Raw genomic sequence first — 71657 nt, forward strand, 5'->3', positions numbered from 1 at the left:
GCAATGCAATGCGTAATCCCCACGCCCCACACACATGTGTGCAACACCCCCCTCCCCAATGCTCCATTTTGGGCCTAGTAGGCCTCCCTGCAGCCTCCTTGGAGCAAAAACGGGCCACAGGGGAGCTGCCATGCCTCGTTCCCCCATGCCATGTTTTGGGCCTAGGCGGCCTCCCTGCAGCCTCCTGGGAGGTAAAATGGGCCACCCTGTGCATGCAACCCTGCACATACGCCCTGCGGCTGCCCCCTGCACATGTGTGGCAGAGACCCAAACAATAGCTGACTGGTAGAAGGCGCGTGTGCATGTGCGATGGAACTGAGCTGGGACGATGGGTCATGTGGCCGCAGATGGAGGCTGCTTGGAAAGATGGTTTTAATGGTGGACAGGACCACATGGCTTGAGCCCTGAACAGAAAAATGGGATGTTGAAAGTCACTGGTTTTATGCCCTCTCTGGCCTTTTATCTTGAGCTTGTATTCTGATTGGTTGTCAGACTCCTATGGGGCCATGCAGGGGCAACTCTCTAGGCTGTGCTTTGAGTCCAGGTTTGGTTGTCTTGCTGACTGATGTAATTTTTTCCCATGTGCCATGTGGTGAGTTTCTGTAGAAGGCTAATCCTACCTTTGTTATGTAGAATAGGCTTTAATGGCTCATTGACAAAGGTGGGGGGGGTCAGAAAGCTGCAGGGGTTTACTTTGTCTTTAAAAACATGTTTCTCCCTTTTCACATCCATGGAAATATAATATTCTGCCTTCTTAATATTTCCCAGGATATTTCAGTTTTCTAGCAGACGGGTGGCTTTTAACTTCCCACACCTGATTTCTCCCATCAAGGATGACCCGAGATCAGAATTGGCGCTTCTGTTCCCAGCTGCAAATTCTTTCGAGACTTCTTATGCAGATAAAAATAAATTTCAAGGCTGAGTTTTGCACAGCATCCGGCCACCTCTGATAGATAACGTTTTTTGTTATGGCTTTAACTGATGAAACAGCCAATAGATAGCCTTGCCTAGGCAAGAATCAAAGCCTGCCGTTTCCAGCATAAATCCTTTTGCTTTCCTTGAATAAATACATTTTCTGTCTGAGATAAGCGGTAAAACAAGGCGGGAGGGGGGGGAGGAATAGTAAGTGAGATTATTTTTTATTTTATTTTACTCTGAGAACATCAAACTAACATAAGCAGACTCCTTTAGCTGCACCTGCGGCGGCCATGAAAAATGAAGATGCAATGAGAAAAAGATAAAGAGCAAAGAGTGTACATCTCCCCACCCCCCAAAAAAAAATACAGAAAGAGAGCAAAAAAGCAAAAACTACACCCTGGAAGGGGAAAATGACAAGGCAGAACAGATCCAGAAACACGTAACATGCGTTCACACCAGAGGTGGGTTCCTACCAGTTCGCACCAGTTCGGTAGAACCGGTTCATCAAATCTACCGAACTGGTTAGAAGAGGTTCCACCAGTAGACCCGGAAAGCAGGTCACACCTAGAGAAGAGGTTCCAAAAAATTTTGAAACCCACCACACACACACACACACAGAGAGAGAGAGACAGACAGAGAGAGAGAGAGAGAGAGAGAGAGAGAGAGAGAGAGAGAGAGAGACTCATACAGAGAGAGAACGAGAAAGAAAGGAAGGAAGAAAAAGTGAGAGATGAAAGAAAAAAAGGAAAACGGGACAGAGAGACAAAAGGAAGGAAAGAGAGAGAGAGAGAGAGACAGACTCACACAGAGAAAGAGAAAGAGAAAGAAAGGAAGAAAGAAAAAGTGAGAGAGAGATGAAAGAAAAAAAGGAAAAAGGGACAGAGAGACAAAAGGAAGGAAAGAGAGAGAGGGGGGGGGAGAAAGAAAGAAAGAAAGAGAAAAAACACATGGCCGGCAAGCCACTCCCACCAGGTCACATGGCCATCAAGCCACTCCCACAAAGGAGGCCACACCCACAGAGTAGGTTCGAAAATTTTTTGAAACCCACCACTGGTTCACACACTCAGCCATACAACTGTTGTAGAACTGATAAGCCATTTTGCTCCGTGTTTCTATTTATTTAATAAATTTTGATTTTTTCTTGGTTGGAAGATATGTCCATCCGGGTTCAATTCCAAGTCGGAGGGGGGAAGACGCTGGATTCACGGAAGTTGCTTGGAAAGAAGATTGATTGACAGTGGACAGGATCACATGGCTTGAGGTCCTGGTGGGGAGGGGGAGAAGAGATGCTGAGGGTGCCCTGGGTTTTACACCCTCTCTGGGCTTTTGAATTTGAGCTTGGATTCTGATTGGTTGTCCGACTCCCATGGGGCCATGCAGGCAGGGGCAACTCTGTAGGCTGTCCTGAGTCCCAGGCTTGGTTGAGCCTTGCTGGGTGATGTAAAAACAGGGCATGCAGAGAGTTTGAGAGCCCTGTAAAGTGCTCCTGCGGCCTGGGGGTGAGGGAAGCAAAAACGAGCAAAGAAAGGCCCGCTTTTTATAAAAATGGGCCCATGTTTTGCAAAAAAGCAGGCCCATGTTTTGCAAAAAGACAGGTCCATGTTTTGCAAAAAAACAGGCCCATGTTTTGCAAAAAACAGGGCGTGCATAGGGTTTGGGAGGCTTGTAGAGTGCTCCTGGGGGCTGGGGGGGGGGCAAAAACAAGCAAACCCTCTGCACATCCATTCTTGTGAAGGCAGCAGGGTTTCGGGAGCCCAAAAATGCTGTATTCCAATGTTTCTCAACCTTGGCAACTTGAAGATGTCCGGACTTCAACTCCCAGAATTCCCCAGCCAGCGAATTCTGGGAGTTGAAGTCCAGACAGCTTCAAGTTGCCAAGGTTGGGAAACACTGCTGTATTCAGTGTATAAGGCGCATCCAGATTTTCACCCTCTTTTTTGGGGGAAAAGGTGCTACCAATATTCCAAAAAATATGGTATATAATGGCAAGGAAACTGTGATGGTTGCAAGGGTGAGGACCAAACTTGGATCAATTTCTTCAGTCCTATCATAACATCAAACAGTCGCTAAACAAATATATACAGGTAATTCCTCGACCTATGACCGCAATGGAGCTTGTCCATTATAGTTGTATGTCAACCTCACCATCCTCTTTTAACGAGCCCATAATCTCTTGTGCGGTGGAATCTGGGTAACTGAATGGAGCTGAGTGTTTACTGGCCCGATGCCCTTCCTGTCGCCAATGCGGAGTTTTTCCCCCAGCAGATATATTCTCATAATCTCTTGTGCGGTGGAATCTGGGCAACTGAATGGAGCTGAGTGTTTACTGGCCCGATGCCCTTCCTGTCGCCAATGTGGAGTTTTTTTCCTCAGCAGATATATTCTCAGTGGGCCCAGAGAGAGAAATATCTGCCTCTACCAAGGATGGAACTCACAGCCTCCTGATTGTGAGGCGAGAGCGCCACCCCTAGGCCACCACGCCACTCTACAGTTGTATGTCATCATAGTTGTAAAATGGGCCAGTCACATGAACAACCCGATTTTATGACTTTGCCTGTGGCCATCGTCAAGTAAATGCTGTAGTCGTTAAGGAAACATGGTCATTAAGCGAATTAATGTCTGGCTATGGGTGGTTTTGCAAAACCGTTGCAAAATGCCGTCATGTGACCACGGAAACGACAGTAAAAGCAGCCACGTTGCCCGGTGCCCAAAGTTTGGTCATGTGACCACAAAGCCATCCTGACCATCACTCACCCCCAGAGGTGGCTGATAGGGTAGAAGGACTCATCCCATTCCGATTCGTCTCTTGGCTCTTGTAGGCATGGTTTTAGCGCAGTTTTTTTAAAAAGAATAATATTTTAATGCTGGTTTGTTTTAATTTTTAAATTATTTTTCACCAGCTTCTATAATTTGTAAGCTGCCCAGAGTCCATGTTTGTATATGCAATTTACAGCTCCTTTGTTGTGCTGCCCGGCTTAGAACCCAGGAGACTGTGAGCTCTAGATCTCCCTTAGGCATCAAAGCCAGTTGGGTGACAATAGCAATAGCAGTTAAACTTATATACCGCTTCATAGGGCTTTCAGCCCTCTCTAAGCGGTTTACAGAGTCAGCATATTGCCCCCCAAAACAATCCGGGTCCTCATTTTACCCACCTCGGAAGGATGGAAGGCTGAGTCAACCTTGAGCCGGTGAGATTAGAACCGCTGAATTGCAGATAACAGTCAGCTGAAGTGGCCTGCAGTACTGCACCCTAACACTGCGCCACCTCGGCTCTTAGCCGGGGCAGTCAAGCTACCTTGTGGACAGATTCAACCCTAGTTTCAATTAGGAAACTGTGAGGATCCTGGACCAAGCCAAGTCCAAGACAACTAGGGAATTCCTGGAAACCTAGCACTCAGACAAATCAGGCATCAACAGGCACAATGAGATGAACCACGTTTACACATCAACTGAAAAGAGACATTACAAAAGGAAACAAAAAGACCAGAATACATCTTCGCCAAAACCCAGATAAGCAGGGATTAACACCAGACAAACAATAATGAAAAGAAGGACAAGGGATGGCACGATAGCAGCAGCGTTCCAATATCTCAGGGATTGCTGCAAAGAAGAGGGGGGGGGGGTCAAGCTATTCTCCAAAGCACCTGAGGGTAGAACAAGAAGCAATGGATGGACACCAGAGAAGGAGAGAAGCGACCTGGAAATAAAACATTTCCTGACAGTAAGAATAATTAGCCAGTGGAACAACTTGCCTCGAGAAGTTGTGAATTCTCCAACACTGGAAGTTTTTAAGAAGAGACTGGACAACCATTTGTCTGAAATAGTATAGGGTCTCCGGTTTGGGCAGGGCCGAGGTGGCACAGTGGTTAGGGTGCAGTACTGAAGGCCACTTCAGCCGACTGTTATCTGCAGTTCAGCGGTTCTAATCTCACCGGCTCAAGGTTGACTCAGCCTTCCATCCTTCCGTGGTGGGTAAAATGAGGACCCAGACTGTGGGGGCAATATATGCTGACTCTGTAAACCGCTTAGAGAGGGCTGAAAGCCCTATGAAGCGGTATATAAGTCTAACTGCTATTGCTATTGTTTGGACTAGAAGACCTCCAAGGTCCCTTCCAACTCTGTTATTATATTCTAATCAAGCAGAAAACAATACGTTAATCCAGGAGAAAACCACACCGCCATCAACATTGGTAGAGCAAGCTACTATATCTCAAGAGGGAGTAAAACCCCACCTTCACCAGCACTGATGATCTTACTAAGGTGGGCAAAGAAACCAAGGACTCCGCCGTTTAACCTTGAGCTACAGATATTATCTTCTACTGAAGGATTACTCCTACTTGTATTTCTGTAGATCCTCCGGGGAGCATTAGCATTCAACTCGGGCAGCGTTCACAGCGCACGCCTAAGATGGGGTGCGTGCCCACCGCTCATCAGCGGCACAAATAGCTTAACTTAATTCTTTCTCTAGCATCCCATAAGGCAGGATATACTATCAAGGCTTCGTAATAACCTCAGCTCTTTCCCCTGCTAGTTAGCTGCAGAGGTTGTATTCAGCCGGTTTGCACCGGTTCGCACGAACCGGTGCAAACCGGCTGAGTACGACCTCCGCAGCTAACTAGCAGGGGAAAGAGCTGGGGTCATTATGAAGCCTTGATAGCATATCCTGTACACGGTAACGGAAATCGCGTGTGGGCCCGCCCCCTTGCCCTGGCTCTATGCCATCCTATTTAGGCACGTTTTTGAGGCCGGATGCATGCGAGGAAGGCGCGTGCACGAGCACAGTGCATGCATGGAAGGCCGGGCGCATGCGCGGAAGGGCACACGTCAGGGGTGGTTTCCGGATTCTTTTACTGCCGATTTGCTCAGGGATGTGCGCTTGATGTGTGCTATGCACGCATGGGCAGCAGTGAAAAAAAATGCTTCTGTGCATGTGCAGAAGCAAAAAACAAGATGGAGGCACCTATGCCGCTGCCGATAGAACCAGTTTGGAAGCATGGGCGGATGAGTTATTACCTACTCAGCCGAACCGGTCCGAACCGGTAGGAACCCATCTCTGGCATACATTCCCACGAAGCAAGCAGGTACACACAGGGCGAACCAGGGGGGTAACAAAATGTGAAACCCACTGCTGGTTAGCTGGCGCCAGAAAGGAAGGGTTGGGTATCAAAAAGAGCCGAGGTGGCGCAGTGGTTAAATGTAGCACTGCAGGCTACTTCAGCTGACTGCAGTTCTGCAGTTCGGCTGTTCAAATCTCACCGGCTCAGGGTTGACTCAGCCTTCCGTCCTTCCGAGGTGGGTAAAATGAGAACCCGGATTGTTGTTGGGGGCGATATGCTGACTCTGTAAACCGCTTAGAGAGGGCTGAAAGCCCTATGAAGCGGTATATAAGTCTAACTGCTATTGCTATTGTAGCCTAGGGCTTGGGAGCGAAGGTGTCTCTAGGAGTACAGGGTTTTGCCCCAGTAAACAGAATAACAGAGTTGAAAGGGGCCTTGGAGGTCTTCCAATCCAACCCCCTGCTCATGCAGGAGACTTATACCATTCCAGACAAGTGGCTGTCCAGTCTCTATGGCAGCCCCTCAAATATTTGAAGGCTGCTATCATGTCTCCCCTGGCCCTTCTCTTCACTAGATTAGCCATGCCCCGTTTCTGAAACAGTTCTTCCTATGTTTTAGCCTCCAGTTCCCCTAATCATCCTGGTTGCTCTTCTCTGCAGTTTTTCTAGAGTCTCAACATCTTTTTTATAGTGTGGTGACCAAAACTGGATGCAGTACTCTAGGCGTGGTCTTACTAAGGCTTTACTACCTCACTTGATCTTGATTGTTTCCCTGTTAAATGCAGTTTAGGATTGCATTGGCTTTTTTTGGCTGCCGCTGCACACTGCTGGCTCATATTTAGCTGGTTGTCCAGTAAGACTCCAAGATTCCTCTCACAGTTATTGCTATTAAGCCTGGTTTCATCCAGTCTATATGTGCACTGTTTTTTTTTAACCTAAGTGTAGGATTTTACTTTTCTCTATATTGACTTTTATTTTGTTAGATAGGGCCCAGTGTTCAAGTCTGCCAAGATCCGTCTGGATCTTGAGCCTATCTTCTAGGGCAGTGTTTCTCAACCTTGGCAACTTGAAGATGTCCGGACTTCAACTCGCAGAATTCCCCAGCCAGCTGCTGGGGAATTCTGGGAGTTGAAGTCCGGACATCTTCAAGTTGCCAAGGTTGGGAAACACTGTTCTAGGGTGTTAGCTATTCTTGCCAGTTTAGTATCATCTGCAAATTTGCTTGTCAAACTTTTATTTGTCTCCATCTCTTTTTCTTTTCTTCTCTTTCTTTGGAGTTCTAAGCCAATGGGAGAATCCCCCAGATTTGGGTGTTTCCATCCCAAAGCAGAACTGGGTGGCTGTTAAGTTTAAACTCCATGCAAAATTGAGCTAAATTGAAGTTAGTTTGCTGAGTGAATTAACTCCCCCTCGCAACTCCATCGATCCGGTTAAGTGTAACGTGGGGAGTAAGGCAAGGCATGCCATTTATTTTGGACAGCCTGTAAATCAAAGTAGTGCTGAAGCTTGCAAATTGCCTGGGGTAATTTGATCATACTACACACGGTTGAATTCCCTGGGGCCAGTCTTTTTCAAAACTTGGCAACTTAAGATGTGCAGACGTCAGCTGGCTGGGGAATTCTGGGAGTTGAAGTCCGCCCACTTTAAAGTTGCCAAGTTTGGGGGGAAAAAACCATTGCTTTGGACTCTGGAGCATATGTGAATATTCTTAGATTGGGGATTAACCCAAGGCTGAATGAGAAATAAGAGACAGAAAAACAGGAAGAAATAGAAATTCAAAGAGAGGTTAGGGATGGAGTTGCATAAGGACTGTCTAACAGTGCCCCCTTGAGGCGGCATAAACAAATTGTTCCATGACATTACTAAATGAAGCCTATGTCCCTATCAAATTTCAATTTTCTTTCTTCAGTCGCTAAATTGTCTGTAGAGATTCTCAGTCATCCAGGTCATGGTTGTCCCAAAGGTTCTTTTTTCAAGAGGACTTTCTTTTTAAAGACATTTTGCTTCTCATCCAAGAAGTTTCTTCAGCTCTGACTGGATGATGGGGAATGTAAGGATTTATATTCCTTGCAGTCAGCTGATCATTTGCATCCTTTTAGAGAGTTGTTGAGGCCACTTGGCCACAGATAAACCTCCAAGTGGCTTCAGTGACTTTCTAAAAGGATGCAAATGACCAGCTGTCTGCAAGGAGTATAAATCCTTCCATTCCCACCATCCAGTCAGAGCTGACAAAGCTTCTTGGATGAGAAGTGAAATGTCTTTGAAGAAAAAACAAACAGATATCTGCATATCTTAAGGACTACTCAAACGGGAGATATAAACGAGACTGGAAAAAATGGATTGATTATATACAAAATAAATACGGGACTAAGAAATTCCAGATAGCTTATGCTTAAGATCAGGAATGATTTAAATTGTTTAAGTTAGTTTAGCAAGGAGGAGCTAAGTTCAATGTAAAGATGTTATCAATTGTTTTCTTTTTTCCAATATATTTTAGACTGTTTTTGTTAAAAATCTATACCGTGTATGGGTTCTGGGAAGTTGGGGGGGGGGAAGGCGGGGGGGGTGGGGGGAGGTTGGGGGGGAAGGATATATATCAGGTTTGACAAGACGCGTTAGATTTTAATGTAATTTGATTCTACATGTATACTGTTTTTTCTTATATTTTCATTACTATTATTATTATTTTTCTTTAAAACTAGGATATGTTAAACATATTGACATGAAGCGGAAATACACCAATGAGAGGAGGAGTGGGAAACAGAAGGGAGAAGGAAGATGGGAAGAAAGGGATAGGAGAGGGTAAGGGGGAAGATGAGGAGGATGAGGATAAGGAGGAGTGGAATGTAGAGAGTGGAGAAGGAGAAAGGAAGGGGAAGTAGAGTAGGAAAGGATGATGGAGGGAAGATAGAAAGTTGGAGAGAGGTAGAAGAAAGAGGTGTATGGAGAGTAGAAGAGCTATAATGGGTTTTTATTTTTCTGGGCATTGTTGACAAGAGGAACTGATGTAATTATTATTTACTACTATATGATACTGGCTATGAATAGTATACATGTGAGTGTATGTTATGAAAATGGAAATAAAAAATATTAAAAAAAAACAAAAACAGAAAAGTCCAGTTGTCTCTTGAAAAAGCTCCTTTGGGACAGTTGCTGTGTCCCATTCTTTGCAACCCCATGGGCCAAAGCACACCAGGCCCTGTGTCCTCTGTTTTCCCCGAGTCTTCCCAAATTCATGTTTATGTTACTGTCAATGACACTAACTTTCTCATTGTCTGCCATCAATTGCTCCTTTTGCCTTCAGTCCTTCCCAACATCTGGATCTTCTCCAAGGAATCCTCTCTTCTCATTTGGTGTTCGAAGTATGTGAGCTTCAGCTTCAGAACCTGTCCTTCCAAAGGACAATCAGGGTTGATTTCCTTTAGGATTGATTGATTGGATCTCCTTGGATTACCTCAAGAGTTTTCTCCAGCACCACAATCCAAAAGCATCTGGGCTCAGCCTTCCTTATGGTCCAACTCTCATAGCCATACATTACTACTGGAAAAACCATAGCTTTGACTATATGGACTTTTGTCTGCAGGGTGATGTCTCTGCTTTTTAATATGCTATCTAGGTTTGCCATAGCTTAGTTTTGTTTAGTTTAATGTTTGTTCCTAATGGCTGGTTGTACCAGTTAACAGCGCTCCTCCTCCTTCCATCCAATCTGGAAATAAGAAGGAATTTCCCGACAGTGAGAATCATTAATCAATGGAACACTTTGCCTCCTGGAGTTGTGGATGTTCAATTGCTGGAGGTTTTTAAGAAAAGATTGGACAACCATATGTCCAAGATGGTATAAGACGTGATTCATTTCGCTGAGCTTTTTCTGAAGCCGACCTGTTCAATTGATGTATACTATAACTTCATATTATATCCCTCAGGCAAAACTGGAAAGATAGGAGTTGGATACTGGTTTAAATTTAATTTTTTTTAAAAGAAGGACTAGGGGAGACATGATAGCAGTCTTCCAATATCTCAGGGGTTGCCACAAAGAAGAGGGAGTCCAACTATTCTCCAAAGCACCTGAGGGCAAAACAAGAAGTAATGGATAAAAACTAATAAAGAAGAGAAGCAATTTAGAATTAAGGACAAATTTCCTGATAATGAGAACAATTAATCAGTGGAACGACTTGCCTCCAGAAGTTGTGAATGCTCCAACCCTGGAAACTTTTAAGAAGAGATTAGATAACCATTTGTCTGCAATGGTGTAGGTTTCCTGCCTAAGCAGGGGGTTGGACTAGAATATATCAATATCTATATCTATATATATATCAGTTAGACTTATATACCGCTTCATAGGGCTTTCAGCCCTCTCTAAGCGGTTTACAGAGTCAGCATATTGCCCCCACAGTCTGGGTCCTCATTTCACCCACCTCGGAAGGATGGAAGGCTGAGTCAACCTTGAGCCGGTGAGATTAGAACCGCTGAACTGCAGATAACAGTCAGCTGAAGTGGCCTGCAGTACTGCACCCTAACCACTGCGCCACCTCGGCTCTTAGAAGACCTCCAAGGTCCCTTCCAACTCTGTTGTTCTATTCTGTTCTGCTCTATTCTATTTTCTATACTGTTTTAATTCTTTACGCTTGTGCTATCCAGTCCTGATTCCCTTTTCCTTTACGCTGTCCACACCCAGCACCCCACCTACAGTTCCGGCGGCGGAGGGGCTGGACTAGATGACCTGCAGGGTCCCTTCCAATTCTGCTATTCCCAAGTATTCGTCTCTAGTTCGGCACGTGTGTGAAACCCGCCTCTCGCTCACACCCGGCAATCATCCGCGCCTCCCGACCAATGAGCGCCTCTTTCGTCCGGCTCGCGCCGGAGCCCACCAATCCGCGCGCCCGTTCCTTCGTACGTCACAGCTCTTCCTCCTACTCCTCTCAGACGGCCGCGCGGCCCTGTCCGTCACCCCGCTCTTCCAGCGGAGGCGCGTCGTGGCGTCGTTTTGAGGCGGTGGCGGGCCCTTGACGCATGCGCAGGCCGTCCTGCGGTCTCTTCTTTTTTTTCCCCTTTCCTCCCCCATCCCCCTACCTCCTCCTGCTCTTTCCTCTCGGCTTCCCGGCATCCTTTGCGAAGTGGCAACGTAAGCCGGTCGTGGCAAAGGCGGCGCCTGCGCAGTGAGAGGCGTTAAAAAAAAAAAAGCCGGCTGAGAGGTTTCCCCGGCCGGTTGACGGACCGACGGCAAAACGGTGGTTCGCTCGCCGACTCTGGAGTAGCCGCTTCGCCCTTCGCCTAATCGGGTACGTCAGCCCGCTGAGCCCGGCTCCGGAGACAAGGCGGGGGAGGGCGAGTGGATTTCCCCCTCCCCCTCAGCCCCCTCCCCTTACAGCCCCCCCCTGTTTCCTATGGGGGCTCCGCTTTGAATCCTGTCTCCCCTCAGGCGTCTCTGGGGAGGGAGGTGGGCAAGGATCTGGCCCCCATCCCAATGGGGTTCCCCAGGGATCTGCCCAATGGCTTGGGGGGGGGGGGTTGCCCGAGTCGTCCCCCTCCCCCCAGTTGGGTGGGAGGGCTGGTCGCCTACAAGACAGACAGGAAATTGGGCTTCACCACCACCCCCACACACACTTTGAAGAAAGGCTGGGGAAAACAATGAATGGAAATTAGCTGTGGGGGTTGAATGGGGGGGCGGGCAGATGTCTGCTTTCATGAATCTGCCACCAATGCATTAAAAGGGGGAGGGGGAAGAAGGTGGGGGATCCTTGGGTTGCTCATGCTTTACACACACACACACACACACACACGGGGGGGGGAGAGACTTTCACAGACACATACATACCTTCACACACAGATTTTCACAGACACACATTTTCACACACACAGAGGTTTTCAGACACATATATACCTTCACACACAAATAGGGACTTTCACAGACACATACATACCTTCACACACAGATTTTCACAGACACTTACACATTTCCACACACACAGAGGTTTTCAGACACATATATACCTTCACACACAAATAGGGACTTTCACAGACACATACATACCTTCACACACAGATTTTCACAGACACTTACACATTTCCACACACACAGAGGTTTTCAGACACATATATACCTTCACACATAAATAGGGACTTTCACAGACACATACATACCTTCACACACAGATTTTCACAGACACACATTTTCACACACACAGCGGTTTTCAGACACATATATACCTTCACACACAAATAGGGACTTTCACAGACACATACATACCTTCACACAGATTTTCACAGACACTTACACATTTTCACACACACAGAGGTTTTCAGACACATATATACCTTCACACACAAATAGGGACTTTGACAGACACATACATACCTTCACACACAGATTTTCACAGACACACATTTTCACACACACAGCGGTTTTCAGACACATATATACCTTCACACACAAATAGGGACTTTCACAGACACATACATACCTTCACACAGATTTTCACAGACACTTACACATTTTCACACACACAGAGGTTTTCAGACACATATATACCTTCACACACAAATAGGGACTTTCACAGACACATACATACCTTCACACACAGATTTTCACAGACACTTACACATTTTCACACACACAGAGGTTTTCAGACACATATATACCTTCACACACAAATAGGGACTTTCACAGACACATACATACCTTCACACACAGATTTTCACAGACACTTACACATTTTCACACACACAGAGGTTTTCAGACACATATATACCTTCACACACAAATAGGGACTTTCACAGACACATACATACCTTCACACACAAATAGGGACTTTCACAGACACATACATACTTACACACAGAGAGAGATAGAGACTTTCACATATACACCTTCACATACTTTCAGACACACACACACACACACTTACACAGACTTTCACACACACACACTGATGTTGGAATAATAGTGGGTGGCAGATTCAGGCCCTGCTTGGATGGGGAGGGGGGGGCTGCAGGCAAAAGATTCTGGGCAGTTTAAAGGTGCCTCGAAGGAAGCGTCATCTTCAGTTTCTCATTCTTTCCCATTGTTCCTATTGGTCTCCTCCTCTTGGTTTCTGAGGATTTATCCATTGTTGTTGTGGGGAACTGATGCTTTATGATTGCAACTATGATTTATGACGTATTACTTGCAGTTTGTATAAATTTCCTCTTTCCGCCATGTATTCAACATGGGCAGTGATGTGTATGTGTGTTTGTGTGTGTGTTTGTGTATGGTGCAAGTGTATAGAATAGAACAGAACAGAATGGAATAGAATTTTTTATTGGCCAAGTGTGATTGGATACAGAAGGAATTTGTCTTTGGTGCATAAGCTTCTCAGTGTATATAAAAATACAAGATACATTCGTCAAGAATCACAAGGTACAACACTTAATGATAGTCATAGGTTACAAATAAGCAATCAGGAAACAATATCAATATGTATGTCTATAGATGTGTATAGGTGTGTTAATGTATGTGTTTGGGTACAAATGCACTTTCCCTTGAGAGCAGGCAACAGAATTTCATTATTAGTGTGGGCCATTGCGTTTACAGTAAAAAAAAATATGACAATAATCACCGGAGACGAATGCCTTGTGTGTCCCATCACACTTGGCCAATAAAAGAATTCTATTCTATTCAACAGGGAGTTCTCGACTTACAACAGTTTGTTTCGCGACCATTTAAAGTCACAGCAGCGCTGGAAAAAGAATGCCCGTTTTTTACACCTACAACCTTTGCAGCATCCCCACGATCATGTGATCAAAATTCAGACGCTTGGCAACTGGTTCATACTTACGACTGTTGCAGCGTCTCAGGGTGGCATGATCCCCTTTTGCAACCTACAAGTCAATGAGGAAGCCAGATTCACTTCACAACCAGGTTACTAACTTATCAACTGCAGTTAGTAGATGGAAGGAATTGAAGTGATTTAGCTTTGGAGGGGGAAAAAAAGATGTTTGGGGCAATATGATAATATTTTTGGAAAAGTATCAGGTCTCAGAGTCTTCTCCAGCACCACAATCCAAAAGCAATAGCTTGGCTAATCTAGAGAAAAGAATAATAGCAATAGCAATAGCAGTTAGACTTATATACCGCTTCATAGGGCTTTCAGCCCTCTCTAAGCGGTTTACAGAGTCAGCATATTGCCCCCAACAACAATCCGGGTCCTCATTTTACCCACCTCGGAAGGATGGAAGGCTGAGTCAACCTTGAGCCGGTGAGATTTGAACAGCCGAACTGCAGAACTGCAGTCAGCTGAAGTAGCCTGCAGTGCTGCATTTAACCACTGCGCCACCTCGGCTCTGTCAAAGCATCTGGGCTCAGCCTTCCTTATGGTCCAACTCTCTCAGCCATACATTACTACTGGAAAAACCATAGCTTTGACTATATGGACTTTTGTCTGCTTTTTAATATGCTATCTAGGTTTGCCATAGCTTAGTTTTGTTTGGTTTAATGTTTGTTCATAATGGATGGTTGTACCAGATAATAGTGCTCCTCCTCCTTCCATCCAATCTGGAAATAAGAAGGAATTTCCCGACAGTGAGAATCATTAATCAATGGAAGAGTTTGCCTCCTGGAGTTGCTGGAGTTGTTCGTGTTCAATTGCTGGAGGTTTTAAGAAAAGATTGGACAACCATATGTCCAAGATAGTATAAGGGCTCCTATGGAGTTAGACTAGAAGACCTCCAAGGTACCTTCCAGCCCCTTGACTCATTTCTCTGAACCTTTTCTGAAACCGACCTGTTCAATTGATGTATACTGTAACTTCATATTGCATCCCTCAGGCCAAACTGGAAAGATAGGACTTGGGTCCTGGTTTAAATTTATTTTTTTTTAAAAAAAGAAGGACTAGGGGAGACATGATAGCAGTTTTCCAATATCTCAGGGGTTGCCACAAAAAAGAGGGAGTCAAGCTATTCTCCAAGGCACCTAAGGGCAGAACAAGAAACAATGGGTGGAAACTAATCAAGGAGAGAAGCAATTTAGAACTGGAGGAGAAATTTCCTGACTGTTAGAACAATTAATCAGTGGAACAACTCGCCTCCAGAAGTTGTGAATGCCCCAATATCGGAAATGTTTAAGAAGAGATTGGATAACCATTTGTCTGAAGTGGTGTAAGGTTTCCTGCCTAAGCAGGGGGTTGGCCTAGATTCCTTCCAACTCTGTTATCCTATTCTATTCTAGAAACTCAAGATCTGTGCTCTTTTCTTCAGAGTTCTGGACTAATGCATTTAAGTAACAAAGTAACTTTCAATTTATGGTACTTTTAGAAAAAATAAATCCTAATAGTAGAAGCACTTTGAGAGCAGAACTGTCAATGTAAAAAAACTGTCTCAGCTCCTTTCACTGAATGTTCCCAAGTGAAGTCAAGGTGACCATTTATCTCGGATACAGGTAGTCCTCGAGTTACAACGGTTCATTTAGTGACCTTTCAGTTACAACTGCACTGAAAAAAGTGATTTATGACGTTTCTCACACTTTTGACCTTTGTAGCATCCCTATCATTATGTGATCAAAATTCATCTGCTTGGCAACTGACTCATACTTATGATTGTTGCTGTGTCCCAAGGTCATGTGATCATATTTGCAATTTTTTTGACAAGCAAAATCAATGGGAAAGCCAGATTGATTCAACAACCGTGTTACTAACTTATCAACTGCGGTGATTCACTTAACTGTAGCAAGAAAGGTCGTAAAATGGGGCAAAGTCCACTTAAAAATGCCTCACTTAACAACAAAAAATTGGGGCTCAATTGTGGTCGTAAGTCGAGAACTAACTGTACTGAATAATCTGGATTCCTGCACTAGGCAGGAGCTGAAATTCAGTTGATCAAATGATGTGTCTTCCTGATTTTGTGGTGAAAAGCAACATTTTTTGGTGAAAGGAAAGATGTTGAGACTCTGGAAAGTATGCAGAGAAGAGCAACAAAGATAAACATATCTTTGTTTGAAATATCTTTTAAAACATATGAAGAGTGGTTGCAGGAACTGGATATGTCTAGTTTAATGAAAAGAAGGACCAGGGGAGACATGATAGCAGTCTCCCAAAATCTCAGAGGCTGCCACAAAGAAGAGGGAGTCAAACTATTCTCCAAAGCACCTGAGGGCAGGACAAGAAGCAATGGGTGGAAACTAATCAAGGAGAGAAGCAACTTAGAACTGAGGAGAAATTTGCTGACAGTTAGAACAATTAATCAGTGGAACAACTTACCTCCAGAAGTTGTATATGCTCCAACACTGGAAGTTTTTAAGAAGATGTTGGATAACCATTTGATTGAAGTGGTGTAGGGTTTCCTGCCTAGTCAGAGGGTTGGACTAGAAGACCTCCAAGGTCCCTTCCAATTCTGTTATTCTATATTCTATTCTCCAAAGCACCTGAGGGTAGAACAAGAAGCAATGGGTGGAAACTAATCAAGGAGAGAAGCAACTTAGAACTAAGGAGAATTTGCTGACAGAACAATTAATCAGTGGAATAGCTTGCTTCCTGAAGTTGTGGGTACTCCAGCAGTGGAGATTTAAAAAAAAGAGAATGGGCAATCATTTGTCTGAAATGGTACAGGGTTACTTGCTTGAACAGGAAGTTGGACTAGAAGACCTCTAAGATCCCTTCCAATCTTTTATTCTGTACTGTTATTATTGGCTTGAGCGACATTTATAATTGAGGGCTTTCAACCCTGAGCTACAAATATTCTCCTTTATTGGTAAATTTTTAATTCTATGGAGGTTTCCAGTGGTATCCACTACAGTGCTCATCTTTCCCAGCCAGACTTCATCAATGGAGATCAGACCCTCCTTATGTGCTCAGTATCTTGCTTATGCTGGCTTGAATTGAAATTCAAAACTTATGTTGGAAAAGGTTGGGCAGATCTGGCTCAAAAATGGCTGCATTTGTGCCATACACATATCTGCATTTGTGCAACATATGACACTTGGTCACTATACTGTGACCATGTCATATACATATGTATAGATATGTAATATACATATGACATTTTACTACATAACCCATGCTGGCTGGAGAATTCTGGGAATTGAAGTCCACACACCACGGAGTCCCCAAGATTGAAAAACACTGCCTTGGTGACTGTTCAAATCCTTAGAAATACTTTAATATCTTGCGCTTTTAGAAGTTATTTAAGTATGTAAATAATTTTAGGTATGTATTTATACTCCATAGGGACACGATAGCTCAGTGGCTAAGACACTGAGCTTGTCAATCAGAAAGACCAGCAGTTTGAATCCCTAGGCCATGTAACAGAGTGAGCTCCCATTACTTGTCCCAGCTTCTGCCAACCTAGCAGTTCGAAAGCACATAAAAATGCAAGTAGAAAAAATTGGAACCACCTTTGGCAGGAAGGTAACAGCGTTCCGTGCGCCTTCGGGATTTAGTCATGCCGGCCACATGACCACGGAGACGTCTTTGGACAGCGCTGGCTCTTCGGCTTTGAAACAGAGATGAGCACTGTCCCCTAGAGTCGGGAACGGCTAGCACATACGTGCGAGGGAAACCTTTACCTTTATTTATATCCCACCATTACTATTTTTATAAATAACTCAAGGTGGCAAGCATAACCTAATTTTTCTTTTCTCTGATTTTCCCCACAACAACCTTGTAAGGTGTGTTGGGTTGAGAAAGATTGTGACTGAGCCAAAGTTTGTGAACTCTTGCCTTCATTTGTTAGAAACTTCTGATTTATTACACAGGTTGTACGTTTCTAAAAGGAAAGGTGATGATCTTGCAGATAACCAGGCCATTCGTCAGTGCACTTGTCTTTTTAGACACTTATGACACAAAGATGATATGAAGGAGGAAAAGTGATGCAAATCAATCTTAAGGCTTTCAAGTCTTTTCTGTCTGGTTGGCATTGTACTTCAACCCTCAAAGTCGGTAACATTTTTTAAGGATGAAATTGTTTCCATTCATTGGTTTTATAATTCTTGAGCCTGAGGCTCATGCTGAGTATTGAAAATAAGGCATGCAAAAAGAATACAATTGACTTTTACCTCTTCTAATCTTTTGAAAATCTGAAGCATGTTGTTCCCATACCGAGCATTTTCTAAAGCGTTTGGTACAACATTGTTTAGTTAACAGGTGCTGATTCAGTTACAGGACCAATACATCTGTGCCTGCTCTCTTTCTTGACAAAAAGCTTAAGTGTGAATCATTTGCACCAACTCTTGCCAGTTCAAAGGATCATTTGAAGGGATCAGAAAGGGGAGAAACTCAAAGCAGAGAATTTTTTTATATATATACAGCAAAATTGTGTGAATAATCCATTTGGTATCTGTAGCTGGTTCTTTTTCATGTATTATTCTTCTTAAACAAGTATTCTCTTTGAAGTAGATAGCATGGTGGATTTTTGTTTTTATTTTTTAAAAACCTCTGTTCGATCGGGTCGAATTCTTGGAGACCACCTGGACAGGTTCCCTGAAGTTTCCTTGGCAAGGTTTTTGAGAAGTAGTTTGCCATTGCTTCCTTCCTAGGGCTGAGAGAAAGTGGCTGGCCTAAGGTCACCCCGCAAGTTTTGTGCTAAGGCTAGAACTCCCGGTCTCCTGATTTCTAGCTTGATGCCTTAACCATGACACCGACTGGTCTTCCCAACATGGCATATACTTAAGTAGTGTGTCTGTGCAAGCAGAGGTTTTTAAGCTGCTCATATGTCTAGTTAGAGGAGTGCTGCAGTGGCCTAGAGGTGGAGGAGGCTGTGAGTTCGATCCTAAGTAGAGGCAGATATTTCTCTCTTTGGGCACACTGAGAATATATCTGCTGAACAAAACTCTACATTGGCTACAGGAAGGGCATCTGGCCATTAAAACACTCAGCTAGCTCCAATCAATTGCCCAGACTCCACCCTGCAAAGGATTTGGGGGTTGTTAAAAGATGATGATGATATGTCTAGTCAGTGGTTTGAGATCCCCAAAACCATAACTGCTTCAAAGTCTTGGTGGCTTAAAATTAAGAGCAACAAATAGAAGCACCAGAATTAGGTGCTGCCCGCAATCAGTTCATGGTTACCAATCAATTTGGAACATGAATGATGGGTGAAAAATAAAGAACTTCGCTTCTGAATAGTATATAGGTAGTTTTCGACTTACCAACGCAATTGAGCTCAAAATATCTGTTGCTAAATGAGTTCTGCCCCACTTTACAGCCTTTCTTGCCACAGTTGTTAAGTGAATCATGCCATTGTTAAGTTAGTAACGCAGCTGTTAATTGAATCTGGCTTCCCCATTGACTTTGCTTGTGAGAAGATTGCAAAAGAGGATCACGATCCCGGGACACTGCAACTGTCATAAGTATGAATCAGTATACTTACATCCAGTATTTGGATGTCAGCTGAACATCCAAATTTCGATCATGTGACCATGGGAAGCCTGCCACGGTTGTTAATGTAAAAATTTGTCATAAGACGCTTTTTTTCAGTGCTGTTGTAACTTTGAATGGTCACTAAATGAACTGTTGTAAGTAGAAGCCTACCTGTATAGGAAAACATATTTGCTAGGTGAGCAGATGTCTGTGGGGATTCTAAGTTATCTAGGTCATGGTTTAGAGTTTAGAGTAATTTATTTATATGCCGCCTTTTTCCCTGGGGGGACTCAGGGCGGCTTACAACTCGAAGTGGGGGGGGAAACAAACAATTAACACATAAGACAGTACATCATTAAAAGCACAACATTCATACTATTCGCGTGGGTTACAGTCTTTAACCCCAGGCCTGACGGGATAGCCAGATTTTAAGGGCTGTGTGGAAGGTCTGGAGGGTGGTGAGGGTACGAATCTCCACGGGGAGATCGTTCCATAGGGTTGGAGCTGCCACCGAGAAGGCTCTCCTCCGCGTAGTTGCCAGTCGACATTGACCGGCAGATGGGACTCGGAGGAGGCCTAATCTATGGGATTTAATTGGTCGGGTGGAGGTAATTGGCAGTAGGTGGTCTCTCAAGTACCCAGATCCACTACCATGAAGGGCTTTGTAGGTGACAAGTAGCACCTTGAAGCGTACCCGGAGATCGACCGGTAGCCAGTGCAGCTCGCGGAGGATAGGTGTTATGTGGGTGAAGCGAGGTGCACCCACAATCGCTCGCGCGGCCGCATTCTGGACTAGCTGAAGTCGCCGAATACTCTTCAAGGGCAGCCCCATGTAGAGCACATTGCAGTACTCCAGCCTAGAGGTCCCAAAGGTGCTTTGTTCAAGAGGCCACTGGATTTTCTGGGTTTTTTCCTGTGTCAAAATTGAACAGCCCTCCCTCAACAGAGGGGAAGCAGACATCATCTCTCTCCAGTCTACAACAGGGTCCTTTCAGCCGTTCCCAGAAGGCTCCACACCCATTTTGCATTACTCAGGTGACCCGGAGGACACAGATAAACCTCTCACTTGACACACCCACACCTGAAGCCCTTATAAACAGAAGAACACTGGCATCTCCTAAACTCCGTGAAAGATGTTCACTAAATGTTCGGAAACTTACCCGCAAGCTCAGAGAACGAACCTTCGCCGAGCTACAGATATTTGCCACTATTGTAAAACTCCAAGTGATCTCAGCGGCTCTTTAAAAGGATGCAAATGACCAGCTGTCTGCAAGGAGTATAAATCCTTCCATCCCCTATCATCCTTCGGTCAGAGCTGAAGAAGCTTCTTGGATGAGAAGCAAAATGTCTTCAAAGAGAAACCAGAAAGTCCAGTTGTCACTTGAAAAAGCATCTTTGGGACATAATGCGAGCAGATGTTACCATGGCTAATTTAGATTTCTGTTGCAGTAGAACAGTGGTTCTTAAATTGTGAGTAATTACCACCAAACAGCAGTCTCATAGAATGTGTATGAACAATTCTCCTACACTAGCCGACTACAATTGATTATCATTTTTAAATTTGTCAGGACTCAGGCTGTGGCTGTGGTGGCACAGTGGGTAGAGTGCAGTATTGCAGGCGACGTCTGCTGACTGCCGATTACCAGCATTTTGGCAGTTCGAATCTCACCAAGGTTGACACTCAGCCTTCCGTCCTTCTGAGGTCTATAAAATGAGGACCCAGATTATCGAGGGCAATATGCTGACTCAGTAAACCGCTTAGAGAGGGCTGGGAAAGCACTGTGAAGCGTTATATAAGTTCTGTTACTACTGCTGCAGTAAATGGGTTAAGTCCCATTCAGTGGAGATAATACAAGCCTTAAACTAGCTAAAAATGAAATTAAACCTTTCCTGTTAGGTTTGTCAACTGGCAACTAGGGAAGTACTTCATAGAAAAGGAACTAACTATTCTGAAAGTACAAGTAGTCAGTCCTTGACTTAAAAAATGTTCATTTAACAACTATTTGAAATTATAATGTTCCTGAAAAAAGTGAATTACAAGCAGTCCTCGCACAACCGTCACAGCTTCCCCTTGGTCACGGGATCAAAATTCAGGCACATGACTCCTGGCATGTATTTACCATGATTGCAGCATCCTGGGGGTCATATGATCTCCATTTGTGATTTTCCCAGCCAGCTTTCACCAAGCAAATAGATGGGGAAGCCAGGTTCACTTAACGGCCATGAAATTCACTTAAGAACTGCAGGGATTTGCTTAGCAATCATGGCACAAAAGTGTAAACTTGTGCATGGTTCGTTTAACAACCACCTTACTTAGCAATGGCAATTCTGGCTCCCAATTGTAGTCGTAATTTGAGTGCCACTTCTAACTGCATATTCTTTCTTCTTAAAAAAATGTGAGAATAAATTATTTTTTGTTTTCATACAGGTTTATTACAGATTACCTAAATTCAGGTAATCCTTGATTTACAACAGTTCATTTAGTGACCGTTCAAAGTTACAACGGCACTGAAAAAAGCGACTTACGATCATTTTTCACCCTTGTGACCATAGCGGCATCCCTGTGGTCACGTGATTTACATTCGAATGCTTGACAACTGACTCACATTTATGACGTTTGTGGTGTCCTGGAGTCCTGTGATCCCCTTGTGCAATCTTCTGACAAGCAAAGTTAGTGGGGAAGCCAGGCTCACTGAACAACTGTGTTACTAATTTAAGAATCGCAGTGATTCACTTAACAAATGTGGTGAGAAAAATGGTAAAATGGGGCAAATTCACGTAGCAAATTTCTCACTTAACAACATAAATGTTGGGCTTCATTGTGGCCGCAAGCTGAGGATTACCTGTATTCAGGAAATGCCGACAAAGAACGTTTTAACTAAAAATACCGTTACTATAGTCCAAGCTGTGTGCGTTTTTCTGGATTAGCTGTCAGAGTTTTTTTGATCTGAAATCGGTTTTTAGGAACTCTTGTTGTTGTACAATAACGTGGCGTTAAATAAACATCTTGTAAATTCTCCTCACTCATTGCTTGGAAATAGGATTTTAATTTTATTTTGTTTAAGATTTTCCTTTTAAGCCTGTCGCCAAAATTTTCTTTCTGCTGTACTTTTATGCTTCACTGTCTTTCGGTATCTGGTAAGAGCAGCTTAGCAACCCACCCACGGAGTTCCTTCAAGCATACAATTTCAAATTGCCCTTGTAATGTCTGATACAATATGTAGATCCTAACTCGGATTTAATCAGCCATAGATATTTTTTATGAACCTTAATTTGTTATTGGAATAGATATTTTTTTTCTTTTCTTCTATTAGCCCTATTAAATTTTCGATTCATGTCCATCTTTCAGCATTCTTAAAGGTAAGAGAGAGATAAGATAACCTTTATTATCCCTTTTTTCATAGATTCAAAATCATACATACACACACACACACACACACACACACACATGCGTGTGCATGGGGGAGCACCAGAAACTGAAAGAGCAGCTCCTCGGCGCGCGCACACATGGGAGCACCGGAAACAGGAAGAGAAGCCCCCCAGCACGAATGTGTGCCCTGGGAAGCTAAGCTTCTGGTTTCTAACACACATGTGTGTGCAGTGACCAGTTGGCCGACGTGTGCATGTTTCTGGCGCTCCAGTGTGCACGAAAACCAGCTGCCTGGCGCGCATGTGCACTCCGGAACCTGGAAGAGCAATGGGCGACGGCAGTGGCCTCCAACCTTGGCAACTTTAAGACCTGTGGACTTCAACTCCCAGAGTTCCTCAGCCAGCTTTGCTGGCTGAGGAACTGTGGGAGTTGAAGTCCACAAGTCTTAAAGTTGCCAAGGTTGGAGACCACTGGGCGACGGCTGGCATGCCCAGAGAAATAGCTCTGTGTGCCACTTCCAGCACACATGCCATAGGTTCCCCATCACAAACCTAGGTGTTCAGAAGAACACCTATAACAGGTTCAACTACTGCAGCGTACATTCCTCATGACGATTTGGGGTTCCTTTCACTGCAGTCGGTTTTGTAAAGTTTTAATTGCCTTTTTTTCGTTAAAAGAAGAAAGATACCACTGAGAGGTAGCCAAAAATAATGCAGTCTTAATTCTCTTCATCTTGTCCTCTCTGCTCTTTTCCTTTTTTTGGCAAGCCTCCATGTATTCCACAAAGCTTAGCACCTTGACAGCGCTTAGAAATGACAGCTTCAAATCTGAAACGCAGACAAGTTGTGCCAAGAAGTCACCTTTCTGAACCCATCCCCGACGCCTGTTCTTTCAGATTGTACAGGTTTCTTTGTGAAATAACTGATGGACTGCCCAGATTTATTTTGATTTTACCTCTTTGTAGTTTCAGTTTGGGGCAGATCCAAGCAGCCTGCAGCAAAAAGTAGCAACGATAATCAGCAGCATCTAAATTGACATGTAAATTAAATAAGCGCATCTTCATAACCTCAATTCCACAGGAACCTCCTCATCAGACCATTATTAATATAGCATATAAATAATGCAACCAGTCACCTCAAGTGCAATCACTTCTCACACAATGTCAAAAACGGAAAAAAAGCCAGTTTTTTTAAAAAAATTCCTAAATATTAGTATCAGTTCCACCAGACGGGAATCTTTATAGATCTTTATAGAAAATGCTCGCCTTCACATCCCAAGCCAAGGTGGCGCAGTGGTTAAATGCAGCACTGCAGGCTACTGCTAGATCAGCAGGTCAGCGGTTCAAATCTCACCGGCTCAGGGTTGACTCAGCCTTCCATCCTTCCGAGGTGGGTAAAATGAGGACCCAGATTGTTGGGGGCAATATGCTGACTCTCTGTAAACCGCTTAGAGAGGCCTGAAAGGCCTATGAAGCGGTATATAAGTCTACTGCTATTGCTATTGCTATTGCTTCTCACCTTATCTCATGTGGGATAGGCGTCTCCAGCAGATGCTCTGGTTTTCTTTAAAACTTTTGCTGCAACTCTGGTTTTTATCGACAAAAAAGTGGTGTTTTTTTGTTTTTTAAAAAAATATTTTGCTGAATTACCAGTTAAAGCCTAAAACATACTGGGTTTTCTCACTTGTGAATATGCGTCCTTCAAAGTGGTGTCTGTGAAATAAAAGTTCATTCTTTTTTTAAAATGCAAAGAGAGCTATAAAAACTTTTTCATGCTGCAAGCATTTCCCATAATGTTCCACTAGAATTATTCCCTTCATCTTTTTCATTGCGGAAAGAACATTTTCCCGACAATATTTATTAAATCTTGGTTCCCTTTCAAAGCATGGTTTGTAGGTTGTGATCCAAGCTAGAGAACGTGGCCTGTTTCCCCCCTTCCTACCTGGCATTAATTGTGTTTTCTCACTGCAAGTAGATCATGGTCAAAAGTACTACTTCAAGCCGTGATAGTGGGTAACCTTATTGATATTAATGCTGCCATATTAATGGGAAATAATTCATAATTTGATCTCCCAGCTGCTTTTAGATTGATAAACCAGGGAATCCCTGTGACATTTTCAGCTAAACTGGAGGAGGAGAGGCAGAGCCTGGGGGGTGAGTCAAGTGAGGAATCAGCCTGGGATCCTTACATTCTCACAGATGATCTAAGGCAAACCCTTCTTGAATGTCCATGTCAAGAGTGACTCGCAAACTACCTCTTTCTGCTTGCAGTTTGACAAAGAAATTAAGGGAAGGGGGAAGTGTATGATTGGAGAGGGAAAAAAAGGAATCTATGTGAGCTGTTTGCTGCCTGAAAAAATCTTGGTAACTCAAGGTCATAAGCTGAAGATTTTTGAAAGGTGCAGACCAGAGGTGGGATTCAGCAGGTTCTGACCAGTTCTGGAGAACCAGTAGTGGAAATTTTAAGTAGTTCAGAAAACCGGTAAATACCACCTCTGGCTGGCCCCGCCCCCATCTATTCTCTGCCTCCCGAGTCCCAGCTGATCGGGAGGAAGTGGGGACTTTGCAGTAACCTTCCCCTGGAGTGGGGAGGGAATGGAGATTTTACAGTATCCTTCCCCTGCCACACCCACCAAGCCATGCCACACCCACCAAGCCACGCCCACAAAACCGGTAGTAAAAAAAATTGAATCCCACCACAAGTGCAGACTGCTTTTCCAAAACAAAATGCCTAACATGGATTGGTGGACAATGGGCACTGGGCAGCCTGGGGAAGGAAGAGGGGTTTGATTATATTGCGCTACTGTGCCAAAACTTCAGAGCTGGCTTTGCTTCTTCTGTGCCTGAATGAATCTGCCAGTAAAGTTTTACTCTTGGTAATAAAAACGTCCTAGAGTTTCTTTTGTTCTACCTGCCAATGGGACAGTTGACAACCATTGACTCTTATCTGTGGTCAATTTAGTGCTGACCTTTAGTTGGCTAAATCCTTGTGTATAGGTAGGAGCCAAGGTGGTGCAGTGGTTAAATGCAGCACTGCAGGCTACTTCAGCTGACTGCAGTTCTGCAGTTCGGCGGTTCAAATCTCACCGGCTCAGGGTTGACTCAGCCTTCCATCCTTCCGAGGTGGGTAAAATGAGGACCCGGATTGTTGTTGGGGGCAATATGCTCACTCTGTAAACCGCTTAGAGAGGGCTGAAAGCCCTATGAAGCGGTATATAAGTCTAACTGCTATTGCTATTGCAATAACTCAACTTAATGATTTCTTTGCGCCTAAACTCCTCTGTTGACTGAATTTCTGTTTGCATCAATTGTTTTTCTCCTGCAGGACCATGGCAAGTCCAAGAACAAGGAAAGTCCTTAAAGAAGTCAGAGTGCAAGATGAAAACAATGTAAGTAACTTCGATGACCTTCTCAGCCACATAATGATTAAATGGCCATGAATCAGCTCTAGCTCATGTTAGATAATTAATGCATGTGGTTGTTATGTTACACATGCAAATTACTGGACCAATTTGCTGCAAAGTATCAGTCTTTCTAACTAAATAGTATGACTCACATTGTTTGTAAGACTGTTCCTGAAAATGACAAATATTTCTTTTTTATAAATGTGCAGGTAGTCCTCGATTTACGAACCACAATTGAGCCCAAAATTTCTGTTGCTAAAGGAGACATTTGTTGAGTGAGTTTTGCCCCATTTTACGACCTTTCTTGCCACTGTTGCTAAGTGAATCGCTGCAGCTGTCAAGTTAGTGGCACCGTTGTTAAGTGAATCCAGCTTCCCCATTGACTTTGCTTGTCAGAGGGTCGCAAAAGGGGATCACAAAACTCTGGGACACTGCAGCCGTCATAAATGTGAGTCAGTTGTCAAGCATCCCGATGTAAATCGCGTGACCCTGGGGATGCTACAGCGGTCATAAGTGTGCAAAATGGCCACAATGTCAGGGTTCCAAACAGCATCCAAAAGTAAATCAGGGTCCGAGGCAAAAGATTCCTCAAAGTTCCAATTTATGAAGAGAGACATGTTGGCACATCTGGGAAAACCCGAATCTGAAAGTTTCCAGTTTTTTCCCACCCAGTTCAAAGTTCAAGACCCTCCCCACCACCACCACCACACACACCCACAAGTCCATCACATAGTCCAATCTTCCACTGCCATGCTGGCAGTTTCCACCCATTCAGTTCTGGCCAGGTGCAGAGACAAAGGATGACCTTGGCTGTCTAGACGGAATGTTGTTATGGCTACGTATCACCCAACTCTGTATAATCCCCCCTCCCATTTTCCCACAATAGAATAGTAGAAAGTGTGGCAGGCCTGAAGTCCAAAAGAAAAGATGGATTGCAGCCCTGACACACAGATCATTTTTTTTTCAGTGCCGTTCTAACTTTGAATGGTCACTAAGCGAACTGCTGTAAGTGGAGGACTACTTGTAATTGTGTTGTTGTTTTTTTCAGTACAGACACACACATTTATTTCAGTCTTCTGGCTACATAGCCTTGTGTCCTGGTGATATAAAACAGCACTTTTATTGCCTATTCTCCTAAAGCTTTAAACAGTTTTATGTGATTTTGTCTGCCCTTGGCGCTTTGCTGTTTGACAGCTGCTGTGTTGTTTTTCCCCTTTTCACTTTCCAGTGCAGTCTCTCCCTACAGATGATTTCATAATTCTTTAATCCTGCTTGTTAAAAGTTTAATATAACCTTTTTTTAAAAACCCTTTGTGGAACATATTACGCCTCTTAAATCTCTTTCATGATTACCCCAACTGTAAATTTTCTTCGGTCTTCTTTCATAACTATTTTTGCCCTTCTCTGTTATCGTCTTCTCTTTCCCAGCATTCTTATTGAAATAATCTTTCCATGCTGTTTTCCTCCTTAGGTGTTAAGATACGTTCTCTCTTATTGTCCCATTTTGTCTTCCATCTTTTCCTAACGATTGTGATAATTTCTTTGGAAAAACCACTTAAATCTTTTTTATCTTTGAAAGGGCTGAGAGTGAATGAGTGGTCCAGGAAAGCCATCAAGGAAAGTTGAAGATGTGGTTGAACCTGAGTCCTAATCCAATTTCTTAACCCCTTACATCATGGGTTTTTCTTTTCTGTTTTGGTTTTACACTCTCTTATCTTTTTCCATAATTCTTCGGATTCTTTTTCAGACATATATGCCTTTTATCCCCAGAACTAAGGTGGGGCTTCACTAGCAGAGGTGGCTTTTCCATCCCAAGGACCGGCCCATAGATTTCCACTGCTCTCCTCTCCTCTGTCTTCTGCACATTCGCGGGTCAGGCACTGGACCGGGCTGTTTCTCCTCTTCCTCATCAGCCACCTCCAGACCTGAGGGCTGTGGCCTCTCCATCTGAGGACTAATGGACGACCCAGGCTCTGTCTCTGTCTCTCTCACTCTCTCTACCAACTCCATTCCCTCTTCCTGCTCGGGGCTCTCAGGTTGCCTTGATGCTGTCCCTGACTCCCACATGTCGGATTCTTTTTCAGACATATAAAAGTGTTTTTGGATTGATCTTCTGCTCTGACCGTATGATTTCTAGTTCAAAATCTTGCCTGTTGGCTTCAATGGTCTAGTTTTATCCCATATTAATAATGCCTAGTCTTGTTTCAGAATCTGTAGTGTGTGATGGCTGATTGCATTAGATTTTCTATCTTCTGTTTCCTATTAAATGGTCAGTTTGATTCGGAAGGTAGTGCCTGCTTTTATGTTTTTGGAAGCAGTTTTCCACTATAAACACTGAATTGTCTTTACAAAATCCATTTCTTTCATCACTGCATCTATCCAAATTTTATCGTCATCATCAATTATAACTTTCATCATTTTTAGTATTATTTCACAGTTATGTTTTGTACCACTCAAAGTGGCATGCAAAAATGTATGTATGTATTTATTTATTTATTGAAATTATATTGCTGCTTATTCACCCATGGTGACTCAAGGCAGTTTGCAAAATATAAAACCATATTTAAAACAATAAAAACTAACAAAAAGAATCAAGTGAATTAATATAGTACAATATAACAAAATCATATACATGCATGCATACATACATACATACATACATACATACATACATACATAGTCTCTGTCTCTCTCTCTCCCTCCATACCTTCTCGTGATTCATTATTTCAAGGTGATACTCATCTGGGCAGACCTTCAGGTTAATAGGCATACCTAAGCTTGATTTCGCCTAATATCTTTTTTATGAACGCTGCTTTTTAATTATTCTATTTATTAGTTTTTTATCCTGCCATTGTTACTTTATCAGTGTCGCAAACACATCTAATACTCCTTCCTCCCCTTATTTTCTCCACAACAACAATCCTTTTGAGGTAGGTTGGGCTGAGAAACAGCGATTGGTCCAAAGTCACCCAGCTGGTTTTCATGCCTAAGGCGGGATTAGAACTCTCAGCCTCCTGGTGATTGGCCAAAAGTCACCCAGCTGGCTTTCACGCCTAAGGCGGGATTAGAACAGTCTCCTGACGATTGGCTCTAAGTCACTCAGCTGACTTTCAAGGTGGGACTAAAAGCCCTAGATTTTCTGTGGACAACTCATAATTATCTTACCCCCCCCCCTTTTTTTTTCTTTACAGGTTTGTTTTGAGTGTGGTGCATTTAACCCCCAGTGGGTGAGTGTGACCTATGGCATCTGGATCTGTCTGGAGTGCTCAGGAAAACATAGAGGCTTGGGAGTTCATCTGAGGTTGGTCATTGATTATGCATTAATAATACAAGAAACGGTTTCGCCCTATTAATCTCCTTGTTTTTATTTATTGACTGAACGGATTTGTACAGTTGCCCTTCTTCTATAACCAGCTGGTTTTTGGGTCGCTGCCATGCATGCAGGGGGGGTGGGTGGCGTGTGGGGATGTCGCGCACATGCATGGGAGTCTCGTGTACATGCATGGAGGTGGGGCGCATGTGGGGGTCATGCACGCATGCGTGGGGTTGGGGGTCACATCCACGGGTTTGGCACGCATCAACAAAAAGGTTAGGCATTCCTGTTCTATAATGTAGCCCTTGTTGGATTAGAAACGATAATAAAAACCATAAAACCAGGCTGAAAACTTCAGGCATTGTGAGAAAAGGAATCTCTGTCTCATAGAAGAACAAGGAGACCATAAACAATAAAAGGCATATTTATTTATAATAATACAATACAATAGCAGAGTTGGAAGGGACCTTGGAGGTCTTCTAGTCCAACCCCCTGCCTAGGCAAGAAACTATATACCGTTTCAGACAAATGGTTATCCAACATCTTCATAAAGACTTCCAGTGTTGAGGCATTCACAACTTCAATTTAGATACAATTTAAGATACAGTTGTATAAGCTTTTGCAAAAGGATTCTCAATCATTAAAGATAAAAAGAGAACATCTGACAGATTTGGATACAGGGCTTAAACATGATTTCGGAGTGATAGTCCACTTTCTTACATGTCCATGTTACACAAGATTGTATTATACAATAGGTGTTACATAATATCTTGGCAATTAGTCAGTTTCCTGCTCAAAAATCCCCTCAGCGAAAAGTTCCCTGAACGCTTCCCACCATATTAAGAAATAATAAGAATATAACAAGACAATCAATCCCTTTAGGTCAGCATATTGAAACTGACTCCAGCAATTTCCTATTACCTTATTTTTCGGAGTATAAGACCCTTCAAAGCAGAAGACACACCTAGATTTTGGGGATGAAAACGAGTAAAATATCTTCCTCTGCCTCCCAGCAATTTGCCTCCTTGCAACAAAAAGTACAGACAATATACACTGCTTGTAGTGTTATATTTCAGACAATACCTGTACAGATGCTGTTAAAATTGATGTGCTTTCTGGAAGTATAGTTATTCTCTGCTATTTAAAAAGATAGCACTTTTTAAAACAATAGCAGGGGGCCTCTTCAGATCAAGCATTTATTTTAAAAAGCTTCTTCATTTTGTTAAGTTGTCTAGAATAATAATAAAGCAGTCTTTAAAAAAATAAGCCTAATAATTGGAACATTCTATAGGCATTTATAGTTGTTGACTTACCTCCTTGCAGCAAACAGCCTGATTAGCACAAGCAAAAAAAAAAAATCTGCCTCCCAGCAATTTGCCATGTGGAGCAAACAGCAAGTTTCACTTTCAATTTCTCCCAATCATCAGCTGTTAGAGGCTGCAGGGATTGCTATAGCTCAGTGATGGTGAATCTTTTTTGGCTCGTGTGCCAAAAGTGGGGGGAGCGCAGGGAGGTCGTGCGCGGGTGTGCCACACCCATAATGCTATGTGCATGACCCATGCGCACATGCCCAGACCCCACCCCACCCCAGTTTTTGGTGTGATTTTTTTCCGCCCTTTTTCTCAAGAAAGATTTCAGGAGAAAAAGTGTCCCCGAAAGGACAGGCGCCTCCCTTCCTTCCTATGCTTTCTTATCCCGGATAGCTTTTTGATTTCTGTAAATACTCGGATGGCCGTCCCAGCATACTGAGAAACCGCTGAATTGTCGTTTACAGTTTTGTGCGCTCTGTCACAATGGACAAATGGAAAGACATCGAACTGGAGAAAATGAAGGCCGGTGGGAACCTTAAATTCCGAGAGTTTTTAGAGTCTCAAGATGATTATGACCCTTGCTGGTCGATGCAAGAGAAGTACAACAGCAGAGCTGCGGCTCTCTTCAGAGATAAGGTAAATCCCATTCAACGTTCTTGGACCTAGATTTATTTTGTGATTCTGCATTGCTATGAATATTAATTAAGCTGTCAAGATGAGAAAGAGACTGATTTACAGCATCAGTAGGTCTCTATTTTGGCATCCGCAGCATGTAATTTTTGACAAACAGAACTTTGAGTTCATACAGGTAGTCCTCGGTGTGCAACAGTTTGTTTAGCGACAGCTCAAAGTTGCAACAGCACTGAAAAAAGTGACTTATGACTGTTTTATCACACTTACAACCGTTGCAGCATCCTCACAGTCAGGTGATCAAAATTCAGATGCTTGGCAACTGACTCGTATTTATGACGGTTGCAGTGTCCCGGGGTCATGTGATCCCCTTTTGCGACCTTCTGGCAAAGTCAATGGGGAAGCCGGAGTCACTTAACAACCGTGCTGTGAACTTCACCACTGCGGTGATTCACTTAATAACCTGTTTCCCCGAAAATAAGACCTCCCCGGATGATAAGCCCAATCGAACTTTTGAGCGCATGTGCTGAAATATGCCCTCCCCTAAAAATAAGCCCTCCCCCAAAATATTGCAGCACAGCAGCAGCCCTGAGGTGACCACGCTCGCCGTCTCCTGCACCTCAAAAATAATAAGACCTCTCTGAAAATAAGGCCAAGCGCTTATTTCGGGGGTCAAAAGAAAAGACCCTGTCTTATTTTGGGGGAAACATGGCAAGGAAGGTCATCAAATGGGGCAAACTTCACTTAACAAACGGAGTCCTTCGGGATTAGGCGGCATATAAATTTTAATAATAAATAAAATAAATAAATAAAATCTCGCTTAGCAACAGAACATTTGGGCTCAATCAGAGTTGTAAGTCGAGGACTACCTGTGGTTTAGGATATTACAAAGGCCGTGCAGGACACAGAAAAATAAAAGTGTATTGTTTCACACTCCATAGATTGACTTTCACACTTGAAACGTCCCAAAGGCACCCCTTCCGACTGAAAGAGTTTGAAGAAGGAATACCGTATTTTTTGGACTATAAGATGCACTCTCCCTCCCAAAAAAGTGGAAATGTCTGTGTTATAGACCGAATCCAGGCCCCATTTGTTGGCCTCCTAAACCCTCTGCTTGTCCCGTTTTTGCCATCCCCAATCTCCAGAAGCACTCTGCAGGCCAAAAATGGGCCCGTTTTTGGCAAAAACGGGACGCAGAGAGAGTGCAATGTGCTTCTAGCGGCCGGGGAGGGTGAAAATGAGACGCATGGAGGACAAAAGCTGTTTTCCTCCTCTAAATCTAGATGCGTCTTATAGTGCAGTATGTCTTATAGTTTAAAAAATACGGTAACTCGCATATTGCCTACCTAAGTCTGCACCACTTATAACAGCCCAGGTTTGGCTCATGCCAGAATAAAAACTCTCAGCAAAATGCAGGCGTTCCATTTCATTCTCAGAACCATCAAAACAGGTGTGATTGTTTCAAACTCCCCACACTTCCCAGCCACAATGTTTTGTGCATCCCTAGCTATTATTGAAAAGGGTCTCTTTTTCAGGAAAGTAGTGGGTGTTTATTTTTTTTAGCAGAAAAGTGAACATGTCTGTGTTTTGTCTGCACTTGTTCCATTATTGAGGTTCTGCAAATTCTCATCACCTGCCCAAATAAACCATGTGCCATTTTGTTGTTGTTAGTTGTGAAGTCTTGTCTGACCCATCACGACCCCATGGACAACATTCCTCCAGGCCTTCCTGCCCTCTACCATTCTCTGGAGTCCATTTCAGCTCACGCCGGCTGCTTCGGTGACTCCATCCAGCCACCTCCTTCTCTGCCGTCCCCTTCTTCTTTTGCCCTCCATCTTTCCCAGCATTAGGCTCTTCTCCAGTGATTCCTTCCTTCTCATTACCATGTTTTCCCCAAAATAAGACGGTCTTATTTTCTTTTGACCCATGAAATAAGCACTTGGCTTTATATTTGGGGAGGTCTTATTATTTTTGATGTGCAGGAGGCAGTGAGTGTGGTCATCTCCTGCCTGCTGCTGTGTTGCAATATTTTTAGGGAGGGCTTATTATCTAGGGAGGTCTTATTTTTGGGGAAACGGGGTAGGTGGCCATTTATTATATGTGTCATGTATTGAACCACAAAAATAGAGGCTGTGTGATAAGAACCTGCTGAGATCAGCATTCCTTGCGGCTGATCCGAAATTGTCAGAAACTTTCTCCTCTTGAAATTCACCCAGCCGTCCTTGCCATTAGCACTGAGGTTTCTTAATGGCACTGGCTGTTTATTATTTTTCTCTTTCCAAGCTGTCTTAACGGATGACTGTGGTCCCTTGTTATGTGATGTCAGCAAGCCCATGGCTATCTGTGTCCCTAATTGAAGGCCTTGGGACAGAATTGTGTGCGTCCTTGCAATTCTCTCTACTCCCAGTGTAGCTGTCGTCCAAGCTCCCAGAATAAGTGTGGGTGGTTTGTGAGGCATGCATTCCCCCCCGGGACATCCTTTGTGGTCCGAGAACCTCTTAGGTGCAAACCAATTTGAACATTTTAGATCTGTTTTGAGAGGCGATAATAAACAGAGACACCTGGCACCAAATAGTGAATGTAAGAACGGTTTTCAGCATTGATAACATCGTAGTGTCACTAGCCAGAATCCCAGTCAACTCAAGAGTAAGGAAACTTTTCCGTCTCTATCTAGAACAAGAGTCTAAAATATTTTGTAGACCTCAGAGTCCATTCGTCCAATGACCTCAGAGCCAGCCACAGGGGCTCAGGAATTCTGGGAGTTGAAGTCCGCAAGTCATAAAGGGGACCATCTCTGCGCTAAAGAATGTTTTTGTTTAAAGTCCTTTCTTTCTTTAGGTGGCCGTGTTAGCTGAAGGTAAAGAATGGTCCATTGAAACTTCTGCTGCTCGGAATTGGAGTCCTCCGCAGCCCAAGGTGGCTTTGTCCTCAGCTCATCGGTAAACATTCTTGGACTTGGGTTCTATTTCAAAGTTTTAATTTTTACTACCAAAGCACAGCCGTTTGAGGAATGCAGCTGAACATGTAGAGAACATATGTGCACGGGCTTACCTCACTCATTCCTCCTAAACAGAAAGAACAGAATATAAATCTGACAAGAGAAAATAAGCCAATTAACTAAAAAAATAAATGCATTTGTGAGCATTTGCAATGCCTGTTCAGAGAGAGATCATGATGGTGCCCAACTTTCTTAGGTTAACACTGTGTTTCCCCCAAAATAAGACAGGGTCTTATTTTCTTTTGACCCCCGAAATAAGCGCTTGGCCTTATTTTCAGGGAGGTCTTATTATTTTTGAGGTGCAGGAGGTGGCGAGCGTGGTCACCTCATGGCTGCTGCTGTGTTGCAATATTTTCGGCGAGGGCTTATTTTAGCGCATGCACTCAAAAGCCCGATTGGGCTTATTATCCAGGGAGGTCTTATTTTTAGGGAAATAGGGCAGTCGTGTGGCATGTTGCGTGTTGTGCTGTGAGACAACCCCCCCCCCCCCAGGTGCTGGTAATTGAATAGACGTTCCCTTTGTGTGGTTTCATTTTTGATGTCGTTTTTTGCAGAAGTTCTGGGGGGCAACCGCAGAATGCCGGCCCCACTTCTGATAAAGCATTTGAAGACTGGTTGAATGACGACTTTGCTTCCTATCAAAGGTAAATGATTTAGATGGCATTCAGCAAAAGGCCTTGAATAATCTTTTTTTTTTAATGCCTTCAAATCAATTTTTGAACTCAGAATAACTGCCAGGACAAGTCCCTGCAGTTTCCTTGGCAACTTTTTTGGGCTGTGTCCATTGCATTTAGCCATTGCTTCCTTCTTAGGGCCAAGAAACAGTAACTGGCTCGAGGCGGGACTAAAACCTGGCTCTCTCCCCATTTCTAATCTGTTGTCTTTAGTCACTATACCAGGACTGTCAAACTCAAGGCCTGGGGACCGAATCCGGCCACAGGGTGCTTTGATCTGGCCCACAGGGTCACCCTGGAAACAGGAAAGGACTGGCCTGTGGTGCCGCCAGGCTGACCGGGCACTGATTTACAACCTGGTGGTGTCCCTTTTCGTTGGCAGAGTGCTGCAGGAGGCTGTCACAGCCGAAAACGGAACGCCCCTCCCGAGCTCCGTTTTCTCTAGCAAAACAAATGTGCTTGCCCTTCCACTGTCTAGGGCAGTGGACAGCCTGCACTGCCGTCCAAGGATCCTCTGTCTGGCCTGAGAGGGATGCCAAGGTTCCTCTGGAGGACAAGGGTTGGCGCTCTGCCTGGTCTCGCCTTCCTCCGCTGGAGGCAATGGATCCCCTGGGCTACCACAGGCGCCCCTGACATGAGTGACGTCGAGCTGGCCATGCCCTCCCTAGCCACGCCTACCCGGTCCCTCGTGGTCAAACACAACCCTGATGCGGCCCTCAACGAAATCGAGTTTGACACCCCTGCACGATACCAATGTTTCCCAACCTCAACAACTTTAAACTTTATGGACTTCAACTCCCAGAGTGGCTGGGAGTGGGTGGCTGGGGAATTCTGGGAGTTGGAAGTCCACGCAGCTTAAAATTGCCAAAGTTGGGAAACTGCTCGCCCTGCTCCTAAGTGGCCTCTCCAAAGCAGCACTTTGAAGAGCAGCAAAGTATTTTGATGATAAGTAGCTTAATCTAATTCTTTCCTTTTGTGTTCCAATTCAGTGGCCAAGAAAACCGCTATGTTGGGTTTGGGAACACAGTTACCCCTCCCAAAAAGGAAGATGACTTCCTGAACAACGCTATGTCTTCTCTCTACTCGGTAAGTCAAAATTGTTTATAGGTGTGCTAATTTAGGATGTTGTTTTGCTGTCCTGTCATTTCTAATGTTTTTTTTTTGTGTTTGTTAATATGATTTATTGGGTTAGGGATATTTTTTCCCCTTTCTGTCTTCACTGCAAGTTGTATTGTGTTGGGGGGGTGCACTGAGGGAGCTCAACCAATCTCGCTGTACATACTTTGTGCACTGACAATACAGAATGATTGTTAATAAAATTAGGAATCCTAATTCTAATATGATTGGATTTTACTGCTGTCTGGAGTAGAGGTTAAAAGATTTTGTTCTGACCCAGCTCCCCAAACACCACAAAGCCTCTGTAGTTGAAGCGATGATTCCTTTATTAGGAGCGCCAGCAACCCCGGGAAAAAGTTTTATCTTTCACCGCAACTAACAAGCCTCTTCGGCAGGGGAGATGAATAATTGTCTGCCACACCTATTTATCTCCACCCCCTGCCTTTTATCCCCAGAGCTAAGGTGGGACTTCACTAGCAGCGGTGGCTTTTCTGTCCCAAGGACCAGCCCATAGATTTCCACTGCTCTCCTCTGTCTTCTGCACATCCGCACGTCAGGCACTGGACCCAGCTGTTCCTCCTCTTCCTCATCAGCCATCTCCAGACCTGGAGACTTTGGCCCAGGCTCTTCCTCCCTCCCTCTCTCTCTCTCTCTCTCTCTCTCCCTCTCCCTCTCCCTCCCTCCCTCTCTCTCTCTCTCTCTCTCTCTCTGACAGTTCCATTCCCCCTTCCCCCTCCGAGTTCTCAGTTTGCCTTGATGCTGTCCCTGACTCCCGCATGTCCTCCTCCTCTGATTCGGCTGCTCATGTGGCCTGTGGTAGACAGGCCACAACAGATTTACCGTTTTAGATTATTGAAGTCCACACATCTTTTCGGAGCCATGTTTAGGGGGGAAAAAATATTGCTGTGAAGATTTGGAAGAGTGAAGGGGTCAGGCTGCAAAACCTTGCTTCCTGAAGCTGATCTAAACCGAATTAGGAGTAAAACCAATTTTTCCTTCAGGTTTCATTCTGTATAAATAACAGAGTCGCATTTTACTTGATAGTAGAACCCGGGGATCTGAAAGCAGCAGCCAAGACCTGAAACATAGAGCATCTCTTGAAAATTCCCTTTGCAAATTTCCCATTAAGCTTATATGGACCCTGCACTGATGAACAGTTACGTTTTGCACATTTCAGGCCCAGGCTCATGTCCAAATATGTAAGTTCGGTGTTTTTAGACACTGGAGTATCTCCACAAAGCAGGACCTCTGACCTTCAATCTCTCTCTCTCTTTTTTTTTTCAGGGCTGGAGTAGTTTTACAACTGGAGCGAGCAAGTTTGCATCGGCAGCAAAAGAGGGCGTAAGTAAACATTCTGGTTTCACCACAAAACCGCGTTCAACGAAAGCGCACTCGACGAAACCGCGTAGCTGACGTCATCACAGCGCGACGAAAAAAGCACGCTGTGAACGATAAAGCTAAAATTAACCCCTAAACCTAAACCTAACCCCCCCTAAACCTAACCCTCCTAAACCTAACCCTAAACCTAACCCTAAACCTAACCCTTAACCTAACGCTAACCCTAACCCTAAACCTAACCCTTACCTTAACTTGAATCGGCTTGCTTTCAAAGCGCTTTTTAAAGCGCCCTTTTTTCTCCGCGGTCGCTGTTGTCGCCCTGCTGATGACGTCAGCGACGCGGTTTAATCGGGCGCGCTTTAGTGGAACGCGGTTTTGTCTTGCCACGAACATTCTGACTGGGAAATGGATCCAGAGCAGGGGTGTCAAACTTGATTTCAATGAGTGCTGTATCGGGGTTGTGTTTGACCTTGGCGTGGTGGAGTGGGCGTGGCCAGGGTGGGCATGGCCAGCTCAATGTCACTTGTATTGGGGGCGCCTGTGGAGGCCCGAGCGTTCTGCCGGCGAAAACGGGCTCCCAAGCTCCGTTTTCGGCTGCGACAGCCTCCTGCAACCCTCTGCCAGCGAAAATGGAGACTGTTAAATGCGAAGGCTCACAAAGCAAAGCTCTATAAATTGTTGTAAATTGTTATAAAATAACGTGAAGTGTTAATACCACTTTATAAGGCCTTGGTAAGGCCACACTTGGAATCCTGCATTCCATTTTGGTCGCCATGATGCAGAAAAGATGTGCAGACTCTAGAAAGAGTGCAGAGAAGAGCAACAAAGAGGATTAGGGGACTGGAGGCTAAAACATATGAAGAACAGTTGCAGGAACTGGGTATGTCTAGTTTAATGAAAAGAAGGACTAGGGGAGACATGATAGCAGTCTTCCAATATCTCAGGGGCTGCCACAAAGAAGAGGGAGTCTCTCTTCTCCAAGGCACCTGAGTGTAGAACAAGAAGCAATCAGTGGAAACTAATCAAGGAGAGAAGCAACTTAGAACTGAGGAGGAATTTCCTGACAGTTAGAACAATTAATCAGTGGAACAACTTGCCTCCAGAAGTTGTGAATGCCCCAACACTGGAAGTCTTTAAGAAGATGTTGGGTAGCCATTTGTCTGAAACGGTATAAAGTTTCCTGCCTAGGCAGGGGGTTGGACTAGAAGACCTCCAAGGTCCCTTCCAACTCTGGTATTGTATTGTATTGTTACTCACCAAGAAGGCTATTATTGAGATCTTGTCTGTAATAATAGTATTCACTACACTTTTCTTTGTACCCTGCCTTTTCTTGTCTGTGCATCTGTGTGTGTTTTTTCTATAGCGTTCAGACTCGATAAGATTCCTAATAGTGTTTCAGACAAGCATGAAAGATGGTTAGGCTCATTCAAAAGGAAGAAATGAATGGAGTATGTTTAGGTAGCATTAAAAACCATTTGTGTGGCACACATAATTTGGGATGCAGGAGCATAATGGTTGCCAGTTCCTTAAGATGGTAGGAGGTAGGGGTACTTAAAAAATAATTTTTAAAAATCCTAGAATTTTCAGAGCGTTTGAATTTTTGATTTTTAAAAGGAATCGTGGAATCGAAATAAGCCAATTTTTCTTTTTTCAACAGGCTAGCAAGTTTGGCTCTCAAGCAACTCAAAAGGTAACCCTTGCAAACTACTGAACACTAAAAATATTTCATTAGTTCTATTTTCCTTACAACTTGCTTTCCTGAATCTTAGAAACAACACTTAGTAAGTAGTGTTGTTTAAGTGTTACATGGCAGATGAAAGTAAGGAGTTAACCCATTGACTCTTTAGTTGCCTGATTAGTTATTTGCTGCAGTGTTCAACAATGAAACCCATTTTTGTTCCTTGGCGTCAGCTTGTGTTAGCAGTAAATTGTACACTCCAATTTCAGGCTCTGGAAATGAGCCAGCAAGGTACATTCTCTTAAGTTTAGACTTTGGTAGCAAGGCACATCCTATTTCTTATCCTTTCCGAATGCAGTTGGAAATAACTGTCCAGAGTACAACAGGTTGGAAGATATGCCGTGTTGTATTTCCAGCCCCTGCATTTAGATGGCAGTTGTAAGCCCCACACAGACTATGGACACAGTTTGTAAGCTGTGTAGTTTGGTACTATCCATTGAACCTACATCTTACGCAGAAGCAGTCATTGTATATGTGGGTGGGTGGGTGGATGGATGGATGGATGGATAGATAGATAAATAGAGATAGGTGATAGATTGGTGATAGGTAGGTAGGTAGGTAGGTAGATAGATAGATAGATAGACAGACAGACAGACAGACAGACAGATAGATGTAGGTGATTGTTGTGGCCCAGCAGGATCCAGTTGAGCTGCTGATGGACTCGGATAGTGAGGAACCATATGAGTCTGCCATGGAAAATGTGGAGGACCCTGGGCAAGGTTCATACTCAGAGCAGGGACCAGAGAGGCTGGTTGGCCACCAGGAGGCACCTGAGGCATGGAGCAGTGGGGAGGATCAAAGGCAGTTTGTCCCTGATGCTAGATTACGAAGGGCTGAGAAACGGAAGCAGCAACTCCTAGGCAGTCTCATAGATGATAATTATGCACAGGTGGTTGTGCCTGGGCCCCTCCCAAGAGGGTTTATAAGTGAGGCGTTGGGAGGGGACATTTGCAGGAAACAACCGTTAGAACTAGCATTGAAGAAATCTGTAGTCTAGCTGTGTCTTGTGGAATTACCTACGTTGCTGTTTTGGAGCTTTCTGGGTTGCTGAATATAGATATAGATGAGAGAGAGAGAGAGAGAAAGGTAGATAAGGTAGGGTGAAAATCTTGTAGGGATAATGGTGTGAAATGGTTAAATGGAACCTAGGTTCAGTTTATATTCTTGCACATCACATGTTTAATGCGTATTTTATGTTTTATCGGACAACTACTGAATGTATTATTGCCATGTGAGGGTTTTTTCTTGACACAGATGAATTAAGGAGACAAGATATCCAGACCTATTCAAATTGCTTAGATTGTGAAACACTCATCTAATATCATCTCTGCCTAATCCCTGCATAAAACTATGCAACTTGTTATTATTATCATGTGCCAGCTCCAAATTTTCAGTTTATAAAATAGTTTCTTAAAGAAGATTATCAGAATATTGTTCCTTGATGCTTAGCGCTATTATATTGGAGTTCCAGAAGGAGAAAATACCATCCCTTCGTGGGGGTATGTTTGTAGGAACTGACTTGTCCACATATGGAGTGGCACAGATGAACAGTGCACACTCCACACTGTGATTGTGTAGATCTTTCTTCAAGTGGGCATTGTGCTGGAGGTTATGTGTGGAGAACCAGTTCATATAAGTGTCACTTCTGTTTAGCTTCTTGCCCAGGACGACTGTATATATTCAGTATGATATATTCATCGTCAGTAAAAAGCTGAGCTACCTGGGGTCATATTTGTGCTGATAATATGTAATACATTTTTGCTAGAATTTCCTGTTTGGTATGAAGCTGGTATACATTTCTCCCAAACACTGCAAAAGAAAATTTAGAATCTTTTTGAGGTCTGCGTTTAATTTGGAAACAAGCAGGTATCCGGTAAAAAAATAAATCAGTTTGATTATACATCATATACATAAATATAATAAACCGTGGAAGATCTTAAGGCAGAAGTTGACAATGAAGATTCAGCCCAAAGTGTGATTTTGCTCTGTGTAGTAAGATAAGCTTTTGACAGCAAGCGCACCATAATCACATACAGTTCTTGCTTTTGAGGGAAGGGAATATTTGGGCTCCAATGCAAACTCCAACCCAAGGCCAGAAAAATTTGCAACCCTCATCTTAAACCTTTCTCTGAATTTAAAGAAGATATTTTCTTAAACAGAATAGGATTATTACAATATTATTGTTCTGACCTAGGCTTCCCACAAAAACACGAAACAGATTATTGGTCCCGACAAAACCTCTTTTATTAAATGAATTCCTCTCATTCATATCCAATAAGGTCTGGCAAACCTCCTTCAAAGGTGAATTTATGACCACAGATCTTATCTAGCTTGGAAAGCTGCCATGTAAATATTTTCCGAACGCAGTGCTGTGAAGGGGAAGACTTGGCACAGAGTCTCTGAGATTCACGGACAGATCTTCACACTCCCGAACAAACAAATTGTTTCCTGCAAAAGCCCATTCTCCTTTCGCTCCTCTTTTATTCCCTCTGGGAGGGGCCATTCACCGTCCACCTGTGGACACCCAAGTCGACCCTGATTTCTTAGCTGTTCTTTTCTTCTGGCAGCTCTGCGCATGCGCACAGGCTCCAGCTGTTCCTCTGCCTCACTGCTGTCTAGCTCTGAAGGCAGCTGAGAACTGCCAGACGGCTTGCTCTGAGCCTTCCCCAAAGTCCAGGACTGGCCCATGTTCCTCCCCAACCTCCTCACTGTCTGACTCTGCTGCCAGCTCTGCTGGCAGGCCACAACAGTTGCCTTGTTTTTTTCTTTTATGCTTTCTAACAGAAGTCATCAGTTGCCTCCGTGGCTGCTAGCGTAAAACCTTGTTAAGTAATATTAGTAGTTATGCATGTATTTATTCAAAACTCTCAACCTGGGGAAGTATTAAGATATGTGGACTTCGGCTCCCAGAATTCCCCAGTCAGCATGCCAGCTGGGGAATTCTGGGAGTTGAAGTCCAACACATCTTAGACTTGCCAAGGTTGAAAAACGCTGGCACTAGAGACATTCACAAAATTTGAATCCAACCAATTTGAATTCAAAATGCCGTGTTTTCAACATGAGACATTTCGTTTTGAATGAGCGCTCGAAGTGTGTAATGGGTTTTTTTTTCTCCCTCCCTCCCTATCTTCTTGGTCTATTTTACATTACATTGTTTCTGGGCCTGAAACAAAGCGTTTTGAATTTTTAAACCCTCCAGGTTTGAAACCGTTCGTGTTCCATGAGCAAGCATTTACGCCGAAATTCTCCATTATCAGCTTTCCTGACAAGCCACGCCCTGTTTTCTTTTTCAGAGAAAAAGGTTATATCCTAAATCAGGGGTCCCCAACATTTTGGACCTCAGGGACCACTAAATTCATAATTTTAAATCCCGCGGACCAATATTGTGATCTGCCTAAGGACCAGCTGGGTGGGCGTGGCTAGGTGGTCATGTGACTGAGTGGGCGTGGCCAACGTGATGGCACTCACGTCGAGGGGCATCTCACCAGCCTCTACTCGCCCCTCCCCTCCCAGCCACTCCTCGCCTGCCCACCCGGGCTCCTTAGGGCCCCAACAGGGAGCAGTTGTTGGAGCTAAGCAGACACCACGAGAAAGAGTTGGCAAAATTGGATCTGACTGAGAAGGAGGCTCAGCAGAAGCACCTCACTGAGGACTAGGAGCATAGGCTTTCCAAGCAGAGGGAAGACCTGCTGGATTGCAAGGCCAGGTACTGGTGCCTGGAGGCTCAGCAGGCCGAGATGGTCAGCCAGTTCCAGACCATGATGCAGTCCCATTGGAACGAGGCCCTCTGGCTCTTTGCCACCAGCGGCACTTCCCTCTAGCCTTCGTCCAAAACCCCACACCAGGAGGCTGAAGCAGACCCCAAGTCAGAATTTCTTCCCCTCTCGGACTCGCACAAAAACACCCCGAAGGGGGAGACTCTCTGCAGCAACACAAGAGTTCATTGCACATATCCAACCCAGGGGCCGTAGTTTGAGGACCCCTGATTACTGCAATATAAAAAATGCAAAGTTTTCTCGCAGACCACCAGTTGTCCATGGACCACCAGTTGGTGACCACTGTCCTAAATGACAAACCAATTTGTCAAATTAGCAAGTTGAGTTGTTCGGCGGTGACATGTTATGTGGCAAGTCAGCTTGGCACGTTAGATGAACAAATTTGCCACTTTGGTTAGCCAGGCACTAGTACACAGGACAACAAACACACACACACACACACACACACACACACACATACATAAAACATCTTGCTTTCTTGCCTAAGATAAACTGAGTGCGTTTAGATCTTTTGCTAAAAGTTGGTTCTTCTACTTCCTCTGCTGCCTTTCTTGTGCTGCCCGGGTGTGTAAAGTTTTGGGCCCAAAAACAGCAAGCAGAGCCGGTAATGTCCTCTCTTCTCATGCATGGGTGCTTCGTAACTGTGCTTGAGTTTGTACATCTGGCTGCTAGCTGTGTTTTTCCCCCCTTTCCCCTCTTCTCCTCCCACAAACACACCCCGGGCGAAGCCGCCGCCATTTTTTTTTGTATTAACGGTACCGTCTCCATTTTTCTATAAACGTCACCTTGCTTTCAAATCAGCTGCCTTTACTGGTGTTTTAAATATACATAACTTTTTATATAGCATATTTTTCGGAGTATAAGACGCACCCTTTCCTCCTCCCTAAAAGAGCGTGGAAATTTGGTGCATCTTATACAGCCATTTTTGTCCCCCCAAAGCCTCGCTCCCGAATCCCATTTTTGTGAAAAATGGGCAAAAAATGGGCCTTTTTTTTGCAAAACAGGCGTTTTGCTATTGCTATTGCTATTCAGCAGGGCTGAGGGAAGGTAAAAATGCCCCCATTTTGGTGAAAAATGGGGACATTTTTGCCTTACCCCAACCCTGCTGAAGCCTGCAGAGTGTTCCTGGGGGGCCGGGGAGGACAAAAACTTTTTTCTTTCTTGCCTCTTCAAAACCTTGGTGCGTCTTATATACCGGTGCGTCTTATAGTCCGAAAAAATATGGTATATTTTTAAACCCACGGTGTTTTGTTCACGTTGGCACTCGGAGTTCATTTGCCAGGCAAGTGGCGAGTGGGATCACAAGGGAATTGGAGCCCAGATTTATTGAAGCCTCCGATTTGGGCTCGGTGAGGAATATTTCCCAAAAAGAGAGAGAAAAGGTGGCAGGGCCCACAGTCAAACTTCTGCTAGACTTCAGGGTGTCTTCTTTTTTGTAGATCAGGGATTGGAACATTTAACATTCCTCGGACAAGAAATTCGTATTTTATCAGCGGTGGGCACGTTCGCCCTAATTAAGGTGGGGATACAGGCAGCCCTCAACGTACCATCACAATCGTGCCCAACGTTTCCAACCATTCAAAGCTACAGCATCGAAAAAAAGGGACTTGCAGTCTGTCCTCGCACTTATAACCTTCGCAGCAGCACCCCTAGGGTCATGTGATCAAAATTCAGGTGCTTTGACAGCTGTCATGTATGCATGGCAGTGCCAGCATCCTAGGGTGATGTGAGTGCGAGTTGCAACCTTCCCGCCAGTTCCATCGTCATCCCCATCTTTTTAACGACCCCATAATCCCTTGCAGGGTAGAGTCTGGGCAACTGAATGGAGCTAGCAGAATGTTTTTAATGGCCGGATGCCCTTCCTCTCGCCAGTGCGGAGTTTTGTTCAGCAGATATAGTCTCGTTGTGCCCAGAGAGATCGGCCTCTGCCTAGGAGCGAACTCACAGTCTCCTGATTGTGAGGCGAGAGCTCCACCTTTAGGCCACCACTCCGCTCAAACCTTCCCGCCAGTTTCCAACAAGCAAAATCATTGAGAGAAGCCAGATTTGCTTCACAACTGTGTGATCCACTTGATGGAATGATTTTCTCAACAACCACGGCAGAAGTCATAAAATCAGGCACGACTCTCTTAACAGCCCCTTTGCTTAGTAATGGAAATTGTGGCCCCAGTTATGGTCGTAGGTCGAGAACTGCTGATCTCTTCTAGAAAATAAAGTTGCAAGTCACTCTATTTCTTTTTTTCTCGTTACAACTCCAGTTAATAATCTTCCCTTCCATTCGCCAGGGACTCAATACAGATGGTCCTCGACTTGCAACTCACAATTGGACCCAAAGTTTCTGTTGCTTAGGAACAGACATGTTGTTAAGTGAGTCTCCCCACCCTCCCATTTTATAACCTTTGCTGCCACAGCTGTTAAGGGAATCACTGCAGTTGTTAAGTCAGTAACGCGGTTGTTAAGTGAATCTGGCTTCCCCATTGACTTTGCTTGTCAGGAGGTTGCAAAAGCAATAGCAGTAGACTTATATACCGCTCCATAGGGCTTTCAGCCCTCTCTAAGCAGTTTACAGAGAGTCAGCATATTGCCCCCAACAATCCGGGTCCTCATTTTACCCACCTCGGAAGGATGGAAGGCTGAGTCAACCCTGAGCCGGTGAGATTTGAACCGCTGAACTGCTGATCTAGCAGTCAGCTGAAGTAGCCTGCAGTGCTGCATTTAACCACCGCGCCACCTCGGCTCTGGAGATCACATGACCCTGGGACATTGCAAACCGTCATAAATACATGCCAGTTGCTAAGCCTCGGAATTTACCGTTACAACAGCACTGAAAAGTGGAACTTATAACCATTTTTCACATTTACGACCGTTGCAGAATCCCCATGCTTATGTGATCAAAATTCAGGTGCTTGGCAATTGGCATGTACAGGTAGCCCTCAATTTACGACCATAATTGAGCCCCAGACTTTTGTTGTTAAGTGAGTTTTGCCCCCACTTTAAAACTTTTCTTGCCAGAGTTGTTAAGTGAATCACTGCAGTTTGTAAATTAGTAACCCGGTTGTTAAGTGAATCTGGCTTCCCCGTTGACTTTGCTTGTCAGAAGGTCGCAAAAGAGGGTTTGCATGACTCAGAGATGCTGTAACCGTCATAAATATGAGTTAGTTTGCCAAGCATCTTCATTTTGATCATGTGACCATGGGGAGGCTGTAATGATTGTAAGCGTGAAAAATGGCCATAAGTCACTTTTTTCTGTGACGCCGTAACTTTGAACGGTCATGAAATGAACTGTTGTAAGTTGAGGACTTACCTGTATCTACGATGGTTGAAGCATCCTGGGGTCATGTGATGACCCTTTGCGACTTTCCCAGCCAGCTTCAGAGAAGCAAAATAAATGGGGGGAAAGCAGGATTTGCTTAATGACCGCATGATTAACTGTTCTGACTCAGCCTTAGCAGAAGCAAGAAACAGACTCGTCACGAAAAAACCCTCTTTATTTACCTCTTGTGAATTAATTACGTTCACCCAGCAAAAAGTCCAGGCAATAGTCCTTCAAGGAGTTAACTACAGTAACAGATCTTATCAGTTCCTTGGTATAATTGCAAAGCTCTCATCCGAAAGGCTGCAAATTAATTTCTGGCAAGCAGCCTTTAATGCACGGAACACGATGAGCAAAATCTTCAGAAATACGAACTGTTGTCTCCTACGACAACCCCTTTCCTTCTATTTATTCCCAGCCAGACAGGACCCATTCAACGTCCACGTTTGCTTTGCTTCCCGAGTTGACTCCTTGTCCTCTGTTGTTCTCCTAACAGCTCTGCGCATGCACACACTGGGAACAGGCTCCAGCTGTTCCTCTGCCTCACTGATGTCTGACTCCGAAGGCAGCTGATAATTGCCAGACGGCCTTGGTCCCCTCTCTGCCTCCGACACAGAGCCCTCATCAGAGCCTTGCCCAGACTCCAGCACTGGCCCCAGTTCCTCCCCAACCTCATCATCCTCCGAGTCTGCCGCCAGCTCCGCCGGCAGCTGGCGGGCCACAACATTAACTTAAATGAGCGATTCACTTAACCACGGCAACCTCGCTTTGTGTAACGGGAATTCTGATCCCAATTATGGTTGTAGGTCGAAGACGACCTGGTATCTTCCAGACAATCGAGGTCCAAGTAATTCTATTTTTTTTCTCAGTTTACAATTTCCGCTAATAATCTTCCTTTTTCATTTGCCAGGGATTCCGCGATCCTCTTTTCAATTGTAGTTGTTTCACAATATACAGATGGTCCTTGATTTACAACTGGTCCCTCAGTGTGGACGCCTCGTTTTAATGGCCAGGCTCCATTGCGGTTGTAAGTCAAGGACTATCCGTATGGTCTACCCTTTGACCTCAATTGAAAGCCCCAACTCCCAAGAGGATAAGTCACAGCCCTCTGTTGTCTTGTGTCTTTCGGTGTCCTGTCCCTTTGTGTTCTCTCATGTCTTGTGCTTCGGGCTGACTCTGTTGCTTGTCTTGGACAATGCTTAGGACTTGGTCTTCTTTTTAATGTGAATCGCTGTGGGGTATTTTGTGCAGTGGTACATGTCAGGTGTGGACCTGTGGGGGAAGAAAAAAAAAACGAGAGTGTTAACTGATTTTTATTTTTGTTTTGTTTGCTTTTAACTAGGCTTCAGAGTTAGGTCAGAGTTTAAATGAAAATGTTCTCAAACCTGCACAGGAAAAGGTAACTTTGGAACCAAGTACATGACTTTTAAAATGCACTTTCCTTCTGAACCTAGCAAGCTTATTCAGTATGAATTACGTCTAGTTGTAACATCGGGTGTAAACCTACGATCCCAAATCTCATCACTTTGTAGGTCCCATCCGAACCTTCCTGGGTTATATTTCAAGATATCTACCAATAGAAGAGGGACACGGTGGCTCAGTGGCTAAGACGCTGAGCTTGTTGATCAGAAAGGTTGGCAGTTTGGCGGTTCAAATCCCTAGCACCGCGTAACGGAGTGAGCTCCCGTTAACTTGTCCCAGCTTTTGCCAACCTAGTAGTTCGAAAGTATATAAAAATGCAAGTAGAAAAATAGGAACCACCTTTGGTGGGAAGGTAACAGTGTCCCGTGCGCCTTTGGTGTTTAGTCATGCCGGCCGCATGACCACGGAGACGTCTTCGGACAGCGCTGGCTCTTCGGCTTTGAAACGGAGACGAGCAACGCCCCCTAGAGTCGGGAACGACTAGCATGTGTGTGCGAGGGGAACTTTTTACCTTTACCTTACCAGTAGAAGAGAATGTTTTAGCTCAGGGTTGAACTGTGGGGTCCTTGGTGCTCTTTGAGTTTGGTGAAGACATTTCATTACCCAGCTAGGTAACATCATCAGTGCTAAAAGGAGTGGAGTTTGCTTTCTGTTTATATACAAGCAGCTTGCCCTGTCAGTGTTGGTGGGACTTCCTTCTAGCGCTGATGATGTTACCTGGCCGAGTAATGAAATGTCTGCAAGAAAACAACCAAGCTTAGAGAGAACCCCATTAAATTTATAGCCAAAATTCGATGTTGCTTTTCCCCTTTGTCTTTCCCTCCTGTTCAGCCTTTCTGTCTCAAATTCCTGATTCACTTATTGCACCAGGATGTCGATTTTCCTAGAAAGAAACACAAAAGTGTTTCCTTTCCTTCTCCCTCACCGCTCTTGGGGTAGGTTAGCTTGACCAAGCTCATCCAATGGCATTTGGGTTAAACCAGCTTGTAACCTTGGTTTTGACTTTCCTAGTCAGTCCTCCTAGCTCCCTCCAGCCCTCTTTTGTCAATTGACCTATTCCCTCTCAGCAAATTATGACGCTGCGCCCAAGGGAGCAAAGAATAAGTGGACTTTTCTAGGGCAGTCATGGAGTATATTAACGGTTCTGTATTTTTTCAAAAGGCAACTGGACTTACTGGTTTTTCTCTTCTCATCCGAGAAGCGAAACATCTTCAAAGAAAAACCGGATAGCCCAGTTGCCTCTTGGGGAAAAAAGTATCTTTGGGATATCCATGACCTGGATGACGGGTTCCACCACAAAACCGCGGGCGACAAAATCGCGGGCAACGAAAGCGCGTATGTGATGTCATCACAGCGCGACGAAAAAGATCGAAAAATGTAAAAATAAAGCGAAAACCTTACCCTAACCCCCCCAAACCTAACCCTAAACCTAACCCTAAACCTAACCCTTAACCTAACGAAAAACCTAACGAAAAACCTAACGCTAACCCTTAACCTAACGCTAAACGTAACGCTAACGCTCTAAACTTAACCCTAACCCTTAACCTAACCCTAACCCTTAACCTAATGCTTACCTTTATGTGAATCGGCTTGCTGTAATTTAATTTTTATTTCAATTTTTCGATCTTTTTCGTCGCGTTGTGATGACGTCACATACGCGATTTCGTCGACCGCGCTTTTGTGGAACGCAGTTTTGACGGGTCACGGGATGACGGAGAATCTCCACAGACAATGATTCTGTGGTAGGGATTAAAAGCAAATTGCAGTATGCCATTTCTCTTAGGATACCACTGTGTTGCATGGCTATTCCTTGAGAATGTATGAATGGAACTGCCGGTTTATCGCATCCCTTTTGAAACCCTTCAAGTTGGAAGCTTATTTACTTGGCGGGAGGGGCTTTGCAATTTTTCATGATAAAAGCATATTTGAATGGCTGTACTTCCCCAAGGATTATGCTCCCTCTCCGTATCCCTAAAACAAAACACACACAGAAGAGAATGTTCATTCTGAATGATCAATGACAAATAGCCGAATGTGACCGATGCCCTCTAGAATGGCAGCATGTCTAAATTAGATACAGAATGAATCGTCCCATTCAGTTTGTATGTTTGAGGGTGAAATCTGGGCATTCAGTTATAGCAACGAACTTTGCAGGCAGAATTCTACATAGGGACACTCTTAGACACAAATGCCTGCTTTATACTGGTCTCAATTCTTTAATAAAGAGTTCTGTTCTGTTCTATGAAGCAAAAATCTCCCCACCCCTCCCTCCCTCCCTCTCTCTTCCCCCACATATCCATCCATCCACCCATCCCCTCCTCTCTCTCTCTCTCTCTCTCTCTCTCTCTCTCTCTCTCTCTCTCTCTCTCTCTCTCTCTCTCTCTCTCTCTCTATATATATATATATATATATATATATATATATATATATATATATATATATATATATATATATATATATATATATCTGGATATCTATCCCCCTCTTCTCCCCCCCTCTCTCCCTCCCCCCCTCTATACACACACACACACACATCCCTCTATCTATCCTATCTATCTATCTTTCTATCTATATGCACATATCAATCTATCTATCCATCCCCCCCTCTCTCTACACACACACACATATCTATCTATCTATCTATCTATCTATCTATCTATCTATCTATCTATCTATCTATCTATCTATCTATCTATATATCAATCTATCCATCCCCCCTCTCTCTCTACACACACACACACATCCATCTGTCTCTCTCTTCCTTTCTTTTATATATACAACATCCATCCAATTTAGTAAACTCCTCCGGATACTTTTAGTGGGTCGGATCCCAAACCTTGGCATTCCCCTGGCAGTACGGCGAAGTGTTTAGACCCCTGGCAGTAGTGGAGTTTTCTCTTTCTCTCCCAACCCGGCTTCATTGAGGTAGAAACCCTTTCTTGGACTTCTGCGCGATGAGCGTTTCTCACAGGCTGCCTTGATCTGCCTCTAACTCTGGACCACTTGATTCACGTAGGTGAAAGATGGAAAGATTTTGGACGACGTTTCCCAGGGAGTCTCACATTTTGCTTCCAAGGTATGGAGAGGCCTACCTGGCAATCAGGAGGCCCTGCGTTAAGCCAGTTTCCATATTCCAGTTTGGCCCACGGAGCTCCAGCGTGAGAACGGCTTCTCTAGCAGCGAGGCAGCCTTTCTAGGCAGCAGGCAGCTCTCTCTCTGTGGTCTCCCCTCCCCGCCATCACTGGAGTCCCAGTTCATGTCACATCTATTTTACACGACAAATAAATCTGGAAAGTTCCTTAAGGTAGCAATAGCTACAGCCACGCTTGACTTAGTCGCGGAAGATTATGAAAAAGTAGGTGTTGAGACATGTCCAGACTTCTATCAACATTTAATATTACAGGTAGTCCTTGACATACGACCACAATTGAGCCCCAAATTTCGGTGGTTAAGTGAAACACTCGTTTAGTAAGTTTTGCGACCTTACAACCTTTCTTGCCTCAGTGGTTAAGCGAACCACTGTGGTTAATAAGTTGGCAACATGGTTGTTAAGCAAATCTGACTTCCGCATCAACTTGGCTTGTCAGAAGGTCGCAAAAAGTGATCATGCGGTCCTGGGACATAGCAACAGTCATAAATATGAGTCAAATTAAATTAAAAAGCATGAGCCAAGCGTCTGAATTTTGATCACATGATCATGGGGATGCTGCAAAGGTCGTAACTGAAAAATAGTCCTAAGTCACATTTTTCAGTGCCATCGTAATGTTGAATGGTCGCTAAATGAACAGTCGTAAGCCGAGGACTATCTGTAATCAGATTTGGGCCTTGTATCAAGTGACTCTCCAAGCCATTATAAAGTCAGCCTACATGCCAGCTGATGTGATGTCAGGATGCATTACCTAAAATAGTCTGAATTACTGTCTTGATTGCATCTTTAATAAAGGCTACAATGAAAAAAAATTATAGAGCAGAACAATTGCCAAGGAGCCGTATTGCAAAGGAATATGGAAACAGCTTAATATGAGCACAAATCCTTTTAAAATGCTAATTGTGTCTTCTCCCTCTCCTCCTATTTCTTGCTGCCATTATTCAATAAAACTGGTAAGTGCTAATATCTCCCAGTTTTAAATATGTTTTAGCCAAATGGTTGTAGGTTTAAATGTGTGTGTGTGTGTGTATATATATATATGTGTGTATATGTATATATATATGTATGTATATATATGTATATATATGTATGTATATATATATATATATATGTATATATATATATGTATATATATATATGTATGTATATATGTATGTATATATGTATGTATATATGTATGTATATATGTATGTATATATGTATGTATATATGTGTATATGTGTATATGTGTATATGTGTATATGTATATGTATATGTATATGTGTATGTATGTATGTATGTATGTATGTATGTATGTATGTATGTATGTGTATATATATATATATATATATATATATATATATATATATATATATATATATATATATATATATATATATATATATATACTTAAAGTCACAACCCCTGGTATGCCCAAGTGTGGGAGGAAGGTCACACTTCCACTCTCTGTCATTAGGCTCGTCACAAGAGTCCATCCAGACAGAAACCCAATATTTTTACTGTTGCCTTTGTTATATTTGTGTTATTTATCAGCACAAATAAAAAAACACACATATATATATATATATATATATATATATATATATATATATATATATATATATATATATATATATATATATATATATATATATATATATATATATATATATATATATATATATATATATATATATATATATATATATATATATATATATATATATATATATATATATATATATATATATCAAAAGCAGCCTGGTCATTTAATCAGGTTACTTTTAGGGGGAGGGGAAGGCAAAAGGGAAGGGAAGGAAGAAGAAAAGCAAGAGAAGGAAATGAAGAAGGAAAAATTAGGGAAAGGAAAGGAAGAGGGAAGGGGAAGCCTTGTCTATTTTATTAAATGTATTTGCATGCATATAAAGGTTTGCTCACCCCGTAGAAATATGGTCCACTCCTTTTCTTGAGAAGTGGCTTTGGGGTAACCCAGGGGTCTGCAACCTGCCTCTCTGGAGCCGCATGTGGCTCTTTCATCCCTCCGCTCTGGCTCCCTGTCGTTCAAAATATGCGTCACAACCGCCAGTGTGCCACACCCTCCAGCACGCGAGCTTTATTAAGCTTTTCCATCGAGTTCCAAATGTTTTTGTTGCACGCTGAAATAAAAACGTGCATTCTCTGTTGCAGTTCGTTGATTTCATAAATGCAACACACTATAGTTTTTTTATACATAGCACAAAGGTTAAAAAAAAACCCAAACATATATGCAGCGTTATCTTCATTTTAGATGTCAAAAGGGTTTTGTGGCTCTCGCTGTTTTCTGTGGGAAACGGGTCCAAATGGCTCTTTGAGTGGTTTAAGGTTGCCGATTCCTGGGGTAACCTAAAAGAGGAGTTCAGTGAGGCAAACCAACCCCTCCTATATACCATGTTTTCCTAAAAATAAGACAGGGTTTTATTTTCTTTTCAACCCCCCCCCCCAAAATAAGCACTTGGCCTTATTTTCGGGGAGGTCTTATTATTCTTGAGGTGCAGGAGGTGGTGAGCGTGGTCACCCCATGGCCGCTGCTGTGTTGCAATATTTTCAGGGAGGGCTTATTTTAGTGCATGCGCTCAAAAACCCGATTGGGCTTATTATCCAGGGAGGTTTTATTTTCGGGGGAACAGGGTATATGTTTAAGTTGTATGTCGAAATCTAGAACAAAAATGCAAACAGAGCATAATAGTTGTTTTTATTTTTTAAAAATAGTTGTTTTTATTTTTTAAAAATAGTTGTTTTTATTTTTTAAAAATAGTTGTTTTTATTTTTTAAAAATAGTTGTTTTTATTTTTTAAAAATAGTTGTTTTTATTTTTTAAAAATAGTTGTTTTTATTTTTTAAAAATAGTTGTTTTTATTTTTTAAAAATAGTTCTTTTTATTTTTTAAAAATAGTTGTTTTTATTTTTTAAAAATAGTTCTTTTTATTTTTTAAAAAAATAGTTCTTTTTATTTTTTAAAAAAATAGTTCTTTTTATTTTTTAAAAAAATCATTACAACCACGACATGGGCTTGCTCCTATTGTTTTAGTTTATGTTGGCGAAGAAACCAATCAGCTCTCTGTTTGTGAAAATCATGGGAATGGGTGGCTACCATTGGAGGATGCTCTTTTGCAGCCATCTGCTGGGGGAACTGGTGGAGTTTGTTAAGCAATTGGTCGGCCACCGGGAGAACAGGCTGCTGAACTTCATGAGCCAGCAGGCCAATCCAGCAGGGCACTGCTTATATTCTTGTGTAAGGATACAGCTGCTTGCTAAATCCCATTCTGTTTTCTTGGCTTCAAGGACAGATAAAGGGAAGGCTTGATACCTGTGCACCATTGTTCTTTCTCTTTGTAATTTTTCTCTTTGCCTTATTATCTTTTCCTCCACCCCCACAGGTCCAGGGAGTGAGTACTAAAAGCTGGCGAGATATGACCACTTTTTTTTCTGGAAAACCAGATGGGTCTTCTGAAAGGTATGGCGGATGTGTCTGCTCAGGTTTCTGTACTAGACACACAACTCTCTGATATATAACTTGTAAACAAGACCCAGGCGATCCCAAAAAGAATATACTCCCACATGAACCTAGGTCAGTGTTTCCGGCCACTTGAAGATGGATGGACTTTAACTCCCAGAATTCCCCAGACAGCTTGGTTTTCAAAATAAACTTTTAGTGCTGTTCTTGGTTACTTGGGCCTGATGTAGGAGATTACCAGGCTGAGCCCGAGGGAGAGGTCAAACATGTCATATGTCACGAGTCTATGCACACCTGCAAGCGATCTCCATCCAGCCCACCTTGAATGCCTTCTTATCTCCCATTCATTTTCCTTGACCGATAGTTGGTCAGATTCTTGTAGAGAGCTTAGGTTTTGCAATAAATCTTTATACCTATTTGATCTGCCTGAATCTCCTGATTTCCCTTGACACTAACCAAAAGTTTATTATGTGCAACCTGTACATAGGAATCTGATCTACTAATCATCAAACCAAACTGGTGCTAAAATAAGAGTCAGTGGAATTCATAAGGGACTAGACTTGGGTTTCTGGTGGGAACATAGTGATACCAAACTAATGGTGCGTTTGACGCTGTCCTCGGGTTCTACCTGCTCACCTCCTTCAATATCAGGGAAATTATTTCATTATAAGGTTGTCGTGATGCTCACTGCAGCTCTGTGAATGCGAAAAAAGGTGACAAAACCTCACATGATTGCAACGTGACACAGCGAGTTTGACACCTGTGTGTTCTGACCTGGGCTTCCGCAGCAGCACGAAGCCGAGTCCTTGTCCCAATAAACATCTTTTATTTAATTTCCTCTCCAGCAAAGTCTTTCTTCTCCCACAGTCTTTCTAGATAGTTCACAATTACTGACCTGTATCAGGCTTGGAGAGTGGCCAGGCCGATATCATTCAGACGCCGCAATACTTGGCAAGAATGTAGGAATGAACTAATGGTCTCCTGCAAACTCCACTCCCCTTTCGCTCCTCTTTTATTCCCTATGGGAGGAGACATTCACCATCCACCTGTGGCTTTACTCCCAAGTCGTCCCTTGTTCCTTAGCTGTTCCCTTCTTCTGGCAACTCTGCGCATGCGCACACTGGAAAAAGGCTCCAGCTGTTCATCTGCCTCACTGATGTCTGATTCGGGAGGCAACTGATAACTGTCAGACGGCCCTGGCCCCCTTTCTGCCTCTGACACAGAGCCCTCATCAGAGCCTTCTCCAGATTCCAGGACTGGCCCAGGTTCCTCCCCAACCTCCTCACTGTCTGAATCTACCGCCTGCTTCACTGGCTGCTGGTGGGCCACAACAAGTCTCTTCTTAAAAGCCTCCAGTATTGGTACACCCACAATCTTCTGGAGGCAACCCGTTCCACCGATTCATTGTTCTCCCTGTCAGGAAATTTCTCCTTAGTTCTAGGTTGCTTCTCTCCTTGATTACTCTCCATTGAACTAACCTAAGTCCCCATTTTTCTCTCCTTTTCCCGAAAGGCCCCCGGATACAGAGAGCTACCAGAACAGCAAAAGCGATGGCTACCAGAACAACACCGCGGATCAGAGTTTTTGGGAGACCTTTGGCAACTCGGACCCACCCAAAACCCACAAGTCCCCAAGCAGTGATAGCTGGACGTACGTGGACAATTCGGCGGAGAAGAAGAGTTCCGACAGCTGGGATGTGTGGGGCTCTGGCACCGTTTCCAACAACAAGAACAGTAATGGTGACAGCTGGGAGAACTGGGAGACCAACTGGGAGAACGCCGCAGGGGAGGGCAAAGCCAAAAAGACCGCCAAGAAGACCACAAAAGAGCCCTCTTCAGCTCCCGAAGAAGAATGGGACAACCACAACTGGTAGGACTCGTTCAGTCGCCAGCATAGCGGAAGTGGGAGGTGGGGGGAGGAGAAATATCACACCTCTGATGGAAGAATCTCCCACATAACTGGACTAACCAACATCCTTCGTGTGTGTGGGGGGGGGAGACCTCTTTACACCTCGCACCTGCTGTTCCATTCTCTTTCCACTTCCTGTTTACAACCACCGTCGTCGTAACAACAACAAGATCAACAAAAAAACACCCGTGGGTTTGCGGATTCTTGTAGTTACCATAAGAAGAGCTGAAGTCACATCACGGAAATGACCGTCTTCGCGTCAGATAATATCCTCCTCGCCGTGCCGCTGTCCTCGTGGGGGTTTGCCCAACTTCCTGAAACCCGAGAACCTCCAGAGGAAGCGGTTCCCTGCCAGCCTTGCCATCCTTAGCACACAACGTTTGCATGTGTCGTTCGGCATACTCGCACAACTTCGGAGTGGGGTGGGGTGGGGGCTTTGGCTGAAGTTTTGGAGGACTTCTGGGTAGCCTGATACGGAGTGGGGTGGGGGTGGGGAGGGCTATTTTAGCCAGGTAACCTATTGTGACTGAGATGGGATGGCTTGCAACCGAGCCAAAAATATACTATTTAAGATATTGTGGAAGATATTGTAGATGGATCCAAGTTTATTTAAGGGTGTATGTATGTGTGGGTTTTTTTTTTGTTAAGGACACTGCCCTCTTAATAACTTCAGTTCTCTTACTTAGAAGGAAACAAACAGCATTTCTAAAAACTCTTCTTTTTTTAAAAAAAAAATCCCATTCTTGGCTTTGGCTGCTTTCAACAGGTGCAAGATTCCTCCTCCGTTCTCCCCCCCCCTTTAATACATTAAATCTCCTGTATTTTTCCCTCCATTTAATATTCCATACATTCCTCAATTTTAGCGTAATTGCCAGACACAAACAGTGATGGAAAAACCAGGCAGGATAGGCGGGCAGTTTTCAAAACGGGACATGCCAACGTCAGAAGCCAACCATTTTGATAACCGAACCAACCATTTGGAACTTCGCTCTTATAAAAATTACATTGATCGGATTTCCGCATTAGATTTCCAACTTACTCTTTCCCTTCCGCTCCTCTTGTGCCCGGAAGGAGACCTACTGGAAAAAATAACCCGATTGCAATGTTTATCATTTTGAGCTTTGCTGCATGAATTTGAGAAGAAGAATCATCCAGTATCCTTTTCTACAAGGTCTGATGTCAGTACTGTTTTTGGTGCTTGTGATCAGTAGATTGGTTTTTTTTTTTTAATAATCTATGTGTATTTAAATACTGCAGTGTTAAAACCACTAAGAGGCAGGAAACAGTGAATCATGGTATAAATTGGCTGGATGTCACAATGAGGCTTTTCAGGAACCAGGGTGGAAATCTGGTTTGTTTTCTCTAAGGAAACCTTTGGCTTGGCTAATGGATACTCCTGGACTTCCACTTTCTCAGAATTGAGCTGAAATCGTCTGCTGTATATATAACTGTGTGTGTTTGTGTGTGTGTATCAGGGCACATGGATAAACACACAAAAAAATCATGAAGTATTAATAGTTTCCTACAATTTTTATGTATTGTTCAATATGTCAGTATCTTATCTTGTGAAGAAATATGAAGTACTTGAGCTGCTGTGTGATACTTTTCACTCGTTTTTTTTCCCCCACCTTCCCCAAATTGCCAGCGAAATTTCTCCTCTTCCCTGGTGATTTTGCTTCCTCAGTTTCAGGTCCCAGTTTTCACTCCCTTGTGGGCTTTCTAATCAGACAAATGTGGTTAGGTTGTCTGTGCTTCTCTTTCAAAAACGTGCTTTTATTTTTCTGCCAAACGTCTGAGATTTTGTGACCTCATAAAAACCGCACCTTAACTTTTTTTCTTTTCTTTTTAAAGTGTGTCTCAGCATAGAGATAACTTGGCTATTTCTTTGGCTGATTTGTCTGTTTTTTCCCCTAGCAGCACGCGAGTTTTCACTATTATTTTTCTTCATTTTCTATTCCCTGGATTTCTCTTAGAAAGTCCATTGCGTGAGAGCGAGCATCGGCTTCGACCTTAATTTTGCTCGCCTGATCTTTCCAGTCCACGATCTACGGAATTCAAGGAGATGGGAGCATAACCTGAACTCTGTCTCCCTTGACGTATATTTTACCTCAGGGAAGATTTCTTCACCTCCTAAACCAGCGTTTCTCGACCTTGGCAAGTTTCAGGTGGGTGTGGACTTCAACTCCCAGGAGAGCAGAGCTGGCTAGGGAATTCTGGGAGTTGAAGTCCACCCATCTTAAACCTGCCACGCTTGAGAAACATTGTTCTAAACGCCTTGCATAAAAACATATTTATTTTTAAAACAACCTCCCCCCCCACTTTTTTTTAAAAAAAATCAGAAGGCAGGGTTGATTTCCCTACCTCCCTTCAAATCATACCTTTTTCTCTTCCTTCCCTCTGTGAATCACCTCTTTACCTTTCTAGTTTTTAAACGAGATGGTGATACAGCTGTCACCTTGCTTAAAACTATACAGCGTGAGCAGTGATGGGATCCTGCCGGCTTAACAACCGGTTCGGTGCTGTGCCGCGCATGCGCAGTTTTGAGAAAAAGTACTTTCTGCATTACTGCTGGGGAGGAAAAGCGGCTTAGCGCGCCCTGCTGCGCGACTCAGCTGAGAAGATGTAGGTGAGTTAAGCGCAGGGGCAGGCAGGCGGGCCCACTTCATCGTTGGAGCTACCGGTTCGCCCGAACTGGTAAAATCCCACCCCCGAGAGTGAGGAATGCGAGTATCAAACATCAAAAAGACTCCAAAAATCATAATCTAGCCTTGGTGATGAAGAACGTAGCACCCAATTCATGGTTACGGCTAACTCTTTAGTTTAGTTTAGTTTAGTTTAGTTTTATTTGTCTTGTATGCCGCCCACTCCCGAAGGACTCCGGGCGGCTTACAATAAACAAGGGAGGGGATAAATAAACAAAACAATACTTTAAAATCCACAACAGTCACAGTTTCCGTGGGGCTGGATATTTCGAAAGCCCCCCGGCCTGCTGGAGCAGCCAAGACTTAACAGCTTTGCGGAAGGCCGGGAGGGTAGTAAGGGTCCGGATCTCCACGGGGAGGTCATTCCAGAGGGCTGGAGCTGCGACAGAGAAGGCTCTCCCCCAGGGAGTCGCCAGCCGACATTGGCTGGCAGATGGGATCCGGAGAAGACCTAACCTGTGTGATCTAATCGGTCTATGGGAGGTAATCGGCAGGAGGCGGTCTCTCAGGTACCCAGGTCCGATGCCATGTAGGGCTTTATAGGTAGCGACCAGCACCTTGAAGCGGGTCCGGAGACTAATGGGTAACCAGTGCAGCTCGCGGAGGATAGGTGTGACGTGGGTGTACCTGGGTGCACCCACAATCGCTCGCGCGGCTGCGTTCTGGACCAGCTGAAGTCTTTGTACACTCTTCAAGGGCAGCCCCATGTAGAGCGCGTTACAGTAATCCAGTCTTGAGGTCACAAGGGCGTGAGTGACTGTCTGAAGGGCCTCCCGATCCAGGTAGGGTCGCAATTGGTGCACCAGGCGAACCTGGGCAAAGGTCCCCCTGGTCACAGCCGACAAATGGTGTTCTAAAGCTGGGAATCCAGGAGGACTCCCAAATTGCAAACCTTCTCTGAGGGGCGTATAATTTCAGCAGTTTCTCAGTGACTGCTTCTCTTGACCTCGTAAGAAACGTATCATAGGTTTCCAACTAGTTCTTTTTCATAGATACAATTTTATAAACAAAAAAAAAAATCCTTTAAGAAGCTGGGTTATAAATGGATCAGAGCTACCAAATTTCAAGTTTGATTGTACAGGATTTCCCAAGTAGCCTACATAACCAAGTGATCTGTATCTGAACCTATCTTTTTTTTTTTTTTTAAATTTAGTGGCACTATTGGGAGGAGAGCAAAAAACAACCACCACCAGGGTTTTTTGCTACGATAATTCTATATAGTAAAGAGAGCAACTTAAGTAGGATCCGCTTCCTTGGAGTTAAGAAATACACGCTGCGAAGCCCTTCTGCATGGTGATTTATATCTTCAGTTTAGTACACTTAACGAAACTCCGATTCAGCTTTTCTTGGGCTCACGTGCTCCAGATAAGCTATCCGCTGTTCGTTGGGCTGTAGCCGAAATTGGTTAAACTACCACCAGAAGGCATCAAATTATGGAAGGCTGCCGTGGAAGTCGGCTGAAACCAAACCCAACCTTCGGGGATGTTTCCGAACAATTTCTTCCATTGCTGAGAATGCAACCCTGTGCACGGTGCTAGAGTTAATGACTTGAGATCTCTTGTTTATTCGTCTTGCTGCGGTCTCTTAACTTCCATAAAAATTCTCCCATCTTTTCCCTGTGGGCATTTATATGTATTGCTGTATTGTAATTTGTACAATAATCCCCCCGTGTCAGGTGAATCCACTTCATCGAATCCCGAAAGGAAGAGAAAAGAATTGTACCTATGGAGCTTTCCTAAGTCCTGGGAAAGCTAAGCAGGGTCAAACCCCAGCAATATCTGGGAAGGAGATCTGCATCGCGGGCCGTGGGCTCGATTGGGAAATCAGAAACGCTTCGGGGAGGCACCGCGGTGGCAAACCTTTTATTTTCTGCCCTAAGGTTTAAAGCCCTGGGAACGGTAGGCCTCCATCTCTAGAAAAGATACAGGATGTCCACGGGTCAAAGCTCTGAGAGATGTCACTGGATCTTAACCCCTCTTTGGTTGGAATAATGGGCCAGTGGGTTTTCGTTTTGCTTCTTTTTCAGAAGAAGCTGGGTTGTGGGATAGGCGCGGTTCTTTCTGACTGTACAATTTTTGGCAGTCCTTCGCAAGGGCTGTGAGCTAATGTTCCTTTGTTTTGCAAAACGGTACTGAATCTGAGCCGACAGTGTCATCTCAAAGAGAAACAATAAAAGTCAGAGAAACGGAACAAAGCCATTCCAACATCCTCGTAAGTGGCTTCACGTTGCGTTGGCGTTTCACGTTGTGCACAGAAATGTTGCGTTGCATCGGCCGGAGCCTCTGTGTTATTTTTGGTTTGCGTTTGTCTCTTACCTCATTAGGCCAGGGGTGTCAAACTCGAGGCCCGGGAGCTGGATCTGGCCTGCGGGGTACTTAGATCTGGGCCACCATGGGAACAGTGAAGGGCCGGCCCGTGGTGCTTCTGCCTGCGAAAATGGACTCCTGAGCTCCGTTTTCAGCTGCCGCAATCTTCTGCCGGCGAAAGCGGAGCTCGGGAGAGCCGTGCATGGTTTTCACTGGCAGGGTTGCAGGAGGCCGTGGCAGCTGAAAACGGAGCTTAGGAGCCCGTTTTTGCTGGCAGAGTGCTCGGGCCGTCACTGGCGCCCCCGATAGGAGTGATGTCAAGCTGGCCATGCCCACTTGGCTATACCCACCTCGTCCCCCCGAGGTAAACCCAACTCTGATGCTGCCCTCAGTGAAATCTAGATTGACAAGCCTGCATTAGACCTTTGTTTGCTTGTGTGTACGCATGTCGACTTTATAATTTTTACAAAGAACTCAAGATGGGAAAGGTATCCCGCACACCTTCCTCCTGTTTTCTCCACAACCACCACCCTGTGGGTAGGGCTGAGAGAGAGTGACTGGCCCAAAGTCACCCAGCCAGCTTCCATGCCTTAAGGCGGGATTAGAATTTGCACTCTACGAGTGATTGGCCCAAAATCACCCAGTTGATTTTCATGACGGGGGGGGGGGGGGCTAGAACTCACCGTCTCCTGGTGATTGGCCCAAGTCACACAGGCGGCTTTCATGGCTGAGTGGGACTAGAATTCACTGTCTCCCGCTTTCTAGCATCGCATGACCAAACAGGGTCTCCGCTTGAGAGGGGAAGGGGTGTTCTCCAATAATACAGGTGTCTCGCATTGAAAAAAAATAACCTCCAAACGATTTTGCAAGACGCACTGTTTGTTGCATGCCAAGTTGAGGACCGTCACTGGGAGATTTTGCAGGAGACTTTGGAAGATCCGCTTACAAAGAGAATTTGGGGGGAAAAAATCCATTAAAAAAAAATTAAAATCACAGGCCGATGACACGCCTCCCACTTTCAAATACCTGTGATGGTTTCTAAAAAATGGTGGAGGGATAATTCAACCTGTTCTGAAAGTTTAGACCAGGGGTATCAAACGCAAGACTCATGGGGTGGATTCGGGCCATAGGGTGTTTACCGTATTATTTGGAGTATAAGACGCACCTCCCCCCCAAAAAAGAGTGTGGAAATGTTGGTGCGTCTTATACACCAAATACAGCTATTTTTGGCCTCCTGAAGCCCCACTCATGCATCCCATTTTTGCAAAAAATGGGCTATTTTTTCGCAAAAAGGGAGGCATTTTTGCCTTCCCCCAGCCCCCAGTAGCCCTCTGCAGGCTTCAGAAGGGCTGGGGGAAGGGGAAATGCCCCCGTTTTGGTGGAAAACGGCCTGTTTGTCACCAGTTTTTTCACAAAAACGTGGGCATTTTTGCCTTCCCCCCAGCCCTGCTGAAGCCTGCAGAGGGCTGCTGGGGGCTGAGAAATAGCAAAGGACCAGCCCACAGTGCCTCTGGAAGCCAAAACAGGGCATGGGGGGTGCCCTTTGGCTGGCAAAGTGCTGCAGGAGACCGTCCAGGCTGAAAACGGGTCATGGGGGCACCACACACAGCCCTCTGGCCTACCAGTGGAGGAGAACTACATTGCTGATCCATCCCTGGAAGAAATCCTTTTGACACCCCCGGTTTAGACAAGCTTCGAAGATGTGTGGACGTGCGGGTCCTGTGACTTGGGAGTTGATGTACAAACATCTTAAAAGTGACTACGGTAGAGAAACGTCGTCTTAGAGCAGTGTTTCTCAACCTTGGCCACTTGAAGATGTCTGGACTTCAACTCCCAGCATTCGCTGGCTGGGGAATTCTGGGAGTTGAAGTCCAGACATCTTCAAGTGGCCAAGGTTGAGAAACACTGTCTTAGAGTGAGTAAGCTTTGTGGAAACAAAAACAAAACAAAAAACATTTCCTAGATTATATTCAATAAACATTTGGTGGACTAGAAAAGTGCTTCTTTTAAATTGCAGGAAGGCCATAAAAAAAGTAATCCCAGGTGAGTTGTAAAATGAGATTAATTGCGAAATAAAAGTAATAAAATTAAATAGAGGTGACACGATCGTAGTAGTCCAGTATCTGAGGGGTTGCCACAAAGAAGAGGGAGAAATCTTATTTTCCAAAGCATCTGAAGGCAGGACAAGAAGTAATTGATGGAAAACAATGAAGGAGAGAAGCAATCGACAACTCCGGAGAATTTCCCTAACAATGAGAACTATTTACCAATGAACAATTTGCCTCCAGAAGTGGTGGATGCTCCCATCATCGAAAGTTTTTAAGAAGAGACTGGACACCCATTTTGTCTGGAAAGAAACAAATCTTGTTTTCCCTTAGCCACAAGAGGATGTCTCTTTACCGTTCTAATGCTTCCTCTAGTCTAAGTCACATAAGTCATATATGACTATAAGGTAAAGGTTCCCCTCGCACATATGTGCTAGTTGTTCCCGACTCTGGGGGGCGCTGCTCATCTCTGTTTCAAAGCCGAAGAGCCAGCGCTATCCGAAGACGTCTCCGTGGTCATGTGGCCGGCATGACTCAACGCCAAAGGCGTACAGGACGCTGTTACCTTCCCACCAAAGGTGGTTCCTATTTTTCTACTTGCATTTTTTTTACATGCTTTCGAACTGCTAGGTTGGCAGAAGCTGGGACAAGTAACGGGAGCTCGCTCCGTTACGCGGCGCTAGGGATTCAAACCGCTGACCTTTCTAATTGACAAGCTCAGCAGCTAAGCAATAGCAATAGCAGTTAGACTTATATACCGCTTGATAGGGCTTTCAGCCCTCTCTAAGCGGTTTACAGAGTCAGCATATTGCCCCCCACAGTCTGGGTCCTCATTTCACCCACCTCGGAAGGATGAGTCAACCTTGAGCCAGTGAGATTAGAACCGCTGAACCTGTTAAAATGAGGCTGAGGATAAAATCACGGTGGATGGAAGAATCATGACAGCATCATAAACTTCACTCAAATGGCACATAGTACATATCTGTCAAGTAGGCCTTTCCATCCATCCATCTATACCACCTTTTATTATTTTTACAAATAAGTTGATGAACACATTCAAAATGCCTATTTTCCCACAACAACCACCCTGTGAGGTGAGTTTGGCTGAGACAGTACGACTGGCCAAAACTCACCCAGCCAGCTATCATGACTAAGGCAGGACTAGAACTCCCAGCCTTCTGGTTATTGGCTCAAAAGTCACCCAGCTGGCTTTCCTGGCTAAGACGGGACTACAACTCCCAGTCTCCCACTTTCTAATCTGGTGCCTTCACCGCTAGGCCAAATGGATGACCTTCCATGTGGGTTCCGAACTGCTGTCTTTGTATCTGTGGCACCTGGTTCTCTCACAGCTGTGCTTTATAAATCTGAAGGATGAGGAACAACTATTTTTCCAACCGGTAGTGGAAACTTTGAGTAGTTCGGAGAACCGGCAAATACCACCTCTAGCTGGCTCCACCCCCATCTATTCTCTGCCTCCCGAGTCCACGCTGATTGGCTGGGTCGTCGTCTTCTATTTTGTGCTGCTTGGACAAAAAGTGTGGTTTTGTTATTACTGGTGTAGGCTTGTGATCTGTTAATATTGATGTTCTGGCAAGGATCACACTCAACAAGATCCTGCTGGCTTTTTACAGCTGCTGCCCTTAACGTAATTAGTGCATTCATCATTTCATTTGTTGCTACTATTTTAGGCTCTTGCTATCACAACAACCTGCAAATGGGCTGGCTTTTAGCTTGAGCCAAAGCTTTCCTGAACTTACCCCTCCCACTATAAAGTCCACCCTTCAATGTTTAAAAGATACATGGAGTCCTTGGTGCTCTCTGAGCTTGGTTATTTGCAGACATTTCACTACCCCACTAAGTAACATCATCAGTGATAGTGTATGTGGGGTGTGTGCTTATTTATAGCTTACTCTGCCAGTGTTAGTGGGAAGTTGTTGTTTTTTCCCCCCTTTATTTGGCTGTTTTTTTACTGCTTGATGTTTGTCTGAGTTGGTATTTCGATCAACAGGCACGTAGAGATAAGCAACATTTACACACCATTCAAAACCGGTAGGAAAAAGAGATCTAGCAACATCAGCACAGTGAGCTTTTTACCACTTGCGTGAGTGGGGCTTCGCATGTCAGCCCAAGCCCCCTCCACTCAAGTGCCCTCCACTCGTGAAAGTGCCTCTTCCAGGCGTGATTGGAGCTTTGCGTGCAAGCACAAGCACCCCCCCCCCCGCTTGCACACGAAGCTCCATTCACATGATTCACAAATCAAGCTGTGCAGGCACAAAGTGACACTTGCCACTCACACATGGCCCCCCGCCCAGTCTCAGGCAGGGCTGCCAACCTGGAAAGATTGGAGACCATTGCTTCTCCAACCCTCTCTAAGTGGTTTACAGAGTCAATGTATTGACCCCCAACAATCTGGGTCCTCCTTTTACCAACCTCGGAAGGATGGATGGCTGAGTCAACCTTGAACCGGTTCAAGTTCGAACTCCTGACAGTCGGCAGAATAAGCCTGCAATGCTGCATTCTAGCCACAGCTCTTAATGACCATTGAACTTAGCAATGGAAGTTCCTGTTAGGGTTCCAAATAGCATCCTCAATCAAGTAAGAACCTGAGGATAGAAATTCCTCCGAGTTGCAATTTATTAGAGAAGCCATGTTGGCACATCTGGGAAAAACCTGAATTTGAAAGCTTCCAGGTCCACCCCCCCCCAGTTGAAAGTTCAAGACCCTCTCCCAGCACCCACATGTCCATCACCTGGCCCAATCAGTCGCTGTCACAAAAGAAGTTTCGTCCCATCCACATCAGTCCAGGTGCAGGGACAAGATGACCTTGACTTCCTGAGAAGGAATGTTGTTATGGCTACATATCTCCCATACTCCATATAATTCCCCCTCCCAGGCTCCCACAGTAGAATATGTGGCAGGCTTGAGGCCCATGTAACAGATGGCTTCTAAGCCTGACAGGCCGCCCCCCTTCAGCAGAAACGTGTGTTCTGTAACAAGCATAACACTTCATACACTAACCACCTATCCCCCTCCCCAACCCAGAGGGACCCTTTGGCTTATCACAATCTCCCAATTGTGAACTATCTGTAGTGATGTGCACACTAAAAACAGCTTGGCTGAATCCATAAGTTAAACTTAACAAAAGAATCCCAATTTTTGCCGTCTAGTTTCACATTTTTTCACAAATGAGTAATTACTCCTGATTGACCAATTCTTCCAGAATTAAGACAGTCGCTCCCAACCAGGTGAGTTTCTTTCCCCTCATAATGAAAGAGGAAGGGGGGAAAAACCACCTACCCCTTTAAAAAAAAAACACTGGAAAGAGGGAAAAGATTGGGAGAAAAGAAAAATCAGCACACTATAGAATTGGGGTTATTTATTTATGATGCGGGTGAAGAAGGCGAGTACAAAAGTTAGCTTGAAACCCAACATTAAGAAAACTAAGATCATGGCATCCGGCCCTCTCAATTCCTGGCAAATAGATGGAGAAGAAATGGAGGTAGTGACAGATTTTATTTTCCTGGGCTCCCAGATCACCGCAGATGAGGACCGCAGCAAAGAAATCATAAGACGCTTGCTCCTGGGGAGGAAAGCTACGGCAAATCTAGACAGCATACTAAAAAGCAGAGACATCACCCTGCCAACAAAAGTGCGTATAGTCAAGGCTACGGTTTTCCCAGTTGCAATGGATGGCTGTGAAAGTTGGACCTTAAGAAATGCTGAGCACCAAAGAATGGAGGCCTTTGAACTCTGGTGCTGGAGAAGACTCCTGCATTGAGTCCCTTGGACTGCAAGCTGATCAAACTGGTCAGTCCTAGAGGAGATCCACCCTGACTGCTCTTTAGGAGGCCAGATCCTGAAGAGGAAACTCCCAATACTTTGGTCACCTAATGAGAAGGAAGGACTCCCTGGAGAAGAGCCTCATGCTGGGAAAGATGGAGGGCAAAAGAAGAAGGGGACGACAGAGAATGAGGTGGCTGGATGGAGTTACGGAAGCAGTCGGCGTGAGCTTAAATGGACTCCAGAGGGTGGTAGAGGACAGGAAGGCCTGGAGGAACGTCCATGGGGTTGCAATGGGTTGGACATGAGTTCGCAACTAACAACAATATTTATTTAGGGGTGTAGGAACAGCTGCAGCCAAGACCATGCTATACAAAAGCAGCAGCCACAGCCACACTTAACCACCATTGCCGTATCACCATGGTCACCTGATCAGCGTATGGGGGGGATCTTGGAAACTGGCATGTATATATTTATGATGGTTGCATTGTCCTGGGGTCATGCGATCACCGTTTGTAACCTTCCCAGCTGGCTTTTGACAAGCAAAGAGAAGAGGAGGGGGGTAGAACAAGATTCAGTTAACAATCACACAATTCACTGAACAACGGCAAGGATTCGATGACAGCTGCGGCAACAAAGGTTGTAGGATGGGACCAAGCAGAATAGACTAGAATAGAATAAACAGAGTTGAAAGGGACCTTGGAGGTCTTCTAGTCCAACCCCCTGCTTAGGCAGAAAACCCTACACCACTTCAGACAAGCAGTTATCCAACCTCTTCTTAAAAACGTCCAGTGTTGGAGCATTCACAACTTCTGGAGGCAAGTTGTTCCACTGATTAATTGTTCTCACTATCAGGAAATTTCTTCTCAGTTCTAAGTTGCTTCCCTCCTTGGTTAGTTTCCACCCATTGCTTCTTGTCCCACCCTCAGGTCCTTTGGAGAATAGTTTGACTCCCTCTTCTTTGTGGCAACCCCTGAGATATTGGAAGACTGGTATCATGTCTCCCCTGGTCCTTCTTTTCATTCAACTAGACATACCCAGTTCCTGCAACCGTTCTTCGTATGTTTTAGCCTCCAGTCCCCCAATCATCTTTTTTTGCTCTTTTCTGCACTCTTTCTAAAGTCTCAACATTTTTTTTTACATCGTAGCGACCACAACTGGATGCCGTATTCCAAGTGTGGCCTTACCAAGGCATTACAAAGTGGTATTAAGACTTCACGTGATCTTGATTCTACCCCTCTGTTTATGCAACCTAGAACTGTGTTGGGTTTTTTGGCAGCTGCTGCACACGGGATTATTTCCACCCATTGCTTCTAGTCCTGCCTTCAGGTGCCTTGGAGAATAACTTGACTCCCTCTTCTTTGTGGCAGCTCCTGAGGTATTGGAAGACTGCTATCATGTCTCCCTTAGTCCTTCTTTTCATTCAACTAGACATACCCAGTTCCTGCAACCGTTATTCGTATGTTTTAGTCCCCTAATCGTCTTTGTTGCTCTTCTCTGCACTCTTTCTAGAGTCTCAACATTATTTTTACATCGTGGTGACCAAAACTGAATGCAGTATTCCAAGTGTGGCCTTACCAAGGCCTTATAAAGTGGTATTAACACTTCATGTGATCTTGATTCTACCCCTCTGTTGATGCAGCCTAGAACTGTGTTGGGTTTTTTGGCAGCTGCTGCACACGGGATTATTTCCACCCATTGCTTCTTGTGTGCTGCCCTCAGGGGCTTTGGAGAATAGTTTGACTCCCTCTTCTTTGTGGCAGCCCCTGAGATATTGGAAGACTGCTATCATGTCACCCCACGTCCTTCTGTTCATCAGATTAGACATACCCAGTTCCACCCTTGACTCTGCCCTTGACCCTCATTTCTAGTGGCTTCCAGCTAAGGCGGAGCAGCCTTGGAAGGCAAGAGGCAGGACCAATTCCACCTCTCGGCATAGGGACGGCCTTTTTTCTCCCCCCCCCCTTCGTTTACCTCTTGGTCTTTCCTCCACCCTTCCAGGCAAAGTAAGTAGGCTGCCCTTATCTCCTGTTAAAAGTGCTAACAAGATGTTTCTGGCACGGCGCCCCATTCCGTCCAGAAAGGCAAACACGCTGGTGGAAAGCCAGACGTAGCTGCCTCGGGGCTCACAACACATAGCTGTCTCTCTCTCTCTCTCTTCACCAGAGCTGGGTTTTAACCGACAGGTTGGGATGGAGAACCTGAGCAATATCTTCAAGCAAAAGGCCACCGAGCAGCATCACAGAGCGGAGGTCATGATTGCAGGAGAACAGCTCAGGTACGTTGGGTGACAGGCCAGGCATTTGTCTGGCATGTTATAGGGTCCTCTGCTTGAGAAGGGTTGGACTAGAAGACCTCCAAGGTCCCTTATGGAGCTGGACCTTACAGATCTCCTAGTCCATCCCCCCCTGCTCAAGCAGGAGACCCTGTACCATTTCAGGCAAGTGATTGTCCAGTCTAATAGTCTGTAGAGATTCTCAGTCATTAAAAGTCATGGTTGCCCCCAAAAGTGCTTTTTGCAGGAGGCAACTGGACTTTCTTGTTTTTTATCCCCTTTTGAAGACGTTTCGCTTCTCATCCAAGAAGCTTCTTCAGCTCTGACAAGACGGTGGGGAACGGGTTCATATTAAATCCCAACTCCGTTGTTCTTTTATTCTGATCAAGGTTCGCTTTTTCTCTTTCTCCCGTTTTCCTTTTGGTAAAGGTCCAAATGTTTAGCAACATGAAGCAAAGGACTTCCAAAGTTTAAAACTGCTTCCTTAAAGAGGGGAGGGGGGGGAATTGCAAACTTGTCTAGTTTATGTTTTAAAGAGGATTGGCTCGAGACGAAAAGTGGGAGCTCACTCTGTAACGCGGCACTAGAGATTTGAACCGCTGAACTGCTAAACCTTTCTGATTGACAAGCGCAGCATCTTAGCCACTGAACCGCTGCGTCCCACATAAATAAATAGATAGACAGACAGACAGACAGACAGACAGACAGACAGACATCAGGCATGAGGCTTTTGATTTTTTTACATTCAGGTAGGAAGACTCAATTTTGCAAGAAATTGTGAGGATGCCAAAGTCAATTTGACAATGAAAAAAGGATCTTTTTTTTTCTTTTTAAAAGCAGATTTCTTCAACTTGGTGCTCCGAAGAGCATTGGCTCAGGAATGCCGGAAGTTGAATTTCCAGCATCTTTGGCATCTGGCCAACTAAGGAAAGCTGTTTAAATTTTGAGTAGATCTAAAAGTAGATCTCCGAGTGGGAGTAAAAAAAAATGTTGATAATATTCCTAGTGCAGTTGACCTGGCATTCAGACTCCGAGAGAGAGATGCCGTTGATTTTTTTTAAAAAAAAATCTTACCCAAAGCATCCTGTTCATTTATTATTTGACGGAGTAATTTTCTAAGAAAATTGTGTTTTTATAACTGATCGCTGGATATCTGCCACAGGATTCATTTAGCTCTGGGTTCAAGTATCTTGCAGGATAGATAAATCTGGGGGCTGGGAAAAGTTCATTTGCTGATTTACATGTTCCCCCAAAATTTTCCTTTTCCTAGCTAGGAAAAATGTGGAAGTTAACATGGGAAAGGAAAAAAAAAAACCAGTAGGAGAAACACAAAGAGCCAAAAAAAGAAGGAAAACATGGATATTTACCTACCAAAAAGTTGCGTAACGATGTTCTTACTTCTTACGGTAGTTAAACATGAGTCCTGAGTTTGAGAACTGTGCCGGTTTAACAAGATTTGGGCTTAACCATTGGAATCGTTCCAATTCTGATGTTTTGCTGTGCAGATTTGCTCCACATTATATTTTCCGGAAATATATATGAAGCCGGAGGCTTCAACTGGTCCAGAATGCGGCTGCGCGAGTTATTATGGGGGCACCTAGGTGTTCCCATGTTACGCCCCTTTTAGGCGGCCCGCACTGGTTGCCAGTTGTTTTCTGGGTGCGATTCAAGGTACTAATTATGACCTTTAAAGCGCTCCATGGCTTAGGCCCAGGGTACCTGCGAGACCACCTACTGCCACCGGTAGCCTCCCACCGTCCAGTGCGATCCCACAGAGTTGGCCTCCTCAGGGTGCCTTCGGCCAGACAGTGTCAGCTAGTGACCCCCAGGAGGAGAGCCTTCTCTGTGGGAGCGCCTTCCCTCTGGAATGAGCTGCCCCCGGAGCTTCGCATAATCCCCGACCTCCGGTCCTTCCGACGCACCCTAAAAAGTTGGCTTTTCCAGCAAGCCAGCCTGGCCTGAACAAAATAAAATAAATGGTTGATTATTGTTAATTTTAATCTATTTTTAAATGTTATTGTTATTATTAATTGGGTTTGTTTTTGGATACTCTATCTAATTTTCTTTTTAACTTTTGTAATATGTGTTTTTTTTAATGTTGTACGACGCCCTGAGTCCTTTGGGAGAAGGGCGGCATATAAATCCAACAAACAAAGTTTATGGGCAAAAAGGGAGAAGTATGAAATAAGGGCACTTAGGCAAGAAAAATAAAACACACAGGTAGTATATAGAATAGATGGTAGCTGGCTCAATATGGCTTCCTGTGTGAAGGATTGAGGTGTCCTGGCAAACCACCACTTAGGTATGAGCAGGGGTGGGATTC

The 71657-nt window shown here is 44.3% G+C and overlaps 2 protein-coding genes across 7 annotated transcripts in view; both read left to right on the forward strand.

Annotated features, from left to right (window-relative positions):
• The first annotated feature begins 11087 nt into the window (after nt 1-11087).
• Nucleotides 11088-57819, forward strand: ARFGAP1 (ARF GTPase activating protein 1). Of its 6 annotated transcripts, XM_087720588.1 has the most exons (14): nt 11088-11253; nt 25993-26056; nt 29262-29371; nt 31158-31329; nt 34162-34262; nt 34876-34965; nt 35985-36081; nt 37396-37452; nt 39107-39139; nt 43538-43567; nt 47619-47675; nt 50715-50774; nt 54242-54318; nt 55831-57819. In XM_087720588.1, exons 2-14 carry the CDS (start codon nt 25997-25999, stop codon nt 56189-56191), a joined length of 1305 nt encoding a protein of 434 aa, XP_087576714.1. In that variant the 5' UTR covers nt 11088-11253; nt 25993-25996; the 3' UTR covers nt 56192-57819. The 6 variants fall into 6 exon arrangements, with proteins under 6 accessions (XP_087576714.1, XP_087576716.1, XP_087576718.1 ...); XM_087720590.1 differs by lacking the exon at nt 50715-50774 and having other exon boundaries at nt 54248-54318; XM_087720589.1 differs by lacking the exon at nt 43538-43567 and having other exon boundaries at nt 11092-11253.
• An 11331-nt stretch (nt 57820-69150) lies between these two features.
• LOC148044758 (DEP domain-containing mTOR-interacting protein-like) overlaps nt 69151-71657 on the forward strand; it is a 39593-nt gene continuing 37086 nt past the window's right edge. The window contains exon 1 of the mRNA XM_087720595.1: nt 69151-69337. Coding sequence (XP_087576721.1) covers nt 69252-69337 — 86 coding nt within the window. The 5' untranslated portion in view covers nt 69151-69251. The remainder of the gene's footprint in view (nt 69338-71657) is intronic.

Source organism: Thamnophis sirtalis, unplaced genomic scaffold, assembly GCF_051295495.1.
Source record: "Thamnophis sirtalis isolate CommonGarterSnake01/CBP01778 unplaced genomic scaffold, rThaSir2_p1.2 scaffold_7, whole genome shotgun sequence".
Taxonomy (NCBI): domain Eukaryota; kingdom Metazoa; phylum Chordata; class Lepidosauria; order Squamata; family Natricidae; genus Thamnophis; species Thamnophis sirtalis.

What these genes read in the sequence shown, in the direction of transcription:
- ARFGAP1 (XM_087720588.1), top strand. Translation starts at nt 25,997, where the DNA reads ATGGCAAGTCCAAGAACAAGGAAAGTCCTTAAAGAAGTCAGAGTGCAA. An exon ending in GCTTTGTCCTCAGCTCATCG is followed by an intron (nt 34,263 to 34,875) that starts GTAAACATTCTT and finishes CGTTTTTTGCAG; the next exon opens with AAGTTCTGGGGGGCAACCGC. An exon ending in AAAAACAGCAAGCAGAGCCG is followed by an intron (nt 43,568 to 47,618) that starts GTAATGTCCTCT and finishes GCTTTTAACTAG; the next exon opens with GCTTCAGAGTTAGGTCAGAG.